Source organism: Vigna unguiculata, chromosome 8 (assembly GCF_037176805.1).
Source record: "Vigna unguiculata cultivar grain cowpea cultivar isolate G323 ecotype 2 chromosome 8, ASM3717680v1, whole genome shotgun sequence".
Classification (NCBI taxonomy): Eukaryota; Viridiplantae; Streptophyta; class Magnoliopsida; order Fabales; family Fabaceae; genus Vigna; species Vigna unguiculata.
This window is the reverse complement of record NC_140799.1, coordinates 8,051,193-8,123,281: the sequence shown is the minus strand read 5'-3', so window position 1 is coordinate 8,123,281 and position 72,089 is coordinate 8,051,193. Positions and strand designations below refer to the sequence as shown.

Here is a 72,089-nt window from a genome sequence, read left to right as displayed (position 1 = left end):
TATATTGATCGATGCATTTCTTAACTTCTATATATAAACCTTAATTTTAATTTTAGTGGTAAAGAAGAAAAGGAAAGAAAGTGTTAAAAAACTAAAAAAAAAAAGGAAATAAATCTACATTTTCATGATATGTTTTAAAGTGGAAATTGTTTCTTTATGTGTTTCACCCCTTTTTTTCAGAGATTTTTTTTTTTAACAATGAAGAAGCAAAAGTGAAAAGAGAAAAGGCAAGTAAGATGAATATATAGAACTATTATTTATAAATTTATTTACTTTTACACTAACCATTGCGTGATTTAGTTGTATCATTTGTAAATTTTATATACCTTTTGTATGATATTTTTTCATTGTCTCTCTCAATCAACGTTAACCACCATACTACACAACAAAAACCTTTCTTTTCCCATCACTTTCTTTATTATACAAATATAGATTAAATACAAACTCGTTATCATCAAATCAATATTTTCATACAATTCATAATTGGATAACAGTGTAAAAGGCTACACCGTTAATCTATCCCAATAACATCATTTATTACATAAATAAACCCAATTTCTTGACACCAATGCACTCAAAATTACATACAAAGACAAAAAACAAACAACTCAAGTTCCTACCCAACCAACTATGTTCACTCTCTCTTCAACTACAACTACCATAATAATTAATGTCTTTAGACCTTTACAAACCTTTGGCTTCAACCACCAAACTAAAACAAACTTAGTGCAGAAAAAACTTTCAAACAGTTACTCTTATTATTTACAGAGAGATTAAAAGCACTAATAACAGAATCATGTAAGCACTCATTTTCTTCACACTTGCTCAGGATTTTTGTGCATCCAAATGGCAGAAAGTGGTTTGTCCCTTGACCAATTCCTCAACCTAAGAAGAACATAAATAATCATTCCACACAAAAAGCCAAGAGCAGCACTTGATCCCACAAGTGAAACTGCAGTGCAAATAAGCATCACAAAGGAATCTTCCTTGGTGTTCATGTCCCTACAACACATGGCTAGTTCTATTCCAGCAAAAAGTAGCAACACCCCTAAAATTCCCACAGGAAATTGCCTTAAGATGTGTGCCAAAGAACTTCCCAACACCAAACCCAAAGCTAATTTGGCAACACCAAGAAGTGCCACACAACCACCACTCCTACCACCAAACTTATATTGCCCTGCAAGTCCACCAGCACCATGGCAACTTGGCATTGCACCAAACCAACTTCCAACCAAGTTCATCAACCCCACTGTCACTGACAATGAAGTGGCTGAGAAATCCTTTCCTGGAAACAGATCTGATGACAACTTGCAAACAGCCACCACAGAGTTCAAAATTGACAGTGGAAGTTGAGGAATTGCACCCTTCACAAACCCTTTCTTCCATGCATGCTTTGAGAACTTCACCACCTCTATTGATGATGGTCCAAACTTTATCTCATGCACCACCTCATGCCTCCTCACAAAGGCCAAAACAACCCCCAACACAAACACCATGAAAGCTGAAGGCAGTGAGAAAATAACCCTTCTCACCCTACTTCTTCTCTTGTTTCTTGCAACCTCATTTTGCATATCATCACCCCCACTTTGCACTCCCTCACAGCACCCTCTATTCTTCTCCCCAGCCCCATTCACAATCACAATGAAACACAAACACACAATAGCCAAAACCAACCCATCCAACCCCAACCAATGTCTTTCACCCAGAGACTTGCTCTTTGGCAAGTCCTGAACTTTCCTCACATACTTAACCGCTGTGAGAGCAAAAGACAAGCCCTGTGCCAGCTGAATTCCCCTCACAACACACAGAGGAATCAACATGTACACGAGCTGCATCAACCCTGTCACCCCCAGAACAAACAACACCCCACCGGTTAATATTCCGGCGGCCATGATCTCCGGGACGCCGAAGGTTGTGTCCGACAAGGCCTGAGCTGCGATGGATTTCATGGGCTGGACCGGCATGGGGACGCCATAGATGGCTCCAGTGATGATGTTGTAGACACCTGTGAAGATGAGTGTGGTGCCAAGGTTGAGGTCCCTGGCAAGGGTCAAGGCCAACACTATTGGTATATAAGTGCCAAGATCACCCATGGCTCCGTTCAGTTCACCCCATTTTGAATGAAAAACAAGGTTGTTCTTCACTTTGTTCACCACCACTTTGGCCGAGTAACCTTTCGCCGGTGCGGCGGTGGAAGGAGTAGGAGTTGGAGTGATTTCCTGTGCTTCAGGATCTGAGATTGGAATCGAAGTAGGGTTTTTGTGTGCCATTGCCATTGAAAACGCTACCTTTGCTTTGAAATTCTCAAACTTGTTGTAACAACAAAGAGAAGTGAATTTATGAATGTTAAACATGGGAAATGCTTGTTTATTTATAGGGATTTCTAAGGTCAATGTTAGAAGCAGAAACTTCTCATCTATCATTACAAAAAATCATTTAAAACTTTCTATTTTAAGATGTATATAATTTATAAGTTAATTTATAAACAGTAATGTTTTTAATGTTTACAACTAACCATTAGATTATTGTCAAAAACATTTAATATCATAAATTTAATCATCAAGCTCGATAAATATGTTTTATGTGTAATAAGTATAATAATTAATGCATAGGAAAAACGTATAAAATAATCCCGTTGACATTATACGACGCTGATTTTATTAATACATGAACGTGTACAAGTCTACACGGTAACAAATATTATATCACGGTTAACAATTGTTGAATCTGTGGATTAGAAGATAAAAATTTGATATTAATGGATTTTAGGTATGTGAGATATTAGTTTTATTTATTAATTAGATTACAACAACAAAAAGACAAGTCAGCAATCCTTTGCCGTACGCACACCTCAAGTTACACATTATTTTATTCTTTTCTCATTTCAAGAGCACATTGATGTGAGGCTTATTGAGATTAAGGCCTCTTCTTTGGTGGATATTTATATCACATAAAACATTCAATTAAAGAACTTACATAATAAAAAGTTATTTTTTCCTCTCTTAAAATAATATATTTGTCTTAATAACTAAATGAAACATCAAAGAGAATGTTGATTTTATATAAAACCTTTGTATCGGAATAAATGTTACAGAAAGATTTTAAAAATAATGTGACACCACAGATCTTAGTTATGTCAACATTTTCATCTGAAATTCTTGATAATTGTTGACCGGACATCATAAGACTTAACAGATTTAGTTTGATCAAACTTTTACTACTAAATATAAGCATGTGAAAAATGGTAATGTTATCCCTTTACATACTCATTTCGTTTCAACTTATTACTGAAATATTTAATTGTGTAAAACAACTATTCAATTTTTTATTAACTTCATATATATTATTCTTCGTTTTTAGTTTTATAATCTTTTTTTTCCTTTCACCTACACATTTTATTTTCTCTCTTCTAATTATTTTATTTGTCATGAAATTCATTTATATCTTCAAGATATTTTTACTCATCACAATTCTTATGTAGTTATGTTCAAATGATATATCTCAATTAAATATTTTTTTGTCTCACATATGAATATTTCTAGTCCTTTCTTATATTTTTATTTGTAGTTTATATTTTTTTCACATGAGAATGTTTAACTCTCAATTTAAGTGTTGAATAGCATTAGGAAATATAAAAATTTATTTTCTTTATTCTCTTATTCTTAATGTTTAATGTTTGTTCATTTGAATAATTCTTTTGTTTTGTTAAGACAATTATTATTATCTTTCAACAATTCGACTTGTTTGATATCTAAATTTTTTATTAGATCTCTAAGGTATTTTTCATCTTATCATACCCTTAATTATACATTTGTTTTCCTTTATGTAATTTCATTCAATGGTCTATCAAATTGTTTACAAGACACACATTTGATATTTTTACTTTTTTTAATATTTTTATTTGTTGTTTATTTTTATCATATAGAATATTGTTTTCATATTTTTTATATAATTGTTTTTATTTTCTAACTCATTATCATAAGTGTAATTTTATTATTGTGATTGTGTAAATAAATTTCATTTACTATAATTTAATAATTTAATGTGATTGTCATGAATCTTGTTTACCACCATCCAACATATATTGTAATTCAAAAGATGAAAGACATATGGTAAATTTCAATTATTATTAGTTTAATATTTGTTCTTTTTGTGATTTTGTTCAATTGGTGTATTATAATAAATTTTATTAATGTATAAAAAAGAGATTTCTTTAGAACTTAAAGAATAGAAGTAAGGAGACATTTAAAATATTTTTAACTTGAATATATGTTTTCCTTTTATAAATTTTTGAAAATATTTTTAAATTTTATCAACTTTGTTTTCATTAACATTTGGAAATTTAATAATGGTTTGTTTGGATGAGGAAATTTAAGAGAGTAATTCATTTATTTTTGAAATTTTAAATTCTTTAATGAAAAATGATATGTTTGGATGAGGAAATTAAAAGAATATTGAAATTGAGAAATTTTAAGAAGATATTGCAAATAACTAAAATAGTAGAATTTAAAATCACTAAAAAAAGAAGGAAATTGAAATTTCTCAAGTTGTGGAATTATTCATTGGTTAGGATAACCAAAAAATTCCATAGGTCCAAAAAGTTAAGTCAACCGAGGCTTGGTCAAAGGTCGAGTTGTGTCAAAGATTGAACTGGGTTGGCCTGAAGGCCGAGATGGCCCAGATCGAGCTGAACATCGAGACGAGCCAACCCAGTCGAAGGTCGAGCGGGCTGGCCCGAGCCCAAGGTCGAGCCAACCTAGGTAGAAGGTCGGGCAGGGTTGGCCCAAGCCAAAAATCGAACTGGGTCGACTTGGTCTGAAGGTCAAGTCGGGTTGGCCTAGCCCGAAGGTTAAGTCGGGTCGGCATACCTCGAAGGTCGAGCTGGCCTAAGCCAAATTTTGAGTTGAGTCGGGCCAAGTCAAATCTCGTGTCAGTTCGACCCAAGCCAAAGCTCGAGATGGGTCGGGCCAAAGATCAGGACAGACATGTCCAAGCAAATGTCAAGACGGCTTGGGTCGAAGGTCGAGACTGGTCGGCCCGGCCTAGGCTAATGACCGAGATGATCGAGTTGAAGGTGAGACTTATCAAGTTGGGCCGAAAGTCGTACCAGCCCACGTAGAAGGTCGAATGGGGTCGGGCTAGGCTGAAGGTTAATCGGCCCAGTCCATACCGAAGATTGAACCAGGCGAGCCCAAATCGAAGGTCAAGTTGGGACGACTTGGCCAAAGGTCGAGCCAAGTTGGCCCAGGCTGAAGGTTGAAATGGGTCCACTCAGGCAGAAAGTCGAGTTGGGCTAGCACGTGCCAAAGGTTAAGACGACCTGGGCTATGCTGAAGGTCGAGTTGGGTCAATCGAGGTTGAAGGTCGAGTTGGGTCAATCGAGGCTGAAGGTCAAGCTAAGTTAAGTTAGACTCAAAGGTAGAGTTGAATTCACCGTAAATTATAAATTAAATTACTTTATCCAAACAAGAAAATTGAAGTTTGAGATATTTCAATTACTTCATACAAATTATTTAAGAAATAAAGAGAATTTAATTGCAAGTAATTCAATTACTAGGTATTTCAATTTCTTAGAATTGTTAAAATGCTTCATCCAAACATATGATAAATGGTTTGGTTCTTAAGAAATTTTATTTGGTACTTTATATTGGAATGTATACAATTATAATTTCTTTCTAAATATTTGATATTGAAGAAACGAGAATACTCATTTTGATATTGAATATTTGATAATATTATATTTCCCTTATCATAATTTTTTATTATTTTATAATTAATTAATTAACATTGAAATAGTAAAAAAAGGGTACGAACACTGATATGGGTACCCGTTACCTAGTAGGAATGGAAAAGAAACAAAACTTTGATACTGATTGAGTTTGAGTATGAGGATTATAATGAATTTTTTCTTTAGAGATAAGTATATAATACCAAAACTCGTTCTTGCATTGCTTTGTTGTCATTTTTAGTTGAGTCAAACTTTAATTTTGTAAGAAGTTTTTTTTTTCAGAAAAGATAACCTATTTTTATGAATTTGAAAGTTTTCAATTTGTGATTATTTTTCAAAAACAAAAATCTCTTTCAAATTCATAATTTTTTATGTAAAAACGAGTATTTTTCCTTGAAAGAAAATTTGAGTAGCTTAATAGCTACTTAGTAAATTCACCCAAATAAAAATTTATCAAAATAACTTCCTCCAATATAATTGACATAAAAAAATTAATGTGTAATATATGTCAAAATAAAATAAGATAAACATGAGTATATATATAAACTGTTTAAAATATTCAAATACATTAAATTTACAAAAATTATAATATATGAACATAAGTATTTCCAATTTTTCATTTCACTTAACACACTTAAGAATTGAATGGATTACGCCATACTTGTGACTTGAAGACTGGTAAAAGAAAAGTATTAAACATAATAAAGACTAATATTTGGTTGAACCTACTCACTTAAAATATAGCTCACAAAGTATTAAGGTAGCTCCTGTTATGTGTAGAAAACAAAGAAATATATGAAGAAGGAGATTGTGTATTATTGATTGCGTATAAAATGTTACAAAAGGTGTGTTATATATACACACAAAAAGCTAACCCTAGAAGCCACAAGTAAATGGACTTAAAACATGGGCCTATGCTAACATCCCCCTCAAAAACACAATGTTACAGCTAAATGCATCGAGAGTTTGTCAAATAAAAAACAAAAGCATAAAACGAAGTGCGGCTTGGTAAACATATCTACAATTTGTAGAGCCGAAGGAACAAATGGTAAAGATATAATGTCAAGTTGAATATAATGACTGGTAAAATGGCAATTTGTTTCAATATGTTTGGTTCGCTCATGAAAAATAGAGTTGCGAGCAATATGGATAGCACTTTTACTGTTATAATATAGAGGCGTATGATCTTTCAAATAGACACTTATATCTGTAAGTAACAAACGCAGCCAAATAATCTCACAGGTAGTCAAAGCTATGGCATGATACTCAGCTTCTGTGAACGATCAAAATGCAACATCTTGTTTCTTACTCTTCCATGATATAAGTGAATCACCAAGAAAAATATATCACCTAAGTGGATTTCCGATCATTAGGATCATCATTCCAATCCGCATCACAATAGGCACACAAGTCTAAAGACGACGTAGAAGAAAGAAAATGAGATTGAAAATGGGTACCTCAAAGATACTTGAGAACATGAAGAACAACACCCCAATGAACTATTGTTGGAGCTAAAACAAACTGACTAACAATATGAACAACATGTGCAATGTTTGGACGAGTCATAGTAAGATAAACCAGAATTTCAACAATAGTTTGATACAAAGTAGAATTAGTCAAAGGAACACCATTCGATGGGGAGTATTGTACACTTGTCTCAAGAGGAGTATCAACAATCTTGTTGTCAGTGAGCCGAGCACGCTCAAATAGGTCAACAATATACTTGGACTAAGACAGAAGATAACCTTTAGAAGAAGAAACAACCTCAATATCCAAATCTTTCATTGCAAAACGATGGGATAATGCAATTTTTAAATATGCAATTTCACCAAAAATCATCACCAATAATAATCATATCATCAACATATAAGAATAGAAAAATATGTCATGCATTGGTTTTCCTAACAAATAACGCAAAATCATGATAACTAGCAACAAAATCAAAAGAGACAATTATTGTAGAAAACTTCTAAAACCAAGCACGAGGTGCTTGTTTAAGACCATAAAGGATTTTTTGAAGTTTGCAAACTTTACCAGCTTTGTGAGAGACACCTGGTGGTGGAATCATGTAGACTTCCTCATATTGATCCCCATTCAAAAAGGCATTCTTCACATCCATTTGAAAAATCTTCCATTGAAAAATAAAAGTGACAACAATCAAGGTATGGACAATAGTCATCTTCGCCACAAGAGCAAATGTTTCCTCATAATCCATGTCATACTCTTGGGTACATCCTTTAACAACAAGTCTAGCCTTACACCTTTCAACTGAGCCATTTGACTTTGTTTTGATTTTGTATACCCAACGAGATCTAATAGGATGTTTCCCTAGCGGCAATGGAACTAGATCCAGTGTATGAGTCTGATGTAGAGTAGTAAGTTCCTTAGCCATATCATTATGCCAAAGTGGATAACAGACAACCTCTCTATAGGATGGAGACTCATGAAGATGATGAATAAAGGCAATAAAAGCAACAAATGAACCAAAATAAGAGGAATAAACAAAATCTGATAGTTGAGTAGACTTACGATTACGACTAGGTCAAATAAGTGGTAGATGAACCATAACCTCAAGAGATGATTGAGCAAGTGTAGTAGGGGAATCAACAGGTACAACCTCTGGTGTGGTGTCTGTAATTGGTGCTAAGACAAGTTCTGAAGTTGGTACGGAAGTAGGTGTTGTGTCATCAATATCAAAAGAATAAATTTTAATGACATTAGATGTAGTCAAATAATGTGAGCTAGCTGGAATAAAAAAGAATGAAATATGTTCTAAAAACAAAACATGACGTGAGACATACAATTTTTAACTAACTGGACCGAAGCAACGATATCCTTTTTAACCAATACCATATCCTAAAAGGACACAAAAAGTAGACTTTGCTGATAATTTAGTACACTCAACATGTAGTTTTAGAACAAAATAGGTACATCCAAAAACACACAAAGTAGAGTAATCAGATGCATGACCATACAATTTTTCAAAAGGAGATAAACCATAATTATGTGAAGTCAGGATCCGATTCACAACATGAGTTGCTTTAGGAATAGCTTCCCCCCATAAGACAAAGGAAGACAAGGATTGCGAATAAAATTTATACTAATTCAAATTATAAATGATCTTACATCTAGTATCAATTATTCAATCTTAGAATAAAGTCATTATCTTTAAATGTTTGTACAAAAACAAACATTATAGGCAAAATAAACACAAGACAACAAGTAATACAAGATCAGCATTCTTGAGAACACTACAAAAGATATACTAGAAACACTCCAATAACTTAAAAAAAAAAAGAATGTACTCAAAATTGCACTATAAAAGCAACTCTCAAGACAGTATCAACAATGCACAACCTTTTGAATTGTAATCTTGAAAGCACTTTTTGACAATTGACGGTAGTTCAAATGATCTGAATAAATTCACTTTTCAAAGTAATATTAAATGATATAAAAGAGTGGCACCAATGTTTTATCCTTAGGAAACTCTTATTGAAAACTAATTCAAACATATTTAATCGATTACTTTAAGTAGGTAATCAATTATTCTCACATAAATTTGAAAATAGTTACAACACCTATTTTAATTAATTATGGCACATCAAAATTGATTATTTTAGCTTTGTATTTAACTAAAAAAACAAAGTAATCAATTATGCAAGAATTTATTTGGTTAACATAATTATGCTCTTTCTCTTGATCAATTAACAAAATAAATAATAAATTATTAATAGAATCACTAAATCTTTTGCACATGTTTGTTTTCTGGTGATTTATAAATGATTCTCACTAAAGTCATGACCTTAAATCACTTAAAAAAATTTGGGATTATTTGAAAGGAAAATAAGCTCCTCTGAAATAAAAAACAAACTTCTCAATATAACATATCTATCATATCTCTTATATTTTTATAGTCCCTAAAATTCCCAACAACATTTATTTAAGTAATAATCAATTAAATACACATATGTTGAAACAAAATATAAGATAATCTATTGAAATACTAAAGATAATTTATTTTGTAACTTAAGATAATCAATTATTTTAAATTATAAACTATCATTTGTTCTTACCAATACAAAAAAAAATCTTCATTTAGTGACAAAAAATTGTTAGTCACTATAGTGACCAATTTTGATATCAATTCACAAAGTAAAAAATTATTGGTTACTCAAATAGTTACTATTATGAATAAAAAACATATAACTGGTCTTTAAAATTATCTACCATGGTTTTGGCTACCAAAGAAAATTGGTCAATAAAAATTAGCTACCTAAGTTTTGACTACCAAAATGACTTAGTTTGGTCTCTAATTAATTAATGACTAATTTAGTGACCAATTATAATTTTTATTTATAACAGTGACTATTTTAGTAACCAATAATTTTTTTATTTTTTAAATTGATATCTAAATTGGTCACTTAATGTATAAGTACAATCCACATTTATCCATATAACAAACATATAAACATTTAATATTTTTGATTCATCATAAAAAAAGACATTATTTTTAAATAAATAAAGTCTTGGAGCATCAAAATCATTAATTAGCTTAATCAACATAACTGAGATTGATTTTTCAGAAAAGAAAAAAAAAAACGAACAAAAGAAAGAGTAGACCATGACTTTTATGTTCAACCTTTGAAGAGAAGAAAATAACAACATTTTCTAATTATACTAATCACACTTACTTTTTTTTACCCACTTATACTATGTTTCTTTTAATTTAGTTCACATTTATAAGTTCAACCAAAACCCTACACTACACTCTTCTAAAACCTCCACTATAAATACTCCTTGTCTTTATGAAAAAAAAAACATAATACATATTGTTACACTACAACAAAATTCATAATTTGCAAGGGAAATTAGCGAGGAAAAATATTTTTCATTAATTTCTCGTTATTTAACAAGGGATCAACGACAAAAACATTCCATAGCTAATTTGCGAGAAAAATTATTTCTCACTAATGTCCTGCTATTTAACGAGGGATTAGCGACCAAAAATGTTCCATAGCTAATTTGCGAGAGAAATTAGCTAGAAAAATTATTTTTCAGTAATTTATCGTTATTTAGTGATGGATCAACAAACAAAAAAGTTTCGTAGCTAATTTGCGAGAAAAACTAGCGAGAGAAATTATTTCTCACTAATGTCTCGTTATTTAGCGAGGGATTAACAATAAAAAAGTTTCGTAGTTAATTTGTGAATAAAATTAGCTAGGAAAAATATTGCTCACTATTTAGCGAAACATTAACGACAAAACAAAATTGTAGCTAATTTGAAGCAAGTTAGCTATACTTTGAGAGAGGTAGGTTTATTTTAATAAATTATTAAAAATATATCTTATTTATATAAATTAATAACTTTATTATATCTTTATATGTTGATTTATTTTAAATAAAAATATTAATTAATTTATATTATAATAAATTATTAGAAAATATAAAATTTTAAAAAAATTTCTATAAGAACTATTTGCAAATTTTATTATACAATTTGTTTCATAAAATGTAAAAAAATTTCTTAGAACTATTTTGCAAAAAGTATTTACAAATATTTTTTTTATGTCCTTATAAATTATGGTTTGAATTAAAAGGATTATTTATTAATTTATACTAGTATAAATTTATTATACTTTACTATTTTATTTCTTTTATATGTTTATTTACTTTTAGGTTTTTAAATATTAAATAAATTATTTGTGATACATTATAAGTAAAAATAAATTATATTTAAGTATTTCATTTATAAAATATGAATATTTAACTTAATGTAATAAAATATTTAATTATTTTTAGTAAATGATTAATTTTTTTATAAATAAGTATTAATATTAGTATTTAATATTTTTATATCTACATAATTTACTTTTTAATAAATAATCATTAATATTAGTTTTTAACTTTTTAATATCTATATAAAAACCTATATAAAGAAAATAATTACATAAAAAAATAATATTAAATATGAAATAAAAATCAATAAATTGAAAATATAAACTAGCGTAGCTTTTCATTTTGTATCTTGGACATGTTGAAGACAACCCCAAATTTTCAAATCATTGTACAAATAATATTAGAAGTATTCTAAAACCATGAAAGTGTAGGTTTTCTGTGAAAAATTGAAGTGGTGGAAAAATTGAAGGCAACGAAGTGCGGAGAGCGTGGAAGAGAGTGACGAGGAATGTGGAAGAGAGCATGGAGAGGTTGCAGCTTGACTATGTCATCGACACCGATTTCGGTTCCTAATTGGGTTAATTACCTCTGCATCTGTCGTTTCTCGTTCACCTTCTTGCGTTTCATCGAAGCAAATGAGTGATTGATTAATCGATTGGTTCTTCTTGTTGTTGTTTGGTAGATCGGGAATGAGACAATTCCAGCATTGGTGAAATCTTGTATTTGAACAGAGGAGCCAATGTTGTTGTGTTTCATCGAAGCGAAGGAAGTGGCGTTGTTGCCATTACTATGTAAACGACACCAGATTGGGGGATTAGGGCAAATGTTGATTTCGTTACCTTTGCCGGCAACAAGTAATCATTTGTTCCCCTTTTCCTGAGTTCTTAGTTTTGTAATCGTTTGCAACAAAGTTTCTTAGTTTTGTAATCATTTTAAATTCAATGAAGTAAGACATTACAATTTGGAAATGCTTCTTTTCTTCTTTGTCCCATAGATGTAGTGAGAATAAGTGAGATTAACACTTATTTCATTTGTTGAAATACTTTCTCACAGGTTTCATATCCATATTTTCCATTCACAGTGAAAATCTAACTCTACTTCTCAAGTTATTTTAATTGCTTTGTGTTATTTGCTTTCTCAGTTTCTAGTTCTTGACTTTTAAATTCTTGAGTACAGAGAGACTTATGCTGCAATTTGTGTGTGTTGCTGGCAGAATGACTTATTTTTGACTATGGGAGAGATAACGTCTTTGGAAGAATAATTGTTACACTAATTTGGAGTGTGTTCCCGATTATTACTCCTGGTTTTTTATTTGATTTTATTGCCAGATTTACGCGGTCGCTTCTTGGAGGATAAGTTGTATCTTTTTTTTTTCTCTCATGTTTTCTAACATTCTTTCTTAATATTGGCACATCTTGCTACAAACATTTTGCTAGCGATAAGACATGCTCTTCATGAATGGTCAAATTCGTTTTTTGTAAAAACAATAAAGTTTTTGGATCGGGACCCTCTACTTGCTAATGATTACCGAAATTTAATAAAAAAAATAGATAATATAGTATATCCATAAATATAAAAAAAATTACACATATATAAAGGAATGTATATTGTTTTTTCATATTCTTCAACTCGTGATAATTGAATGATAATTAAATTTTTCAATTATTTTTGTCAATGTAAATAACCATATTATTTTTAAAATATTCATCTTCCATTTTATTATTAATGTGCATTTGATTCAAAAGCTTTCATAAGCTTTCATTTCATTGTTATGTAACATTTATATTATCATGTTTTCATCTTCATCGATAGTTTCTCTTTTATCAATTTTAAAATAAATTTATTCTCTCTTTTTTTCATCAATATATATATATTTAAAAAAGAAGTTTAAGACTAAAAAATAATTTATTATAATCTAATCAAAAGTTGAGAGACATAATTAGTAAAAAAAACTAGGATAATTAAGTCACAATTAAAAATCGACTATGAAAAATCACATATTACATTACTTCTTCTATATTCATCAAAAATGAATATACAAAAAGGTCATGAGATGAAAAATAGTGTTGAATATTAAACAAATATTTCATTATCAAGTAAGACAAAAGAGAGTTACCTTTCTTATTTCTTTAAGAAAAGAAGAGAACATATAAAAAATGAAGACAGAAATGATGAGTTTTTGTCTAACTTTTTTTCTAGTAATAAAAGAAAATAAATAAACGTGAGAGATGCGTACAACATATGAAAAACTAAGAAAATAATGAGAGATAAAATAAAAATATCTTAATAATTTTGGTTCTTTATTATATTTGATTTTATGTTTTATTATTTATTATCAGTAAATGTTGTACTTTATAAAATAAATAAAAAATACTTAATTTAATTTTCATTCATTTTCAATATACTATTACTTAATTTAAAAACCACATACAATTTAAAAAAGTTAAGAATTTATATACTTTAAAAAATTTAAAAACATAAATAATGTCAAAATAAATAAAAAACTTTGGGAGAGGGGTCCATGACCCCACCTGCCCCTTGTAACCTTTGTCGTTGCCCCCACCTGCCCCTACTAACCTTCGTCGCTGCCTATGAATGAAGACCATCTTCTCATAAATGGTCAAATCCATTTTTTTTTGAAGAAAAAAAAATAAATTTGTTTGGATCGGGATCGTCTACTTGGTAATGATCACAAAAAAGTATGGATACAGACCCTCTACTCAGAATTGGTCTAATCCATCTTTCAAAATTTTGAGAATTTCTAAAAAAGAAAAGTTTTGGATCGGGGCCCTCACTTTACAAGAGTGGTTGCTAATTTTATTCTTTCATTTTGGATAAAATCCTCTAATTAGAAATGGTTAATTTTTTTTTTCATTTTTGAATAGTGACTCTCTTCATGGAATTAGTAATCGTATTCGCTTGAATTATTCTTCCTCTTTTTCTTTAAAACCTAAATAAAACTAGTGTCTTTATCTTTACTCATTTTTTACTATGACAATATAAAAATTCAAAATTTCATATTATCGAGTAAAATCTAAGTAAAATGGATAACTTTTGTCTGAGTGAATAAAATGTATTTTAAAAAATTAAAAAAAATAATAAAAAATATAATAATGATAAATAAGTAAAATGGGTGAAACAGAGTTTGTAAAAAGAAACTTTAAAATTTAAAAAAAAAATTGGTTAAGTTAATTATAAATTAAAAATTATAGAAAAAAAGTCATTTTTGGACCTATATTTTTGGTCTAATTTATGTTAAAAAATTATATTATTCCATTTTCACATGGAAGCTTCTCCCTGCACCCCTAATGCTTCCTCTTGTACCCCAAAACTTGATTTAATGCCCAGTTTGCCCTACACAGTAAAAGTAAGAAGTAATTTTTCTCTCTCTTACTATTTAATGCAGTAGGTCCACCACATGCACCCCCAAATTGACCAAGGTTTTCTGCGGCAGCTTCCATCCCTTTTCTCTCCACATCCATCGTTTTCTCTTTTCTCTCCACATCCCCACCCTATTGCAGCCTCCAGATCGCAGTGGTTGGCATTTTTTGTTGCATTTTCTAGTCCACATTTGCATGAAGTCTTTTGTAGTTAAGTAATTCTTAACTTATTTAACTTAGTTTTTTTTGTCTTTTGTAATGTTTAAATTTGTAAATCACACAATGAAACAAAAGTTGATTTCATTGCTTGGCCTGAATTTATGTTTTGCTACTGCATTTGTGTTTTAAGAAGTTGTGGAAGTGGACATCCGTAGTCTAATTTTTTTCCCAAAAAATACCTATTACGGATGTTGACATCCGATAGAGAAGCAAGCATTGCGGATGTCGACAACTATTTCAGTAAAGTTTGTGCATTGTGTTACGAATGTGGAAAGAACATGTGTTGCGAATGTCGACATTTGTAGATCATTTTTTTTTTGTTTAAACCTGTTATGGATGTGGGTAGTGGGTATGGAGCTCAAACTTGCAGATGTCAATATGAGGGTTTTCAATTGCGGATGTCAACATTCATTTTACCTTTTATTTTTTATTTTTTTTTTGTTACGAATGTGGATTTTAAATGAGTTATTATCATAGTAAGGTCAATGAGATATTGCCATTGTTGATCTAGGTTTTTCAATTGTTCTTGCCAGAAAATATCGTGGTATAATTTTAGGATTTTTATCTAGAGTATTCAAGATTGAATTCATTTGTTTATAATGATAGGTATATTCTATAATTCTTAATTAATTGTTTTGTTATATTCATATTTTAACTAATATTATTCAATTCTTAAAATTTATATTTTTCTAAACTGATTTTAAGTATCAGAAGAGGCAGATATTTTTATGATTTTTACTTAAGATTCTTAATTGTTTTATTGCATCATTTGTTAGTAATTAACAGACCCTATATTGATCTATTAGATAAATTAGATTTCCTTAATTACAATTTTAAATAAATATTTTCACGTTTTCGTTTACGATTACCGAGTATTTAATTAAATTTTATATTATTTTAACCTATTTTTAACTATTTTTTTTAAGTTTAAAATACCTTGATATCTTAACACTATTGTATTACTTTTTTTTAAATAGTATACTTTTAAAATATAACATCCTTGTATCCGATACTTTTTGATAGATTATTGTTTATTGTAGTTATAATATGCAATGAATCATTATGGATTTTAATTTTTTGATATACCATTACGGATGTTGATATCTGTAAGAGGATATTGAATTACGGATGTTGACATCTAATTTACATGTGTTCAAGCAAAATCTGAATGTTCACATTCGATAAGTTTTTCAGAAATTTGGTTTTTTGTTTTTTAACATACTTATTAAATAATTATAATAATTAATAAATCATTATGTTAAAAACATACAAAAAATAAAAAATATATAAAAAATGTTAATTAAATATTGAACTTTCACAAAATAAAAGTGAAAAAACATCTCTTATAAATAAATTAGAAAACCAAAAATGCACATTCGATTTATTTTTTAATAATTTTCTAAAAATATTTTGTGATAAACTTAATAATTAATTAAAATATTTAAATATCATAATTATTAAATCTTTATGTTAATAACTAAAAAAAATAACTAGCTTTGTCAAATCACTAAAAAATAAATAAAAGAAAATTGATGTTTTAAAAAGAGACTTGATATGGATATCTACATCCGTTTGTGGTAGACACCGGATGTTCATGTCGGATTCAAGCAAAACCCGAATTTTTACATTTGATTTCAAAAATTTGATTTTTTACTTTTTTAACAAACTTATTAAATAATTAAACTAAATAAAGAAAATAATTAACAAATGATTATCTTAAAAACATAAAAAAAATAGATAAAATATAAATATCATGTTAAATAAAAATTGAACTTTCAAACAATAAAAATTAATAAACACATGTTACAAATAAAAAGAAATCGGAAGTACATATTCGTAAAAGCCATTTGACATCCATTTGTAAAATGCATCGGATGTCCACATCTAGTTTATAATAACGAATGTGTTTTTAACGAATGTCGACATCCGGTTATACAATATAAAATACCGGATGTCGACAACTGATACTTAGATTATTATTAATCTCTGTTATGTTACCTCAACAAAGTTTCAGACAAAAAGCTTTTCTATGGAAAGAAGAAAACAAAACAGAACAAATTTAGAAGTGTTTCTATGGAGAACAGAACGAAAGAAATTTGGAAATGCAGGAGATATAAACTATTCAGAACGAAAGAAGAACTTTGGAGGTGCAACGTTTCTGTTAAAAACAAATGTCACAATAACTTTTCTTAATTACCCACAACAATCGAATTAGGTAAGGTCATAATGGTAATAAATTCTGATACTTAGAGGTACAGGACAAACCATTTGGGAGTGCCAGGAGAAGTCCCTTTTCACATTAACACATCCTAATTTTTTTATTCTTATCACCCATTTTCTTTTTTCTTTTTTTTTGAAGAGCCCAATCCCCAATCCTTATTTAGGGTGTGTTCTTTTTTATAGATGGATATGGGGGAGAGTGTGAAGATGGATTTGTGTAGATTTAGGAGGATGGATATTTGTGTTTTTTTTGAGTGGATTTAGAGGGTAAAGTGAGTGGATTTAGAGATAATTTTTATGAAAGTTAGTGAAAGATTTTATTGATGTGATAGATAAAACTATATGTTAAAATTGATATATTTATTAAGTTACCATAATACCGTTGTGTAAAAAAAGATTAATTTTTGAAATGATGTTCTTGAATTAATTTTTAAATGAGTTATCTTTTGTCATAATAAATAAATAAATTTTTTTAAAACTTACAAAAAAATGAATTTTGATTAATGTCAAAAAATAGTACAACAAAATGTAAATTATTTGTTAGATTTTTTTTTAATAAATTAATTTGATATTGACAATACCAAATACTGTAAAGCATAGAAGTTACGAAATAAATTTCCGAATTTGGTAAAAAAGTAGAAATTGTGATAATGGAAATTCGATTTAGTCCATGGCAAACGACATCGAAATAAAGTTACATGGAAAAAGTGTCACATGTAATGAAGTTCATACATAACAAGAAAATACATCACAAAATAAACATTACATTCAGACCCCTTCATTCATATAACGAAGTAACCTATTCATCCAGAAACGTATGGACATGCCCATAATACGTCTTGTATGTAATGGGTGGGAATAAAGGTATTCATAGCACCGTGTGAATAGGTTGACATCTTCAATGTTCATAGCTGATAACATCTGAAATATGTCTTCTTCGCTAATGAAGGCTGACAACGACTAAGACGATTATATTCTGTTATGAGGTCGTTTCTTGCTTGAAGTGCAACTCTTTGACGATCTATTGCAACATTCATTCTTCTATTAAGCTGACTTGATTCCTCTAGGAGGTCCATTATTCTCTGTTCCATCTAATTAAGCACACAATAATGAATTGGAGTTAGCAGTGAAGAAGAACAATTATTGTATAAAATGTTAAATACTAAATAAATGAATTAATTTATTTCCATGAAAGAATAGGAGAATACAAGTCACTCATCTGAGTCTTCATCCCTGTTAAGAAGGTCATAAATCTGGTTGACAGTGGAATTGACTTCATTGAAACGTCTGTCAACATCAATGGTCAATGTTTGTAACCTGGCTTCTATGGATTGTACTCCTCCCCATATTTGAGTTAATAGTTGTTCTGCTATTGGGTTTGGAGGTTCCACCATATTTTCTTCACGGTCGTTATCTCCGTCATCATTGTCTTCATCCATGGGACTTTCTTCTCTTCGTTGTGGTGCATCAACAGAACGGCCACGAAGTTGTTGCCATTCACCGTTTACGTGAACTATATTCATCTTCCTCAAATTCTGCACTGAAAATTGGTGTCTTAAAGATACAGTCGTCGTTGTATCAACCGAAAGATCCACTCCAACATATTGCATGATTGTAGTTATCAAAATTCCATATGGAAGACTTGTCTCAGTACTCTTGCACTTAAGCATGTTTTGCATGATGACATGTGGCCAATTAATTAAGATGTCATTCTTTAAAGCCCATATCATGAAAATGTCGTCTTGTAAAACATGTGAGATATTAGTCATCCTTGGTGTCAAAAAGTACACTATAACATACTGTAATAGTCTATCATTTATCTGTAGGACACCAACCGTCTTCACTGCTTTAAAACGGACACCTGGTCTTACCATGGAGCCTAAAGCCATGTCCCGATTATAGTTCAGGTCAGGTGGCACCTCTAGTAATGATAACTTTCGACCTTGATATTTCAGACCACATATTTGAAACTAGTCAGATGGTTTCAGTTTAATTTTCTTCTTGTTCACCTCACTCATCAAATAACCATTACCGGAGATATGTAGATTTGTGTAGAACACCATTAGTTCCGGAAAGTACGAATACGATAATGTGACGTAATTTGAAAGGCCTTGGAACAAAAGATGTTGATGGAAGTAAAGCCCAGAATCCATAAATGACTCCAAGTTCATAATCTTTGGCTCTATTATTCTTCTATGGTAAAAATGATTCCCATAATTTTCCATTTGTTTGACAGTGTTGAAGTATCGTTTTTGATCTAGTACGTCTTCCACGGTTGGCCTTTTTTGTAGGGGTGCTTCCTCTTCCATCGCTATTGATTTATCCTTACGAACTTTAGGTCTATACTTTGATGATGATGAAGCCATGAGAAAGCACACTTGTATCAAAAAAATGAAAATCATTAGGCACAGAAATGACATTCCCAAATTACTAATGGTCAAGATAAATATGTGTGTCAACCTCAACATTATGAAAGTGAGAAGTTTAGTTCATACAACACTTTATAATAGAGGGAACATAACATCTTAACATTACAATAAGATGATAATTAAAACCACGCAAATCAACAAAGTACTAAGTCATATAAAACATACACACGTAAAGCACAATTTCTACAAACCCTATCCACTACGACCAACCATCATACTATATAACTTATTCAATCTTAGATGTTGTGGCATTCCCATAAGTCGCTTCGTATGAGTCGGATTTGAGTAGAGGTAATCATAGCATTGTTCCATAAGGCTTTCCTCTTGGATATTCATCCCTGCAAGCATTTCCCAAATATCACTTTCTGTATATTGGAAAGTCGAGCTCCGCTTCATCATCCCAACTTGCTCGTTTAGAATGTCATTACGTTTCTCAATGGCAATGACTTGTCTCTCGGCAATGTTTGACATCTTCTCAAAGTGTGAGTTTCTGGCACCCATAACCTCCATGAATCCATCCAGCTTGGTTGTGAGCTTGTCGAATTGAGAATCAACAATGTCAATCATGGGTGCTTTTCTTTTAGATCCCCGAGATGATGTGGTTCCACCAGATGGTACAGAAGGAACACTTTGGGTAGGGCTTGGGCTATACTCATCCATGGATGGTGGTGAGGATGGGTAAGCATTCTCGCGTGGTTCATAGCCTGGAGGCTCAGGTGTGTACTCTATTTCATCATTCAAGTCAACTTTTAAACGCCTTTGTTGGCGAATCTGACTAGCTTGTGAAGCAGTTCTCACCCTCTCACCAGTTGCACGATCTGATGACCATAATTCCTCCATGAGGTCGTAATGCCTTATAGGGGTAGTTTGCCACTTCGCTACGTGCGGCTTTGACTGAAAATGTAAATATATTGATACATAAAACGGTTAAAATCATATTCGTCTTTTGAGAGTAAAAATTTATATTGATAACGTTTGACATTACCTGCAACAACTCTGCCCACACTTCATTTTCAGCCTCAAAGACCTTTGATTAGAGATGGCAAATAAACTCGTCCCCGTGGGTATTGCCCGAACCCGTCCCCGTTTTGACGGGGAATCCCCGCATTGACTGGGTATGGGTATGGGTATGGGGAATCCCCGACTTTTTCAGTTGGGTATGAGGATGCGTATGGGGATGTACATATACCCGCCATAATACCCGTCCCCGCCATATCTCCATTCTCGTTTAAATTATTAAAATATTCACAATTAATCAAATAACCCCTATATATATACATATATATATATATATATATTTTTTTTTTCTATTTTTTATTTCTTTTAATTATTTCATTTGTCATGAAACTCATTCTCATCTCCAATATATTTTTTATCTTATCATAACCTTTATGTAATTATGTTAAAATGATGTATGTTAATTAAAAAAAAAATTATGCCTCACATTTGAATATTTATATTATTTTTTAATATTTTTATTTATTATAAATTTTCCTTTCACATGAGAATGTTTATACTCTCAATTTAGGGTAATATAAAAAAAATTATTTACTTATTATTATTATTAATTTTTGTTTAATTTGAAGAACTCTTTTGTTTCATTAAAATAATTTTCGTTATTTTTCAACCATTAAGTATATATGTTGATATTTGAAAAGTTTTCTTAATTCTCTAAGATATTTTTCGTCTTATTATACCTTAGTTATACATTTGATTTGTTTTTTTTCGATAGTCTCTCAAATTATTTCTAAAACACACATTTGTTAGTTTTTTAATATTTTTATTTATTGTTTTTATTTTCATCATGTAGAATAATATTTTGATATATTCTATCTAATTATTTTTTATTTTATAACTTATTATTAATTATAATATAATTTTTTCACTTTAAATTCTGTTTGAAGTGGTTAAAATTATATATATATATATATATATATATATATATATATATAATGATATTTAGGAATAGCATATGATAATTCACTACAAGAAAAACATGAAATGGTGACTGATTTAGTCAGTAACCCATATCAGTCACTATTTTTCGTCATTGGTGGTAGTAGTTGATTTATTGTCTGAATCAATGACTAAATTAGTGACCGATTCAATGATCGAATCGGTACTTGATTTAGTGACCAATTTAATTACTAATTTATTTGTAATTTAATGACAAATTTTTTGGTCACTAATGATATTTCTATTTAATTTTAACCACTTCAAACATAATTTAATAATTAGTTCTCGAAGGTATTTTTCATTTTATCATACCTTAATTATACATTTGATTTCCTTTGTACGATTTCTTTCGATAATCTCTCAAATTATTTCTAAAACACGCATTTGTTAGTTTTTTAATATTTTTATTTATTGTTTATTTTCATCATGTATAATAATATTTCGATATATTTTATCTAATTATTTGTTATTTTATAACTCACTATTAATCATACTGTAATTTTTTTCACTTTAATTGTATAAATAACTTTTATTTACTACAATATAAAAATTTAATGTAATTGCTATGAATATTTTTTTGTCACTATCCAACATATATTGAAGTTCAAAAGATACAAAATCTATGTCAAAATTTTATTATTATGTTTATTATTTGTTCTTTGTGTCATTTTGATCAAGTGCTGTATTATAACTTTTATTAGTGTATAAAAAAGAGATTCATTATAATTTAAAAAATTGAAGTAAACAAACATTTAAAATATATTTTAATTTGAATATTTGTTTTCCTTTTATTATTATGTTTATTATTTGTTCTTCGTGTCATTTTGATCAAGTGATATATTATAACTTTTATTAGTGTATAAAAAATAGATTCATTAGAATTTAAAAAATTGAAGTAAACAAACATTTAAAATATATTTTAATTTGAATATTTGTTTTCCTTTTATATTTTTTTGAAATATTTTTTAATTTTATCAACTAAGTTCATCAATGTTGTAGTTTGCAAATTTAATAAATGTTTTGGTTCACATGAAATTTTATTTGGTATTCTAATATAAAATGTAAACAATTATAATTTATTTTAAGGTATTTGGCATCGAAGAAAATCCTCCTAATATTGAATATTTCATAATATTATGTTTTCTTTACTGTAATTTTTTTTCTTTTATAAAAATTAATATTGAAGTAGTTAGAACACGGGTACGGGTATGGGTACGAGATTATACCCGTTACCCGGTGGGGATGGGGATGGGAAAAAAGTTTGATACCCGTTGGATTTGGGTATGGGGATGGGGATGAATTTTTTATGCGGGGATGGGTATGGGATAGCGAAACCCGTCCCCGCCCCGCCCCGTTGCCATCCCTACCTTTGATATGTTGTTCCACGCAAATCCACTAAGTGAACAAAATAAGTCATACACCTCACGCCACTTTTCCTTCAATACTTTTTGTCTATTCTTAACTTTGTTTTTGTTAAGGTTCACAAACCCTGCTTCATGGAGATTGCTTAGCATGTTATTGTATGCTTGGGTTGTCCAACTACCATCCACTCTGTTACCGCGTCGAGCTTCATCTAACATGGCATTCAGGAGTCGGTTGTCCATCTCCTCTGTCCATTTAGTGAATTCACGTCGGCCCACAGAGACAACAAGTCCTTTACCCCTGTTCATTTAGTACCTATTGGAAGCAAAGGAAACTAAAACATAACATTTAAACCATAAAATTAAGTTCACACATTACCTAACCATTACTATATAACAGACATTAGTCATTCATATTTGCATTTCAGTAACATACATTAGTACATCAACTTAATTGTTCTCATAATCATTCCACATTCGATGAGCTATTTCATCCCTTAAATTACATCTAAGTCGATAATCATCCTCACATTGATGTGTGCTGCCACCATCTTGATGTTCTTCAGCCAACTCTCTATCTACCTCATCAAGCAAGCTTGCATCATGATTGACAGATCGCAGAAAGTTGTGTAGGATGCAACATGCCAACATAATATGTGTCATTGTTTCAAGACAGTAATGTGGTTCGATTTCACTGGCTATAATTGGGAAACGTTTTTTAACAACCCGAAGGTTCTTTCTATAACATTTCTGAGTGATGAGTGACGATGATTGAACAATTATCGGGGATTTTGTGGTCCTCTTCGACTGTACTCTTTAAGATGATATCTGACACCTCTGTAGGGGGTCAAAATTGATCTTTTAACCATAAATCCAACATCCCCGAGATAATATTTTCCTACATTATTTTGCACACATCGGTTATGACTTGTATATGTTGCATGTCAAAAGAAACAAATTATTGACTAGCCTTCAGGTATGACTAAAGAATCATTTCTAGAGAGAGCATCTTTCAATATCCTTGAATCGGATGTTGTTCCCTCCCAGCCAACCAATACATACGTGAACTTCATATCAAAGTCACATGCCGCGAAGACATTTTGTGTTGGCCAGTCTTTTCTTCCTCGAAACCTTGGAGCATCAGCTCTTGGGACTCGGACTCGAACATGAGTTCCGTCAATGGCGCCTAAACAATCCTAATATTTGACAAATTCAAAATATTAACACATTGTTTAAATATGGTCTCATTACTGGAATTGAATGCGTCTTTGAAGAGATTTACCTTAAAGTATGGATAAAATCGACTACTACCTTAAACATGGGGATGAACCTCAACGCCACTTGGTTGAATTAACAATTCAGACTCCAAAGATAGGATTGCATCCAACACATTGTGAAAATGCCTGCTCACTGTCGATCCAGAACGATGAAAAAAGAATCCCACATTTTGATTCTTCACATTATGTCCGATAATGTGGAGAAATTTGGCAACTTGTTCCTCCACAATTGACCTAACCGCATAGTTCACTAACCCAGTTGATCTTAAACGATTACATAAGTTAATAAATGCCTCAGGTCCCATGTGGATAATGTCACGACAGCGATTACTATGCACCAAGTATGACATTAGCTGCTCTCTACGACGATCTTTGTTTAACAAGCACTCATGAATACTAGTTGTTTCTATTGCCATATTTAGTATATACAATGCATGTGCAACAATGCATAGCATTGTTAATGCAGCTAAGGCGGAACGCAGTTGTAATTGACGATGTAAATGTGTAACTATATTAAAGTCCACACCCATTACATCATCCACTATATCTTCACCGTCTAAGTAACTCATATCTAATTCTTCATCCATCTAAATTACCCAATTATAAAAAATAATTTAAATTACTACCATCGAAACTAAAATAATTAAATTAACTAATTTACGTAAAACATCAATACTACAATTTATCAATGTTACTAACTAAAACATCAATACTATCAATACTATGCACGTAATATTTCACATTTGAGTAAAAAAATTACCTCACCAAACTGCAAGTGGTAACAAAATGAAGAGGACCACACCGCAATTAAGAGCAATTCAGAGCGCAATTCAGAGCAACTAACGGAATAACAAGCCAACAACAAGCCTTAATCATTATACAAATCAAACATTATATATAAATCAACCATCACCACTAAAAAATTACTTATATTTTCACATCCCTATAATAGTTTGGCATTTCTTCGGCCAACCTGTATCACCTCACCTCCGGCCAACACTGTGTCAACTCTGGCCAACACTGTATCACCACCAAACACCTGTATTAGACTGGAACTGGCGAACTCCAACTCCCCGCAGCGCCTCCTCACCTCCGGCCAACATTGTGTCACCTCCTGCCAACACTGTATCACCACGAACAAACACCTGACTGGAACTCACGAAGTCCAACTCCCCGCAGCGCCTCTACCTGCAAACAAATTGAACAAGGGACGGCCGTCCACCTTCACCTCCACACTCACAGCTCCTCCGCCAGCCGCCAGCTCCGGCGACTTCAAACACCTCATCCACGTCCACCTGCATAAAACATAAAAGCATGAAAAAAAAAAAAAAAATATATATATATATATATATATATATATATATATATATATATATATATATATGCTCGAAACCGGTGTCGTAACCGGTGTCGCCCCTTGTAAAAATAAGGCACTGGTTACGTAACAGGTGTTATGACTCCTCACTAACACAACACCGGTGCCACCGGTGCCAACCCCAACACCACAACACCTCACCACCACCGTGACAGACCGCCTCGCTCATCACCCCAACACCTGCTGCCCCTGCAACACTGACAACACCGGTGCATTCACAAACTCCACGCAACAATGACAGCGAGGGCACCGGTGCCTCCCTCACCACCCTCACAACCAGTGCATTATCACCACTCATTCCAACACCACTCACTCCACCTCCAACACCACTCACTCCACCACCCCGCAAGACCGGTGACAGCCCTACCGCAACACAACACCTCTGAGAGACCACCACACCCCAAAGTAACTCACCTCTCACGATGACCTCTGCTTCACAAAACCAAACAACCAACCCGTGTTGCAGCATTTTAAATTGTGCTGTGTGGAGAAGAATCAAGTCAGGAATCTTGCTTCAGGAATCTTTCCAGACCATGGCAGGACGAATATTGTACTGCGGTGCATGTGAGCAAAGTGAAAAAGCGAGGGCAAAATCGAGAATAAACGCTGCTTACTCTCTAATCTGCTCATTAGAGGGTGGATGAAAAAAACTATACATCTTTCAAATCCGCACTCCGTAATCAATTTAAATCCATACAATGAAACACATTATTTTCATGAATCCACGCTCCGTAATTGGTTTCAACGTTACCATTGTCCCAAGCGAACATGGCCTTACTAACCTCATCCCTTTTGTTTTTTCTTTCTCACCCTTCAAACACAACACACACACCACCGTACTAACGGAGCCCAAAAACGGAGAAAAGGGAAATTAAAAAAAAAAAAAACTGGGAGAGATTTTTCACGAATCTAGCATCATTGGTTGAGAGGATTCCAGAGTTCATCTTCATTCCTCCACCCAGAGAGCATCTTCCCTAATTTTTTCGATTATTTCAGTTTGGGAACCCTAACATCACTGATTTTCTTTCCTCAACACCTCCATCACACATAATTACCTTCATCATCACCAATTCTCTCACGCACCAACAGAACAACAAATCAGGGGCACACTTTCATCCATCATCACATCAACGTTCATTACTGCCGTCTCTGCATCTAACGGTTCAAGCTACTGCGCGCTTCAATAAGAGCCTCACGCGCTACCCATACTTCATCCACTCCGGCGAAGTTCTGGCGGGTTTCTTCGTTCGTGGAGCTTAACGGCGCTACTTTCTTCGTTCGTTCCCCGCCGTTCATCATAAGCGCCCGCGGCCTCGCCAACCACCGTTGGAACCTCGCTGGTGCGTGCTGTACCCGAGCCCTAAGTAGCTATTCACCACCGGCGTCGAAGGTTCAGCTTCGCCTTTTCCACTCTTTCTCTATTTCGCTTCTTGTTTTGCGATCTGAATATACCCCTGTGATTATATTGGATTTGGGTATGATGTGGGCGGAAGGTTGATTGGAGGTGGTGATTACTGTAGATCCTTGATTCGAGATCACATTGTTGTTATTAGGGAATTGCATTTGAAATTGTTGGATTGATTGTTGAGATAGTTGATTGTAGGGGCTCTGTAATCTGTTTGAATAATTGAATGTTGGTGATGATTAATTGTTATTTTAGATTATTGGTTGTGTATTATCCATATATGTTGGCTGTAAGAGCATTGTGTGATCAATCTCTTATAATTGTGTTCCTGATCCTATCTTATAAATTGTTGCATTGTATGTATGAGCTGATTCATAACACTTCATGGTTATAGGGTTTCAATGGTGTCCATGTTCAGATTTTATTCCATGTTCATTTTGATTTGAGAAGAGAAAATTAAATGAAAAAAAAATGTATGTTACCTTAGACCTTTAAGTGTTGAACCTTTGATAAGGCACAAAGGAAGATGAGTACATTACCTTAACTAGCATTTTGATTGATAATAAAGTTATACATTTGTACATACTTTTATGCCATTTTTCCATCCATTTTATTTATTTGTTCAGGTTTACATTCTTCCATATCATCTCATCATAAATTTGTTGATTTTAGGTCTGAAATTATAAAGTTGTGATTGAGTCTGTGAGGAAAAAAAAAAAAAGAATAAAGAAATTAACATGGAATTTGGAGTTGGGGGGTCATCCAGGTCAGACACATGGAAGAAAAAAATGCAGAATGTTTGGTTCCGCAGACCAATGTAGTCGCCATTTGTCACAACCTAGCTTGGTGCCTTTCTTCTGCTTCTAGCTTCTGTTGATGCTGATTTTCATCGCTCCTCCTGTTCCACAATATCCTCCATTTGTTTCATCATAGTTTGGTGCTCTTCTCTAGCTTTTGTTAACTTCCAACGCTCCTAATTTAATTTTGCCTCGAATGATGTGGCCTTTTCTTTCATTTGACGCCCCATTACTTTGACTTGAATCTGCACCTCCGTCAGTCTCTTTAAGGCCTCTTGTTTATCTTTCTTGGCTTCCTCATATAGATGTTTCCAATGCTTTTCTGCTTCCAATGCGGCATTTTTTTTCTTTTCCCCTCATGGCTAATTTTGTACTTGCAGTTGCAAGATCCTGCTATAAACGGAATGTGTGATCTCTCTCGGCTCTTCAGCTTCTAATGATTTTCTCATGCTCGCACCTTTTCCTTTTATTCTTTCCTCATATCCACCAAATTATGTGTGCTTTATAGCTCCTTCATCAATTTAGCATTCTTCTCTTTCATTTCTTTCATTTTCTTCTTCAATTGCTTCATCTCATCAGTCTCTGTATCTTGAGATGACCCTTCATTTGTCAACTGATCAACAATTGGTTTGAAAGGCAATCTAACTTCTTTTACCCTTTCCATAACCCAGGTACAATAATTGATTCTCTCATCCACTATTCCTGGTCTTGGATCATTCTCTGGTCGAACAACCTTTCCCCAAGCGCTTCTGACTTTCCTTAATATCTCAATGTAGAGTTCATCTTCATAGTAAACAAGTAAAGGGAAAAGAAAACTAGTTGTGGGTGCTCCCTTCACACTGAACGGCCAAACTTTTTCTGAGTCATAACTGGGTTATAATTTATGGAATCCTGAGTGCCTATGAGAGGCACGTTAGGAAAGTACCACAATAACGGATGAAACTCGGGCTATGCTGCCAAAGCGGAAGTATGAAGGAGTTATGTTTATAACTCGTTCTTACAATGAGCTCTGTTTAACCCACAGGCTCAACAGCCAACAAAAAGGAGTTACAACAAACCCTAACTCTTTGAAAGAGTTATAATAAGAGGGCAGGCATACCTGATACATAGAATAAAGTTTAAGTAACAGGATAGTTTTACAGAAAAAGAAGGAAAAAAAAAGTTGAGAAACTGAGTTCGGTAGCAACAACCTATACAGATAATTTCAAATGTAATGACCAATATGTGGTATATTTTAAAATAAATGAATCGCTACTGTACTTATTAAAACGCATAGGAAGGATGCATTTAGGAAAAAGAATTAAAAAAATTACTTATCACACTTGTAACAATGGAAGAAATTTTCGCTTCATCCAGTTCTGCATTAAGTGAAAATATATCCAGATCAATCAGTCTGATTTTTGATACAGATCCTAGTCAATCTAAAAATGCCAATCATAAAATATTACTGGTGTAGCTAAACTGACATTTTTCAAAAACGGAATTGAGAAAAAAAGAGGAGCCCCTTCAAATGCATTACAATCCCTGCCTAAAATTCACAGACTTTGATCACTGTAGAGAAGAATCTTGAGTTTGACTACCTTGGTCACAGGAGAGAAGAAAACTACGTTAATAGTATTATCGGTCTAAATATGCCCCAGGGTGCCCCTGAGCTAGTGTCGTTTTTTTGCCCCTAGTGAATTCATCCCTTAAATCTCATACAACCTCCCTTGAGTTTACTTGAGCCCACAAAAAACTTAGTTTGGATGCATGTTAAACAAATTGAGGGCTTGAAACTTGTGAGCTCATCTAACTGTGCGAGTTCACAAGTGAGGTTAACGACCGTGTTTGAAACCCATTTTTTCTCCATTTTGTGTATGTTTTGCTTTATTATGTAGACTAGCTTGTTGTTAGGTGATTTGCTTAATGCTTATGATTGATGAAAAATCAAAGCGCTAATGATTTTATACAAATATTTGTATGTTGTGTTTTATTTAAGTTCAATGCTGTTTTTTATTTGTCGGGTGATGATACTGAATTATTTTCCATGTTATCTTTGATCACGGAATGGTTATCATTGGGAAGCCTACTTCTTAATAAATTCTTTCCGTAATTTATATGAATGTAACAGTGTTAATTCTCTTTTGTTGCAACTGCTATTTGTTGTAGGTTTGCCTTTGACTGTTTTTTGTTTTCACTTTTATGTTAATTTTTTGTTCTCTTTTGAGATTCTTGTTGTTCATTGTCCAATCATCATTCTAGCTTATATGCTAAATAAGTTCTTAAAACATGGATTCATGCATCTCTTCTACAAGGGCTTAACGAAAATAATGTGTACACTCTTGTATCAATATCCTTATTGGTATCAGACAAGGTTATTAGATTCGAGAGTCTATGTAGACTCGTGAGAGCTTCGTAGACTCGACTCGTAGATCTGATGTGTAGACTCGTAAGAGTCTACTACACCCCTACTTCATATAAAAAATTGTATATAGTATCATACCAATTCAGAATTTAATCACCACAATTAATGCAAATAGTAAACAATAGTTCAATAATTATAAAATAACTTAGTTCAAGAAACATGATTATTATATAAGTTCAAATTTCAACAAACACATACGTTAATATGAACCAAAAAAACACAAATAACTTCAACTTTTTGACTCCAATCATCTACTTATATCATCTCCAACATCATCTTCATCATTAGGATCACAAGAATTTGAAGTAGTGCCAGTCTCACTTCCAAACATTATAAACAAGTCTCAATCAATTAAAAATCAAATAATTTAATTTTTAGAAAACCAAAAATAAATTAAATAAAAAACAAAACTACATATATATTATATATATGTAACAGAACAACAACGAAAGCCAGAGAAAAAAAAATGAAATAAAAAAACAAAGAAAGATATATAATATTATATATATATATATATATATATATAATGATTAGTAAAAGTAAAAAAAATGAAATAAAAGAACAAAGAAATATATATTATATACGTATGTCATTACTTCAAAAGAGGGAAAAGAGAAAGAGGGATCAACGACGCCACTGAACTAGCGTCCCGACGGAGCTGCCACGCGAGGCGATCAGAGTTGTCATGCGAGACGATCGGAGCTGCGACGTGAATGACTGGAGCTGAGATTTCGAAATAGGTCAATGTTTTCAAGTTCTATCTTCTCTTCTTCGATTAGGGTTTTCGAGTTGGGCTTCAATCTCTGTTTTCGCTTGGATTTTCGATTTGGAGCATTGGGGTTTTGGTTTGGGCTTAAAATTCGAAAGCCAACAACATGTTTTTGTGTCATTTCGTCTCGTTCTTCGAATTCGGTGACTCGCTCTCGAACTCGCGAGTCTGGTACGAGTCCACGAGTTTACTCCGAGTTCACTACGAGTTTGAAAACAAACGAGTTTATATACGAGTTAACTCGTGAACACTGTCATGACTCGCAGGGTATACGAGTCAACCCGCGAGTTTGATAACCATGTCATGTGAAACCTCATAGAAAACCAGCCTTAACAAATCCTAGTAAAACATGTGGATTTCACTTTAGAATTTATTGTAGGTGTAGGTACCATAGGACTTGAGATTCTTTTTACTATGCTTGTCTACTTCATGTGCCGCTAATTTTGAATTTGTGAAGAATGGCTTTTAAGTTGTTAAAATATTCTTAGATAATCTATTATATTTCTTTGGTTAGAAATATAAGAAATACCGAAGAGTAATGTTGTCAAACTCTAGGATAGTAAGAGGATATGAAGGGGGATAAAAAATGGTAACTTGAGGATTGTAAGAGTTAGAGTATGTTACTATACGAAAAACTGTATTTAAACCTATGCATGCATTAAAAATAATATAGAAAAGAAAAATAACTCATAATAAGATCCAATACATAACACAACTAAACAGAACAAAACATTCTCCAAAATGGCAGCAAGAACAGAAGAAAGTATTAAGAAGAAAATATAGAACAGAACATAGTCGTGGATAGAGGCAAAGACCAACAGTGATGGCCATAAGTGCTGGGATAGCCATTGGTGAGCTAGCATCAGTAACAATATTGTGCAGGTGCCAACATCAGTAATGGTTATGTTGTGAATGATGAGAGCACGTTCGCCGTTGAGAGTTGTATGGCTATGTTCTGATTTGCAAATGGAACCCTAGGAGGAAAGGGTCATCATTACGAGTTGGGTTGTTAGCAAGATACTTCAATTTCACGAGAAATCATCCCATCCTGCTTGTTGCTTTGGCGTACTCCTAGGATCACCAGTATGCGAGTACACCGACGATTTTAACAATATTGCCTATGAGATCATTAAAGATATTCTAAAATCTTTTGATAATATCTTTAAATATTTCTTGTATTTTTACTCTATTCCTTATATAGTTCTTTGAGTTGTCACCTTTGCTCATGTTATTTTATTTTATTTTTCCCTGAACATGTGCATTTGATTTATGGTGACTCTGTTTCATGTCTGTTTTGTTAATTGTACTTACTACCATGCCCCGACTTCTGCAATTTAGACTCTGAAGTTTTTATTAATATTTCAGTAGAACATTCCCCCAGAGCTCCTGGTGCTCCTGCTCCTGTCCCTCGTGCACAAGAGCTTGTGGATTTTTCTTATGCAGAAATTGATGCATCTTCATCTAATGAATGATCATACTCCTTCAAACAGAATGCATTTAACTAGTATTGAATCATCTAACGCTTCAACTTCTTCTCGTCCACATACGCAAGATGAAATCACTAATACCTCTGGTGGAGTTCTGTTACAAAATTCCAGTGCACTTGTTGAGCTGAATCGAACCGGACAAAGTGGCATTTCCATGTTCCAAAGGTATGCTTTACCAACTAATATGTTTGTGGCTGCATTTAAAGGTGTAGAATAGGAAACATCATTGCTTCTTGTCTAGTTATAGTTGTAATAAACTGTAATGTATTAGATAGGCTTGACATTCTGTGGTGAATTTATTAAAAGGGCTATTGTGTTGAATGGGTTTGCAAATTGAGAATTGAGTGGTTCTCCATATTCATTTACTCTGGGTGCATCTGCTCTATTCTGTATATTTTTTTTTAAATGCAATGAGATGCATGAACACCTAGAGAAATGAATTTGAATTTGTCCTTTGTGGGTTGCATCCTTAGGTTCGAAAATCCCTTATTTTAAAAACCCTAGCTCGAGCTCCAATCGCCTCTGCACCCGGTAAGAATTTCTAATGCGTTTATGCAAATGTCGTAAAGTGTTGAGTTTCAGCCTTGTCATTGATTTATGTGTTTTGCTTCTGAGTTGAATATGTTGAAGAAATTTGATTATGCTATTTGTGTCTAAAAGGTTAGTTTGTTTTCCTTTCTGTGAGTTAGGGTGTTGCCTTTCTTTGCCTTAACAAATAGCATTATTTTTCCATTTTGATTCAACTGAATGATTGTTGCTTTGATGATATTTTACTCAAGTTTCTCTAGATAATGTTTTCTTAAATCTTTCAGGAGTTTCTTTTATTCAAATATGGATGAGAGCATGAAACAGTTCCAAAAAAAATTAACAGAACTGGAAGTGGAAGCTGAGCACCATCTTTTAGCCCGACAACAGGTAATTCAAATTTATGAATTGAAGTTGATTATGTTTTTTCAAAGACTTATAAACAAAGTAAGTAATAAAAATCACTAAAAAGGTGATTAACACGTGACTAGCATGTCACCTTGATGTGTTTAATCATGTGCAACTTAACCATATATAACTTTAGAATGGTTTATTTCTTCTAAGTTGCACATGATTAAAACGTTTGTTAATCATGATCTACTTTTAAAAGGGTGTATAACTTTCATCAATAAGTGTGATGTGTAAAACTATTAATCATGATTAAACGGGTTATAACTGTTAACCATGATGGAGACATAAAAACTAAGCACTAGAAGTACTGGAATCAGAAGAACTATAGGCAAAACTATGAAGGAAGATTTAAAGGTCTCAATCATTTGTCTATATTACTGTAGAACACAACAATGTTTGATCTATAAGTTACAAACGCAGCTTTTGAAAAACTATAGTATGGTAGCTTTTTTTTTCCGAAAAAAGCTTTTAGCCAAGCACACCCCTAAGTGACAAAAACTATATTTAACCATGACCCATCTACCAAAGTAGTTGGGCAACTAACTCTCTTAAATTATGAAACCTTAGTGTTGTCTGTTGTAATTGTTCTTTGATTATATGTCTTTGGTGTTACATTTCTTTTTTCCCTAGTATCATTGGTATACTGTCCATTCTACTATCCACTATCTTACCCTCTGCTGCAATAAGTTAAAACAGAACTCAATTTGCACACCAAAAGCTACGAAGAGCCAACTAAAGTTCCAAATGAGTTATGTCAGTCAGTTTGGATTCACAAAGTAACTAATCACTTGATCTCAATGTTATTTCCTTATTACTATGTACAGAAATCACTTTAATACCATAGTGCCAATCAAGATTTTTTTTTTGTTTACTATGCCTATAAAAGCTTCTTTTTAATAGCTTTTCTATCAAACCTGCTATGCAATTCTCCCTTTTGGTAAAATACAGCTGGTTGAGAATGATAGATTGAGAAATGGGAATAGAGAAGCACTTACTGCATTAAGGAAAAGGGCTCGGACAACAATGAGCAGTGTTCCATCTCCTTTCGAGTCAATGATGAGGGGAGTTGCTGGGAGCTCAAGACCTTTGGTTCAGGAGGTATGCAACACCTGTGGCAACCATAACACTTCTGAGCCGACATGGATGATGTTTCCAGGAACAGATCTGTTTGCCAGAATACCGTTTCATGCAGCTCATACTATATATGAAACAGGTTTTTGGCCACCCTATTCTCTAACCATTTGAAAAATACTAAAATAAAGTCAGAAAAATTCCCTAAATGTTCACCCACATTGATTATCTTCAGTCATTGTAATTGCAATCGCTGCAACAATGAAAATAATGTAATTTTACCTAAATGTGGCTTTTGTCTACTGCGCTGTTGCGGTTTCAAAATGCTAATGCCACTTAAAAGAATTATTCTTTGTGTAGAACTATATCTGAATTGTTGACATGGGACTTTATGATTATTTTTTATATTAATTTATGTTTAATTGTGTAATACATAATCTTGACTTATATAAGCAAATGACATGACACCAACATTACAGTTTATAGGTTGTGTTGAGACTGACTATCTCCATTCATGTTCTTTTATTGATCGTTACTATTATGATCGTCCAAACTTTGAACTATAGTTATAAGTGAAGTCCTTTTATCGAAAAACTTATTTCCAATAAAAATTGCTTGTTATACTTTTTTACTGACCATGTAATTATTTACAGATCAAGCGAAGCTTGACTTTGAGTCAAAGAAACTACAGAGCATTATGAAGGAAAAAGCTTACCTTCTATCAGAGTCAGGTATTCTTGCAGACAAGATAAGCCCTGGATTGCTCAAATCGCTTGTAACCTTAAATGACAAGAGAAAGTAAGATGCCTTGACCTGCTATATAGTGAGAAAAAGCTTGTCGTTGCATTGTCAACTGGGTGGAAAATGTCAGTGTTTTCTGGGAGAATCTTGAAGCATTTAGGTTTTCAGTTATCTAGTCTGTTACTGCAAGTGTGTACATTTTTTTCCCCAAGTTTATATACTATTAGTACTACACTCAATTCTAGAGATGGAACTGTTGTTGCTTGTCTGCCTTAACTTATTTTGATGAAACAATAACTTATTTTAACAAACTCTCTTGAGATAGATTTTTTTTTTTACGCTTTAAAAAATAAGCTATATCAAACATGGACCTGATTCTTAAATTGCTATGTGGACCTTGCATTTTTCTCTAGCCAGATGTGGGGTCTTTATCATCTAATGGCATTAAACCAACCTCTTCTCCAACCTTGTAACCAAGTCATGAATGAATTTAGAACCAATGAAGAAGAATGATGTCTGTGCTCAGTTTAATATCATGTAATTATTACCTGTTGTGCAAAAATTATGAGTTGTGGTAGCCTGGGGTGGGGATTAAACAGGAATTGGATCAGACAGATTTGGGTTAGTTTATCATAATATGGAAAATTAAAAGTTTGATTTTTTTTTTTGTTAGTTTATATTTAGTTTCTAATGGTGCTTCAAATAAGATTGTCACTGAAGTTGGATATTTGTGGGAAAAGTGTTAAATTGAGCTTGAACCATTGACTTTGGTCAAGTTAGAGAATCTAGCATTCGACAACCATGTGGTTTACACGTTCCCATTTTGTTGTGGTCCCTATTGGAGGAAGATCTTTATATTGAGTGGAATGATTGCATTAGAAAATGAACACATGTTTCACCAAGAAAGATTTTGTTGGACAGTCTGGAAAGGATTGCAATATGAACAAAGGGATTGTGATCTTACAAAGTGTTTCCAGAAAAGATAGGAGAAATTAAAGTGTTGGGATAATTCCAACACTTCATGGAAGGTCACCAATCAAACAATTGAAGTTTTAGCATGCTACTCACTTTTCCTATTACTTAATTTCAGGTGAGGTGGTCCAAACCTCTATCTTTAGGGTTAAAGATATGTGGGAACTAAAGTAGTTTGGTCGGAAGAACAAGGCAATAGTTTTAGGGAATGAGTAATGATGTTATGTAACATTTTCCTGTTTTTCTCACTGGTCTTCCTATTACTTTGTTGCATAGGAAAAAAATTAAATGAACAAGAAATGTATTTAATCTCTTAATGTTTAAAATGTATTTAAGAGGATAATGTAAGATTTAGAATTATTGTAAGATGTAATGTTTGTGGAACTCAAGTATTCATGTAGCTATTAAGATTTGTGTTTCAAATTTCTTGAATATTAAAAAAATGTCATTTTAGAAGGGGAGGAAAAATTATACATATAGGTAGATAAAATACATAAATTGAACTACTGTAAAGTTAAACTAAATTTTATAATTAATTTAAAAGAACTGAACTAATTTATAAAATAGTTTAAATACTTTAATATTACTTTAGAATATCTGAATTATGTCAATGTCAATTATCACTAAAACATCTTATTTTAAAATATACTTTAAATATTATAAATTATATTTCAGCTACTTCAAATAATCCGACTAGTACATAACATTAACTTAATTAAATCTAAAACTACAACTTGATTAATTTAACTCAATTCTTAACTAGATCAACGAATTGTTTTTCTTGAAAACATTTTTTTCTTCTTTTTTGTTTAATAAGTGGAGGGGTATATTCATGGGGTTGAGTTATCGATGATTTAATCTGACCCAAATCCAGTTCAATCCATTTAAACCAGGCTGAGTTTTATTTTGATTGTGTCAAAACTGATTTAACCTAAACTAATTCACTATTGAATGATGAGTTTAATATAAATGATTCGAAATTTACTTTTATACTTATATTATAGATAAATTATATAGTGTTTTTTTTTTTAAATTAGTTTAGAAAAACTTCTTATTAGTACATATTGTCCCTCCTTAGATTGAGACTCAATTTAATCTTTGTATACAACTTATGATAATATTTTTAATAAAATTGATATTTTTATTAAATATTTATAAAAATATTTTTAAATAATTTTTTTTTTTTAGTTTTATTATTAAACAAAGTAAACCTCAAACTTAATTTCAAAAATTAACAATTTTGTCATCATATATAAAGGCATCAAGTGTATCATATTATATAAACTTGATAAAGATTAAAAATCAAATAACTTGTCACACATAAATTTAGGAACTAAATTTCAAGTTCAAAACAAAATCAAAGTTTAATGTTTTGTGTAGAATTTAAAGTTAATTTAAAATATTTATAGAAATTTATTAAAAACGTTAATTTTAGTAAAAATATTACCATAAAATTTATAAAAAAGTAAATTTAGTATCAATTTGAGGAAGGACAATATTGCTCCATTTTTACAAAAATTGGGGCTAAATTGAAACTAAAAACAAATATAGGGACCAAATTGAGTCACTTTGACACGTGGCACAGTTGTGAAGTGACACGTGTCAAAAAGAAAAAAAAATTCAAAAAAAAATCAAAAAAACTAGAAATTGACACGTGGAGTTGATTTTAACACCGTCGAGTCAAAGTTAACGGTGAGGACCAAATTGAGTCATTTTTAAGAAAATGAGGACCAAATTGAGACAACTAAAAACGTGAGCACCAAAATGAAATTTCATGACAAATAGAGGGACCAAAAAGATAATTTAACCTAAAAATTATGTTAATTTTTAATGAAGCTAACACTTGAAAATTATAATTTTTGTCAAAAAAAAAAAAGAAAAATTTGAAAAACTTCTCTATCTCAATCCATTATTTATTTATTTATTTTTTTTATCTCAATCCATCTTCATATTAAAAACATGCAATATGGGATGAGAAGACAAACCTTCCATTGCCACCGTCATCGTGGTCGTAAAAGAGCTATGCAACTTATTAACAGTTTTCTTTCTACACTCCCATCATTATTAAATGCACCAGGTATTATTAGAAAAATATTAAAATATATTTATTCTTCTATGCATCATTGTTCTCTATTGCAAAGGAAAAAGAAGAGAGGCAAACTCATTCTAAAATAATTTAAATATATTTTTGCCTTTTAATTTTCAGTAAATTTAAAAATTAGTTTATTTTAAAATTTTAGACCGATTTAGTTATTTATTTTTCGAAATACGTGGATTTAGTATCTTTAATCAAATTTTGTTAGGTTTATTTGATATTTCAAGCACATTTCATAATTGTATTTGGATTATTTATACTGTTTGACACATTTTTACTTTAATGTTAAATCAAATACTATTATGAAACACATTTGAAATATTAAATAAACTTAATAAAATTTAATTAAAAGGATTAAATCCATATGTTTTGAAAGATAAATGACTAAATAGTCCAAAATTTCAAAATAGATTAATTTTAAAATTCACTTAAAATTAAAGACCAAAAACATATTTAACAAAAAAAATAATTGTTTCCTAACACACTTAATGTGTTTCAAAAAATTTGTTCTAAATTTTTCAATGTTCAAAATTCATTTAATGTTCATTAAAAAAATTTCGCCTAGTTTAGACAGCATGTAGGTTAAACAGGTTGATTAAAAATTGGTAGACGAAAACATTATTAAAAGACTAAGATTAGTAAAAAGATTGTAAAACATTAAGAAAATATTAAGGAATTAAAATGAGTCAGCAAAATATAAAAAAGCTAAAAGTAGATTTTATTGAAAAATAAGAAAAAAAAATTTGACCCAAAGAAAAAACTGTTATATCATTAAATTCATAATAAAAAACTAACATAAATATCTCATCTTAATGATAAAAGCTAAGTCATTAATGAGTTTAGAAACATAATTTGCTCGTAAAATAAAAAATCTGTTTATTGAGAAGCAGAAAAATATATTTACTATTACGTTAATAATATTTAAAATAATATATATATATATATATATATATTAATTTTGTCTATACTATACTTATTTTTTATTACATCATATAATTTATAAATTTTATAATTTCTTTTATACGATGTTGCTAACGTAAATAAATATTTTTCTAATATTTAAGCATCGGAATATATATATATATATATATATATATATATATATTTTATTATGAGTGATGATGCAAAATTGTTGTATGAGACATTCGGTACACCAGTCATGGTCTGTGTCAGCCTTTTTCTTGAGATAACACTTTTTTTCTCTCTCTTTTTCTATTTTTTTAAGAAAAAATATGTTTTTAGTCCCTATAGTTTCGGCTGATTTTGAAAATGATCCCTGCTCGAAACTTGTTTACCATTTGGTTCCTGCACTTTCTAAATGTTTGGTTTTCGTTCCTATTTTTGGACGGCGTTAAAAACGTGTTGTCGTGGCAAATGCCGTTCCACATCAGTTATAGATAATTTGACACCTGTGCATAGATTTCAGTAACACGTGTCTTAGGAATATATATATATATATATATATATATATATATATATATATATATATATATATATATATATATATATATATATATATATATATATATATATATATATATATTTTACGTTTTAGTAATTAAAACGCACGTTTTGATGGTGCAGTAATTTGGAATTGGATGGTAAGTTTTGCTGGCGACCAGAGAGAGCCGTCGAGAGCATACCACAACCACCATTGTGTGACGCTGCAACAAACTGAAATCGCGAGCGAGAAGGAGGTTACGCGAATCGGGTTGCAAATCACTTCCACTGGGTACGCGAAATTCAATTGAGGAATAGGGTTGTATTGAAGGGAGGTTAGTGTGTTGATTTTGGCGGTGGAGAAAGTAAATTTGGGGATTAGGGTTTTCTTTTGTTCTTGTTTTCGAAATATGAAAGAGTTATGGATCGAAGTGTTCGACCTCGTCTTCTTCTTCTTCAAAGCGAGGATTTTCAAAAATTTTGTGGATGTGGGGAAAAATTATTGTTATTGAAAGCCAACACCGCGAAGAACAATGGTAGATTTTTTTGGAGATGTAGAAACTGGACAGTAAGTATCACTGTTTATAGTGTTAAATTTGATGTTGTTATTTGTTGTGAATGAAATTTGTTTTATTGGCATTGTAGACTGAAGGAAATTGTAGCTTCTTCCAATGGGCTGATGAAGGGGAACCTGTTTGGGATGAATTAACAGAGAAAAAAGATGAAGAAACTTTGTGTGATAAGGAGAAAATGGTTGTGGATTTGCTTCAGAAGAATGTGAAGCTAAAGAAGAAATTGATGGAGGAGAGAAAACTGGGTCAAATTAAGATGTGGCTTTTCTTAGTTTCATGGGCATTTACTATTGTGTTTTGTGTTTTATTCGTGATGAAAATCAATTGTAACATGTAGCAACTTAGCAGCTTGTTCTTGTACTGAATGGTTATCTGTTTGTGGTAGCGTGTTAGTGAGCTGTTGTGTTTTATGTTGTATTCGTGTTGAAAATCAATGGGAAATTTTTTTATTCAATTGTATTCGTGTTGACCATTTTGTGTTTTTATCATTCCCTGTGGCATATAATTGTTCAAAATTTTGGCATGAAGTCATCCATTATTAAGTGGTCCATAACATGTGTTGGAATATTAAGCACACATCTAATAAGTGGTCCATAACCTGTGTGCAATATCATATAAATATTCAGCACACATATAAAGATGAGATAAATATAAACGGTGCTCCATTAACATATAAAGTGGTCCATAAAGATAACAAGTGGTCCCATAAACATAAAGATAACAAGTGGTCCCCTAAAGCTGAACGAAAAGCCTGATTCAAAGTTTGGTACAACCAAAATAACATGTCTTCCAATAGCATTCAGTATTAAATAACTCCCAAAATAACACAGGTCCCAAAATAATATAGCTCCTAAACTAGGTCACATGGGCTATCATGAGGCGTTGTTGGTACTGGCTTGTGACCCTAAAACTGTCTTGGTCGCTACAGGTTTCTTAGACCTCTTTCCTGCCCTACTAGTTGATGGTTGTGATGTGGTGGTGCTGGAAGATCTCAACCTCTTGTTGGTTCTCATTCCAGATGCACTGGTACCTTCACTTGCAACATTTTTGTTCTTTTTCTGGTTCTTTTTCCCCTGCCATGAATATACAGTATGCATTAGATAGAATGTAATTGTAAGTAATGTTTAATTTGATTGTAAAATGATCAGTTGGTACCTATGTTTTTCCAGCTCTACAACCTCTACTATTATGTCCATATTGCTTACATTTGCTGCATTTCATCTTCATTGGTTTTCTCCTTGCTTTTGAGTGACTCACGTTCTCATCTGCCTCCCTTCTTCGTAATTTCTTTGGCCTCCCTGGAGGAGCCTTAAATAATGGTGGCAGTAATGGTGTTGAATTTGTTCTTGGCCATAACTCTTGTCCATTGATGGGTGTAATTTTTGGCCCATAGCAAGCTTCGTAAGCCTCTCTCTTATAGTAACGATGGACATAATTTTGTGGTTGTTCTAATTTGTAATTTATTGCAGCAATGACATGTCTGCAAGGTATTCCCACTAATTCCCAAAAATAACATGAACACCTACAATTTGCTAGATCAACAACAAATTTCTCCATGGCAAACCCTTGGGTAACTTTAAAAACAGAATCCCCAATCCAAACAGCAATCCATTTACCACTTTTTTCAACTTCCCTATCTAGCCTTTTATTTGGCTTAGGCATACCAACTCCAGCATATGCAACAAACTTTTCTCTTAGGTGTGCAAATCTACTCATTAAATAGCACCTTATCCACTCCATCATAGTAAGTATGGGTTTATCCCTAGCTAACAGAATTGTGCTATTAAATGATTCTGACAGGTTACTCATAAGCACATCACACCTAGGGTATACACTAAATGCATGCTTGCACCATGATTGGCGTGGAATAGCTACAAACCAGTCATATGCCACAACATTAATCTTCTTTAATTCCTCCATTTTTGATTTCCATGCTTGGTAGTATGTTGCTTTGGCAGCTCCCATCATTAGTTTGCGTATGACAACTCCTCCTCCAAATATTTTCTTGTAGTTGTTGTATAAATGCCTTAGGCAAAATTTGTGTTCAACTCCATGAAGGATCTCATCAAATACTTGCATTAGTCCCTGCAGACAATCACACGAATCACAAAACAATGCTGGAAAAAACATACAAATAAATAGAAAGAGAGTTACATGAAGTATACCTTTTGTTGGTCAGAAATGAACACCTACCAATTGGATTGCACATCTCCGATATCATCCAGCAACAAACTCAGAAACCATCTCCAGCTTTCCTTGCACTCATTTTCCACCACTGCAAAAACCAGAGGAAAATACTGGTCATTTAGGTCCCTTGCAACAACCACTAATAAATGTCCTCCATAAGTACTTTTCAGGTGACACCCATCAACACCAATGAATGGTCTGCAACCATTTATAAAACCTTCCTTGCAACCCTCCAAGCACATGTAAAAAGCCCCAAAACGTGGCTGCAAAGTTGGTTGTGGTTGATTCACTTTTATTTTGATTGTTGTTCTAGCAGACACCCTTTTCAACTTTGCTGCGTAGTCATAAAGTAAGGTATATTGTTTCTGCCCATCACCCTCTATGACATCCATGACCAGCTATTTTCCTTTTATTGCCCTCCACATAGTGATCCCCACACTATAAGTCTTCTTGATGTCATCAATGATCTCGTTTGTAGTCATCTTGCCTACATTTCTAAATTTCTCAGCAACCACTTTAGAAACCCAATCTTTATTTGCATTTTGATTACCAAATACTCTCCCACAACTATGACCATCAACCAATGTCTTCACCCTAAATGTATGGCTTCCTCCTACTTTACTACACAAAATCACAAATCCACATTTCTTCTTGCAAACTGCCCTGACTCTTATGTCATCATTTTTAACAAACATTATCTCCTTGCCATTTAGTATAGAATACTCCTTAACAGCTTGTTTAAACTCCTTAAGTGAGTAGAATTCCATCCCCACTTTGAATTTAAAGTCTTTTCCCATGTCTTCACTTTGAAAAGTGGTATACTTATGCACAAGTTCTCCTTCACATTCAACATCACTGTCTAATTCATCAGTACTATATGTGGCATCTATGTCATGATTATGACCTATTGCATCTGTTTCAAAAGCACCTGCACTTGCACTGGCCGAAGGCTTCCTTCTTCTCCTTTCTTTATGAAAATTTTGCCACCTCTCAAGTAGTTGTGTAATGTTTCTGCGTGATGTGTTAGTGGATCCAAAACCATCATCGTCATCTCTATGACGTTCTTCTTCACTTTCATCCAACTCTTCAACATCAATATCACTGTGGTCTTCCACATCACCAGCCTCAGCATTCTCAGCATCCCTATTTTCACCAACAGAATTCTCATTTTCCACTCTTCCATCCTCCACTATTACATCCTCTTTGTTAGCAACCTGAACTTCTTCCACTGTCGCATCCCCTTTATCAACAACTCTAATTTCTTCTACAATAACCTCAACCTCCATTCTTGCATCTCCCTTCCCAACATCCTAAACCTCAGCCACAGAATTAACATCAGGACCCTCTACACCACCAGCCTCACCAGTATTTTGTGTCCATTCAATAAACTCAATAGGTTTCGCTGCACTAACCACATGCTCTACATAAATCTGGACTTCCTCTTTCTTTTTATCAGCATACGCACACAATTGCAGTGCATCATTGTCTGTGACGAAAGGCCTCAAATCCCTATCCATTCGACCACTCTTTGGCTTCCACCACAGCTTCATCGCCCCATCGTATTTGAACTCCTCCTTTAAAATAGACAAAGCATCGAAATAGGACCATCTATCAGGATCCAACCCGTGGAATACGTGTTCTTCCCCTCCATTGTAGTGCATAAACCTCCCCCTAAATGACTCGAATTTTCCCATGTGAAAAAACGCAACTGAAAAAGACATTCTCTACAAAAACAGAAACCCTAACTTCGTCACCCCAAATAAAAATCTTGAATCCATCCATTCGAACCTCAAAATGGACCACAGAGTAAACCAATTGAAACCCTAAAAATGAATTGCACAGTAAACGAATGGAAACCCTAAACGAAACGAAACATACCTTCGTCTTCAGCGGAAAATATCACCACGCGATTAAGTCGTCTTCCCCAACCTTTCGCCTGCTTCGAAGACGATTAATGAGTTCAACAATGGGAATCCCCTTCTCGCTCGCGATATCGGCTCGTTCCAGCGTCGCAAGATGTTGGTTATGGTATGCTCTCGAAAGCTCTCTCTGTTCGCCAGCAAAAATTACCATCCAATTCCAATCCAATTCAAAATTACTGCACCATCAAAACGCGCATTTTACTTACTAAAATGTAAATATATATATATATATATATATATATATATATATATATATATATATATATATATATATATTCCTAAGACACGTGTCACTGAAATCTCTGCACAGGTGTCAAATTATCTATTACTGATGTGGAACGCCGTTTGCCACGACAACACGTTTTTAACGCCGTCCAAAAATAAAGACAAAAACCAAATATTTAGAAAGTGCAGAGACCAAACGATGAACAAGTTTCGATTAGGGACCATTTCCAAAAAGAGACCAAACGATGAACAAGTTTCGATTAGGGACCATTTCCAAAATGAGCCGAAACTATAGGAACTAAAAACGTATTTTTCCCTTTTTTTTTTATCTTTGGACTTTCATGCATTCTCTCTCTTATCCACAGCAGAAGCATTTCACTTGCCACTGGGCATATATTGGATGTACTCGCTGCAGTGAAAAACCAAGTGGCTACCCTCTGCCACGTGTCGATAGCCTGAGGAGAGTGAATGGGTCCTGCGACTGGGAATCACTTCATCTCTGAACAAACTATCTATAATTCAGGCTACATTCTCATCTCTTCGTCGGTTTTACATTTTTATCTTTTTGTTTCGATTCAAACACTTAAAAGAAAAAAAAAAGTTATAATTATAACTATACCATATTGTAATATAATTCATTTTTATTAACTCTTATGCATAGGTATATATCTAATTTGATATAATTTATATCATGACCTTTGACCTCATATATATATATATATATATATATATATATATATATATATATATATATATATATTACTTATCATACCCATTTACATGAAAGGTCAATTAAATGTTTAAATATGTAGAAATATTTTAAAATATTTTTGTAAAATTTCATATTCTCGTAAATTCTCGTATTAACAGTAATTATTAACAGTAATTATTAATTCTCTTAGCAGTTTGATTACTCTATGATGTTTTTTAATGTCGTATATTCACATAATATGTGGTATAAGTAAATTTGTTCGCATATTACTATTACTACTACTATTATTATTATTATTATTATTATTATTATTATTATTATTATTAAGGTAAAAATATTTTACCGCTTACCTCATATTACTTTTTTTTCAGGAATTCCATGGTGGGAAGAAAGAGTTTGACAAGGTTAAGAGTGATTCTAAATTATTTAACTAATCTTACATATATTGATGCTAGTTTAATTTTTTTTTATTATGATGGTTGGATTGTATATAATTTAAAATTTTCACCAAAGAATTACTCTTAGACATTAAGTTTATGGTTGGTTTTTTTTTATTAAGATTATTGTATTGTATATTGTTTAAATTTTTCATTGTTAAACTTAATTATAACCACTGTAATCACAACTATTTACTTTAATGACACTTTTAATTTTCTTATTATAAATTTTCATTGTAATAATTATTCTAAACATATATGATGACTTTTGTGACGTCCGACTATTATACTAAATAATTATTATTTGATAAAAAGATACAGAATTATTTTTTTTTCTACCATAAGATCTTCCTTGAGAGAACATTAATCATATAACTTCATATTCATATATATATATATATATATATATATATATATATATATATATATATATATATATATATATATAGTTTACATCTCTGTAATTGTTTATGAAATATTACAAAAATATGTATTTGTATAATATTAAGAGTTCTACATCAGAATAGAAGATTATCTATATTTTTAATATCTCCTAAAGATATTAATAGAAATTATCCATGAGTCAATCTTCAGAAGATCCATCAATAATATCACGAACAACTCTCATTGAGCAGGGTCCTCTTCTACTCATGCAATAGATACATATGAAAGGAGTGAGGTCTTTATAAGCCTTAAATATCAATCTTAATAAACTCAACAAACAATACAGACACTGGGGACCTAGATTTGGACCTACAACCACAAAACTTGATCTTGTTTTATCAGAAATATGGATCCATATTCCACTTCTGATGAACCATTCTGAACATCAAAAGTTACTTTGGAAAGTGATTAGGTAGTTGAGTATTTCTCATAAAACATTGGTACAATCATAATTATTTATTTCTCGAGAATATTAGTCATTCATCGGCTCACAAAAGAGATATATACTCACTACCTAACCTTGGCGATGCCGAGCAGGTATCGGATAGTCCCAAGTTTGGCCTATGAATATCCTAGTCCAGGGCGTTGTTCTGAACTATCCAGATATTCACCTACTTGGTAAAACTTCCTTAGACCTCACCATGGTCCCTGCCTTTCATCCCACAGTGTACCAAACTGTGACTTCCCAAATACAAACACTTTGACACTGGTTTAATCTTAACTTTATAAAAAGTGACACTTTTTATATTGGTTGTGGAACCGGTATAAAACTGGAAACTTTCTATATCACATATATTTGTACTAAAGCTGTCAAAATGGGTAACCCGACCCGACCCGGCTCGACCCACCATGGGTTGATCACTTAGTGAGCCAACCCAATCCGACTCACTTATTAGCGAGCCAAAAAAATTCCAACCTGACCCGACCTACTGTGGGTTGGTGGGTTAAACAGGTTAGCTCACAAACTCACTTTATTAAAAAAACAATTTTTTTTTGAGTCAAAACTAGATTATAATTCTAATTACAATCTAAATAAATTTTAATCCAATCCAAATACAAACCAAAATAATAAAAAAATACAAATTATCTATGTGTTGGCTAAAAAACATAACCTAACATGACCCAAATACAAAGCCCAACTTAACAAAAAATACTTGTGTGACCATTTATTTGCGGGTTGATAAGCCAACCCGGCTCACCACGGGTTCAACTCGGGTGAGCCGGGTTCTAGGTGAGCCGGGTCAAAATCAACTCGTATTGAAATTTGTAAAAAAATTTTAACCCAACCCAACCCGAACCCGTGATGAGTTGGGTTGACTCGCGGGTTCCAACCTATCTTGACAACTCTAATTTATACCAGTTATATAATTAACGTAGAAAGTCTTTTCTAACGGAGTAAAAAATTAAGTGCTTATTTGATTTAGTTAAAATTACGTAACTTAATTATAATTGATTTAATTATATGACTAAATTATTTTTACAATTTTTAAGGGTTTTTTTTATTTAGCATATAATAGCCTTGTACGGAGAAATAATAATAATAATAATAATAATAATAATAATAATAATAATAATAATAATATAATAGTTTATTTAGAATTGGACTTAAATTGATGGTAAAGTAATTAATAATGGAATCAATAACCGGTTAAAAAGGTTATGCTTTCTATTAAAAAAATTAAGAAATACCAAATAGTATACAAATAATAATAATAATAATAATAATAATAATAATAATAAGTTAAAAGTTTTCTAATAAATATAATAAATGAAAATATTACCATTTAAATAATAACTAACTAAATAATTTGCGAGTTTTAAAATGTTTTGATCGTCTAATGAATGAAAAATAAATTAAAGTTCAAACGTGCTTATTTAAAAAATAACTTAATTTGTTTACTAAATCGTTAATAATTATTCTTAATCATCCTATTCAAACTTGATAACATGCATAGTTGTCATGTGTGCACCTGGCAAACTCGATCAAGGAATCAATCTATGATCATAATACAAATAAAATAGATTTACAGATAAGAAACGAAATGTGAGGATGGGTTTTCTTCATTTTCTACTTCAAATAAACAACTTTTAAGTTTCGCTTCAAGTACGTATATATAATAAGAAAATTTGTAAATAATTATGAATATATATGTTTGATCAAATAATATAACACGTAAAAATATAATAATATAACACGTAAAATAATGTAACATTAATTGTAGTGATAAATGGTCAATTGATACCGTTAACACACTTAAAAAAAAGTGTATTTTAACAAGGTTTTCTAAGAGGGCTATAATAACCTCTAGTAAGATCAACCCACAATAATTTTTTTTTTCAAACTCTTGAGAAGTGGTAATGATTTTTTAATGAACCACAATAAAGTTTCACGTTTCCATCCATATTTTCATTTTGTACCTCTTTCTTTTAATGATTGTTATATTCAAGATAATAACATTATTATAGAATATTTGTATTTTGTTATTTTTATTTATCTCAAGTATTTATTGCACTAAAAAAATTCACGTGCAAATAAAAAAAAGCAACAGGTGAAATTAATGGGTTTTTAAAACTCCAAGAAAAAACACTAAAAATAATGATTCACCTAGTAACGATTTGAAACCGCGGGTAGATAATGGGGATTTGTAACTGCAGTAATTTACATGGATTCTAAAACCGCAAAGAAGTTACAGGGGTTGTCAAATCGCAAGGAAGTTATGTTCTTATGTTTTTTTAGGGTTAGTTAAAATCATCTGTAATATGTTAGCAACACTGGTTTTACTCGAAAAAAAATAAATTGTGGGTAACATAGCGGGGTTGAACCCCCTCAAAAGTCAAATAAAATCTTGCTAAAATCAAATTTTGTTATAGTGACATTATATGATAGTTGTTTGAGAATGTGTAACTATATATGCCTGAGATTTTATATTTAGGTTTAATTAGTCGAATATTATCTATTTTTGTTTGAATGTGTTAATTTGATATTCACTTTTAAAAATGTGTCAATTGCATTTCAATTTGTTTGTCTCTAGTTTTTTTAATTTTTTTAATTTTTTTTTGTCACGTGTCAGGTATATGTTATGACAAGTGTATTGTCACGTGTTAGTGTTACTACTAAATATCATTGTCTTGATTTCAATTTAGTCCTATCATATCTATAACAATATATAAAAGAATTCTTCTTTTTGTGTCCATATTTCAAAATACCAAGTTGTTGAGAATATTACTTAATATCTTTTTTATTTAAATTAGTTTTTAGAAAATATTTCAGTTTTAGAGATATGTGTCAGTTTTAGAAATTTGTTATTATTTTAGATTAGGAGTGAGATATTCTAAATATTTTATACTTGATATTTGTTATATTTTGCTCTATATATAGAGTATATCAATAAAATACAAAAACATGTTCCTCCGTATAACATATCACATATATCTCTCATATTTTCAAAAGCCCTAAAAATCCCAACACAAGTTTACCCTTTAAATATAATAATTTATTAAATTTTTAAAAATTGACCATTACTTTTACAAGTTTTTTATAAAATCGACTATATCTGCTTCTTCTCTTCTTCTTTATTTATCAATGGTTATTTTTTCATCTGTTCTGATATACTTCACTTTATTTTTAATAAATATAATTTTAGTTTATATATTAACTTAATAACATTACAATATTATCATCTACTAATGTTATAATTTTAGTTTATATATTAACTTAATAACATTACAATATTATCATCTACTAATGTTATAATTTTAGTTTATATATTAACTTAATAACATTTTAGTTTAAAAAATGCATACACACAGGCGCTATCGCGCCTGTGTTTACTCTAGTGTCTATTTGATTCAATTCAGTTCCGACATATGTTTATTTGATTCAATTTAGTTTCCACATATGTCTATTTATTTCAATTTAGTTTTCACATATACCCTGCACTTTTCATTCAATTAAACATTACATTTATTAGAGATAAGATGAATTTTCAGTATATGAGTGGATGTAAATCTCATTCCACAAATTGATTTTGTATAGTGTTGTGATTAGTTAGACTTAAAAGTTCATCTTTTAAAATATTATTAGAATCATTCGGATGCAAATCTTACCTTACAAATCAATTTTACATGATTAAATTAGATTTTTCCACTTTTAAGACATACAAAATCAAGATACATTACAAAGACTCAAATCTATCTCGACAACATCATTAAAAATAATTTTGTAACTAATCATATAATAATATTCATTTAAACTAATCACAGCGCTTAAACCATTACAAAAGGTTAAGAAGAATATGAATCATTCTCATAAAAGGTAAAATTTAACAAAATAAATAGACAATCACCACTAAAGTATAACTTTGATTTTCTATAATTTACCAAAGAATTTAATCAATTATCTTATATAAACATTAATTTGAGTATCGATACACAGAAATAAAAAAATCATCAAGAACAAAAGAGTAACCAACAAAAAAACACAATATTATAAAATTCATCTCGACCAAAAATAAGAACATTCGTTAATTATTATTTTAATATCTAGGTTAAATCATTCCATAGGACCCCAAATTCGTAGCGAATTCTCAAGTAGGTCCCCCAATTTTCATTTGACTCAATTGGGTCCCTAATTTTGAAAAACTGCAACAATTTAGCCATAACCGTTAAAGTTGCGTAAACGGCGTTTTTAGATGATGAAGTGGACAAGTAAAACGGATACGTGTCAGTGGTATTTAAAATTCACTGTAGCCTACGTGTCAAATGTGAAATAAATCCAATGAAACCCTAAATGGATTCATCTTCTCCTCAACATCTTCTTCGCTGAAGTCGTCTTCTTCGTTGGAGTTATCTTCTTCGAAGTGGTGCATTTCTTTCTTCATCCTCAAATATCGCTTTGTCATTCTTGTTCCTCTTGCACTTGTAATGGTTGGGGGAAGAAGAACCCTAGTTTATCTTCACGTGGTGTTGGAGGATCGAGGAGTTTGGGTTCACAACCGCTTTGCTATTGTGGAGAGAAATAAGTTTTAAGAACTGCGAAAACAGTAAAGAACAGGGGAAAACAATTTTGGGGTTGTTCAAAATATAAGGTGAGCGAGGTTGAAGGTATTTTTTTGTGTTTTTGAATGGTATATTGGATGACTGTTTGTGTAATTTTTTCGCAGAGTGGAAATGAAGATGGTGGATGCAATTACTTTAAATGGTGGACTGAAGATGGTGGATGCAATTACTTTAAATGGTGGACTGAAGATGGCATTGAAGAGATTGGTAACAGTGAGAATTGCGAAGGAAGGGGTGAAATTATGGTGAAGATTGAAGAAAGTGATGGTGATAGGAAAACGATTATTAACTTGGAGAAATCAATTGCCATATTTGAGAAATGGATGAAGGTGTTGATTGGGATGGTTATCTTTGTTTGTGTGGTTAATGTAATAGTGTTGTCAGTCCTGATAAAGAATGCGTGATTAGTTGTTGTAGTGTCCCTTAGTGGTTATAACTGAGTATCTTATTTGGAATGGTTATTTCCAGTACTGTATTTATGTTTGAATATGAATGAAATTGGAAGTTATTTCGATTTACTGTTTTAAGTGTATAATGTTATGTAATTTTAAATATGATTCTACATACAGTGAATAAAAAGCATGAGACTTGTAATTGATAATAGATTCCATATCAAGAGGTAATTCATAATAGATTCCATATGAAAAGGTCCTGAATTAACACAAACTACATCAAAAAAGTGGTCCACCGACTGAGTAGCTGTATTAAATTACATAACAAAAGTGGTCCACCGAATGAGTAGTAATATTAAAAGATGTGTTCATGGAAGTAAAGAAATTCAAAAGTTCTAAAAGGACCTTAAAGGTTCACAGCTGTTACAAAACAAGATCATAAAAAAAACAAGACATGCAGCTTCATGCCATTCGACCCCTTCTAGCATTCAGTTTCACTCTGGCATTTAATGCACCTCGTGATGGCTGGTGTGATGGTTGTGGTGGAGGTGGCTGCTGAGATGGTTGAGCTGGAGGTGGCTGCTGAGATGGTTAAGGTGGAGGTGGCTGCTGATATGCTTGAGGTGGAGGTGGCTGTTGGGTTGCTTGTGGTGTTGTTGGCTCCTGGGTTGCTTGTGTTGGAGTTGGCTGCTGGGATGCTTGTGGTGGATTAGTTGGCTGCTGGGATCCTTCACCTGGACGACGTTGCTGGGCTTCCCTTAATTCAGCCATATGAATTTCAATAGCTTTTGGACAAGCCCTTCTGTTGTGCCCAATTTGGTTATAGAGACGACATGTTTTACGTAAACCACCTTTTCTCAGTCTTGTCTAATCTCTTCTAATCTCCCATTGCTCCAATCTTCTTTTTTTCTTCGATCTGCCTAGTAAAATTCTCTTCGAGGGGGGCAAAACATCAGCGTATGGAGTTTTCTCCCACAAACTCTGGCCATTGATGGGAAATATAATTGAAGTGTATATCTCTTCATAAGTGGACTTCCTAAAGACTGCTGGGATGAAGTCTTCTCCATTGAGGTTTAGAAACTTCATTGCAGACAATGAATGACAGCAGGGAATACCAGTTATACTCCATTTCCTGCATGTGCTGGATTGTTCATCTATATTGACAACGAACCTCTCCCCTAACTGCGACATGTGCCTAACTTCAAATAATTTCTCTGCTGACCAGCTGCAAGAACACATAGAACAACAATAATTAGACAGCTTTCCTTTTTTCAAGGTAAACAAAGTTCAATCCTTACCTAGGAATCCAATACTTTGTTAATTCTGACTCCTTTTCAAATCTGCTCATAATTCTGGGATAAATGGATCCTGATATTGATTGTATCTTCATTCTGTTTTTTGCCCACCTTCTCATCAAGTATACCCGAATATCCTCCAACATGCTTATCACAGGCTTAGTCCTTGTATGCAGCAATACACTATTGAAGGCCTCGGACATATTGTTAACCAAAGTATCAGATTGAGCCTTTGTGGTAAATCTAGATCTCGACCAATATCTAAGTACAACAGAAATATTCCAATTATGATAGCATACAATCCCATTTGAAAACAATGAATTGAAAATTGTATTACCTGGGTGGGATTGCAATCAGATGCTTAAATGCATCTTCATTCACATCTTTTATATTCCTCATCTCCCTTTCCCATGCTTGTGGGTGTGTGGTTGCAGCTGCTCTCCACATTAGACGTCTCAGACTTTTGGCTGGAAATTTCTTTTTGAAATTGGCATACAAGTGCCTTACACAGAAACGTTGATCAACTTCAGGCAGAAGTTCTTGTATGGCTGGTAACTGCCCCTGACAATATCATAAATATAAGAATAAGTTATAATTTTTCATATAAAAAATAAGTGGGAAATGAGATTGCATTTGCATGTACCTTTTGCTGATCAGATATAAATGTATAGGATGTACACACTGTAGGTCCACCAAGGTCCTCAATAAGGAGCTCTAAAAACCACGACCAGGAATCCTTGTTCTCAACCTCCACTATTGCGTATGCAATGGGCAGCATTTGGTCATTAGCATCTCGACCAATGGCTGTTAACAACTCTCCTCAGAAAGCCCCATCCAATCCAATTATAGGTTTGCATGAAATGAAACTGTCTTTGCATGCCTTTAAACATGCGTAAAACCTCTTGAATATTGGCTCCCCTTCATTCTCCTCCATATTTACTTTCACTGTTGATCCTGGATTTCTTGCTAGAAGCTCATGCGCGTAATCATATATCCTCTTGTATTGTTCTTTAAAGGATCCTTCAACATTTTGTGCTGCAATGGCTTTGGCCCTATAAGTCATACACTTTTAGATACCAACATTTCATTTTCTACTAATTTTTTCCCGGATTTCAATTCCTTTTACTCTTGGATTTTCCCTAACAGTTTTTTCCAGTTTCTTACCCAACCACTTTGAACTAAGTACACGTAGGTTGAATTCCCTACTGCATGTGTGGTTATCTACAATTTTACGCAACTGCCAGGTTTTAATAGCTTTCATGTAACCACAATAAGCTGTCCATGGGCATTTTCCTTTTCCACCTATACATCTCAGCCTCACTCTTCTTTTGTCATTCTTAACAAACTTTATGTTTCTCCCATTTTCAAGTGCATAGCATTTGATAGCTTCTAAAAGTTCCTCCTTTTCAGTGAAATAGGTCCCCACTTCCCATTTATAATCAGTCATTGTCTTGGGCATTGTAAAAGTCCCAAAATTTCCATACCCCTCGTCATCACTATCTACTACATCACTCATATATTCATCAGATATCCATTCATTGTCCGACAACCCCCTAACATCATCCTTCACATCAGTGTCATAGCTTTGGTTCACTTCTGGCCCAGAGGCAGTTGATTGTCCACGGGAACCAGATTCAACTTCAACATCTACATTACCAGACCACTCTTTATGACGAAGTTCATCATCAATATCACAATCAATACTAACATCTAGTAGGTTGTCAGCACTCTCATCCATGCTATCATCTGGTCCAGACTCAGTCCAACTGTGAACATCACCATCTTCTTCTATCTCAATATGCCTCACATCTTCTGCAACTTCTTTGGTAACTTCAACATCCCTTAAATCATCCCTCATCTCACCCGCACCTTGAGGTTCACAATTGACTTCAACATCCCTTAACTCACCATCACCTTCACCTCCACAGTCAACTCCATCCTCCCTCATCTCACCATCACCTTCAACTTCACACTGCACTCCATCATCCCTGATCTCACCCTCACCTTCACTTAAAACACCACCAATATTAGCCTCAGTTCCCACTTCCCTTATCTCAACATCACATTCACCTTCACATGCAACAGGAACACTCTGATTCTCAGCCTGAGGTTCACCCTCCTCCTGTGTCTCAGGTTCATCCGGATAATACTCCAACATTTCAATGACTCGGGGTTCAGACAATGAGTGTTCCACAAATAAATGCACTTCAGCATTCAGTCTTGCGATATTAACCATAAGCAACGCACCACTGTCATCACACAGAAGCTGCATCTGTCATCCAATACTAAAGAACCTCCAACTGAGAATCACAACCTATTTTCTCCAACATACCCCATCCATTTTATCACGCTTAAAACAACAAAATAACTCCAGCAATCTGGGTCAAACGATAACCTAGTAGTTTTCCCATATTCGTACCACAACTTCCCATCACTTATGAATTTACCTCCATGGTGAAAAACCACCTCAAATTCCTCGTCCATCACGCAAAAACGTATAGAAATAGATACATAAACCTATACATTAATCACATACCAACAAAAAAATATATGAAACATATATTAAATACAGAACACACAGAAAAAGACACTACAACAGCACTTTAAACATGGGGGACCACAACGCAAAACCATTTACACATGGTGGGCCAAAAAATGTATATTTAAACACCGACAAACAACAATCAATACTCTGGTTCCCCAAACAAGAAACATCAGAACATGCACCGAAAAAATTATTCCCAAATTCAGAAAACCCATGCAGAGAAACTCACCTTCTGCGCTTCTATTTATACCAAATCGCGATTCAGATGATGGAAACCCTCTACAACAACTCGATTCCACCACCTTCTGCCCCTTCTATTCTCTTTAGATCGTTTCGCTTCTCTTCACGCAAGAACCCTAGGTCACTGCTTTTCCCCCAAATCTCTTTCAGAACATAACACCTCTGGTATTCTCGAGCATTTGTATTATTAATTTTTAAAACTTAATTAGTAATTAATTATGATCCAGCCACGTTAGTAAAAAACAACACCTCAGCAATCCCAGTCACTGTTCATTTACGAGTCTTTGACGACCGCTAACGGTTATGGCTGAATTGTTGCAGTTTTTCAAAATTAGGGACCCAATTGAGTCAAATGAAAATTGGGGGACCTACTTGATAATTCGCTACAAATTTAAGGACCTATGGAATGATTTAACCTAATATCTACCGTGTTACTTTGTAATTAGATTTTTAGATGCAAATGGCAAGGACAAGAACAATATCTAACAAGTTTTTTTTTTCTTCGAAGTCAACTGTATTTCTTAATTGTGACCATAACAATATTATCATGTGTTATTTGATGTGAACATTAATATACATATTTTAATAATTGGAGTTGTTTATAACTCGTTAATTTGTACACATGAAACTTCCTTCATATAATATATTAGTGTTCGCCAACCACTTGGATTTTGTCAAATAATCTTCTAAAAATTATTTAAAAAGCAACACGTTACTCAAACTTTTAAATATTCTGATTGGCAGCATACTATAAAAAATAACGTATGAAAAACGTATAATTTAATTAGAAAATCTCAGATACAGAAGATTATTAGGTTGAAGACAAACTCTTGTAACTATAATCATTTATATATTAACTTTAATTACACTTACCTCTTCTTAAGTTTATTTTAAATTTCTCATCTCGTTTAGTTTTAAAATGGACATCAACTTCGTTTATAATAAGATTATTATTGCTCATATCTCTGTTTGAAGTTTTTAGATAACATTTATCTACTTATATAATTTTTTATAGATTATATCCATATCTTTTGTATTTTAATAAAGTGATAATTGTCTCCCTTATTATATTTAAAAATGTCATATTTATAAGAGTAATTACAATATTCGGAGTTGGGATAAATTAGTTAAAAATACTTGTAATAGAATATAATTTCTTTGTCAGATATGTTTAGAGTCACTTAACAACAAATTTTTAGAATATTTTGAGTTCAGATTTTATCCCGGTTTTTTTGTATTGTCCTCCGCTGAGCATTAAAAATAAGGTTAAATATGTTTTTGGTCCCTTAACTTCCAGTGAATTTTGAAATTAGTCTATTTAGAAACTTTGGACCAATTTAGTCATTCATCTTTTGAAATACGTTGATTTAGTCCTTTTAATCAAATTTTGTTACATTTATTTGATGTTTCGTATGCATTTTAGGATTGTATTTGAGTTATTTATATTGTTTGACACATTTTCGCTTTAGTGTTAAGTTTAATATTATTATAAAACACGCTTGAAATATCAAATAAACTTAACAAAAATTTGATTAAAATGACTAAATCTACGTATTTCAAAAGATGAAGGACTAAATTGATCCAAAATTTCAAAATGGACTAATTCCAAAATTTACTGAAAGTTAAGGGACAAAAAACATATTTAACCCTTAAAAATATACTGTATTGGTATTTAAATATCATATCCTTTTAATATATTTTAAAACGTTAAAATGAGTGGTAATCAGTGTATTATGAAAACACAGTAGAAGAACGTAAAAAAGAACCCAACAAAAAATCCAAATTCATATTTTTTTATAACTATACTAGAAATTTAAGAAAGGGAGGATAGAAAGAAAATAAAATTTTATAAAAATTAAATCATAATAAATAAATTAGTACAATAATAATGTTCAACTGTAATATAACATTTCTCTAAGCTTGACTTTAAAGTAGTAATCTCATAAACATTCATGCTTCTAACAAAACATCTAAACTATTCTAAAGTAACATATATAGATATTTATTATATTTATAACATATAATAATAATAATAATTATTATTATTATTATTAAATAAAATTATCTGGCCACATCATCATCAATATTTCAAATTAACATTTTTTTATCTTCAATTATGAGATATTGTTTTGATTTTTCTTTATATTATAGAATATTTTTCCAATTGTCTCTTGAGTTAATAGTATTTTCCAACATATCTTTAAGTTCATATATAAGAAATATATTGCATTTTTTTCTCCTCTTATTAATTAAATAATTAGTTTTAAAAATTAAAATTTCCTATAAATATTTTCTCTCCATTCATCTTTATTTAAAATAATTTTGAAAAATACTATAAATCACAAACAAATTTAATTTTATACTAACTAAATAGTCAACTTCTTTTAGAAGCATGAATTGAAGTATTTGTATACATTCAAATAACTTCATAACAGGTTTTCATTATCACAAATTTTTTTTCTTTTTTATGATGACCAAATGTTGGGGAGTGGTACAAAAGATTTTGGTATTCAGATTTAAAAATTTAAAATGGAAGACCCAGCAGAAGGTCAACAAGATAGTCACATCACATACATGTAAATAAAATGAAATGAAAGTCAGTTAGGGCTGGAATGGGTTTGTCTACTTTCCTTGGAGGCATATCCAGTAAAATTAAAATAAAATATCTCCTTCCAGACGTGGGGAGTGCTGTGAAATTAAATGGACAGTGGTGCAAAAGATTTTGGTCTTCACAATTAATCTTCATTGCCGTGAGTCGTTCAGAACATGAGTCTACAATCAAAACTGACATTAGTTATTTCTTACTCAAATAAAGCTAAGTCATTCGTAACCAAACATTAAGTTGTTATACCGCATATAACGGATTGAAAGCTACTCGCTTCACATGACCATATTTGCGTCGTTCAAAGTACATCATTGTGCTTGCACCGAACAAAACAGCCTACACAAAAGGATTCACCAAATCAGGCAAATGAATATGAAATTAAATAGATGTTACAAAGGGCTCAAAAAACCTTTATGTTCCTTGCTTGGGGAGATTTACAATTAATAACAAACATACTGCTGTGACCAGTCGTGGGGAATGCTATGATATTACATGGGGACTGACTACACAAATTTTGGTCTTCAGATTTTCAAATTAATTATTCATCACAAACCATTGGGTCCCGAACATCAGCACCTCACTTTCATAGAAATAGAAATACAAAAAATAGTTCTTACCATATTGTCCACCTTATTTGCAGGACCAAAACCAGAGCATTCAGAGGTACCTAAAATTTGGTCATTTATATTGGCCACCAACCTACAATTTAAGTCTGTCAGTAACAAATTTCATGGTTTGTTTAATCATTTTCATACATGTCACAAAAAATTAATTAATAATACCTATAAGGAGTACGGTCATAAATAACAGTGTTGTACAACTTCATCAAGCCAACCCCTAATGAATCAAATGATGGCTGTTGTAGATCATATGGAGCAATGACTTGAAGTGCTAAAACCTCCCCAAACTGGGCAACATCAGATTCGGAGTTCAAATCAAAACCTTTATGAAGACGTTCACCAATTTCATCCTCCTGATCACGCTGTTCAACCTCAACCTCAACATCGGCTTCTTTGTGTACACCTTCCGCACCCTTCTCGTCAACATTTTCTCCATCTTCTTCATCGCCTACATGAGATCTAGACAATATTTCTTCACGCAATTCCGTCATGTGCTTCTTCAACTTCCGTAGTCGTCTTCCATGCTTTCGCAGCTTCTTTAACAAGTCTTGCGTCAACGCAGCCTTGTTATCTACATGCGCTTTTTTGGATTGCCCTTCGTGTCTAAGATGCAAGGCTTCTCGATTAATTTCATTCTCATGGTCTTCTTCTCTCAACCTCCATTCCAAAAAAATCTAAATGAACAAATAACCTAACAGATTAGTGCTCAAATATAATTAACATTTTCATAAACTAAAAATGGTAGGCAATTATAATTAACATTTTCATAAAGTAAAAATGGTAGGCACTTATACATGGGTCTCTTGAAATAACTTCTCAACGCGTCTTCTTTTTAATTGAAAGTCCGTCCAGCCCAAAATTCGTGGAAAAACAATCTCTGCATCTGACGCACATAATCGAAGCCGTTCTACGGCCCACAACTACAAAATACAAATTTGTAAATCTCATCAATTTATATATTGTACAAATCAGTAATAATCATTAAATGAAGTTCTTTGTACCTGCAAAACTGTTGTTGAGCCGCTTAAGTAGATTTTCGTTTGACCAAGTGCCAAAAAGGCATGACTTAAACTTTTTACCAGATACGTATGGACTGCTTTACCCCAGTTGTAAGTGGACAACCTATCTATATTGTCTAAAACACTGAACGGAATATTACAAATAGTTCTTGAATTCCTAGGGAAGTATAGGATAGCAAAACAAACTAAAATATACAAACGGCAAACATTATCAACATCAACAAACTCAGCCTCTAACAAACTCTTAATGACATTAATAACATTTTCAACTGTTAGTAATTTATCTTTCATAACTGACCCCATAACACCAGATATATTTTTTTCAAATTCCACATCCACCCCAACACCACCCAATCCTAAGCACATGGAGATATCACCACAACTTAATGGAATACACCGTTGCATGACACGAAAAGATTCCTGAGCCGGTAACCATCGCTTCAGCATCTCCAACATAAGGGGATTACATATTTGTAACGGTTTCACTATCTGCAAACACCATTGGAATGGTGTATCTTGTAGCCTTGCATGATGGCTATCCAAAAGCAAGCCGTTCATTTGAACAATGTACTTCGTGTAACAAAAGGTCCGCAACCGACACTAACATCGAATCAAAATACATAAATTATAACTTATTTAAAAATCACACCCAAATAATGATAGCAACCAATTCATAAAAGTGTAATGTCAATACCTTCTCATTAAATTGTCCTTTACCCGCCATCCTTTCCTATTTTACAACTCAAAACATTTACCCTTGAATGACATAGTATCAAATAATTACACAAACCAAATAAAATTCCAAAAACAACAAACAATAACAACAATATCAAACACCAAAGCCCATCCCCTGAAACATAAAAAATTCCTATTTCCCATATCCAACCATAACTCAGTAACATTCGACCACCACAAAATTAAAAAACCCCCAAATGTGCTGCTTTGAAAATTTTGGTGTTGTCCAAACGCACAACATTGTCACACACCACAAAATCAAGACTACAAAACCACACCAAAATGCAAACCACAATATACCAACGACTCTGTCAAACAATGTTGCAGCAAAATCCAAAATAAATGAAACGTTTTCTCCCAAAGATTAAACCTTTTCGATTGCTGAAGAAAAAAACACGAACCTTACACTAAAACAGTGTTGCGGAACGGCTTCCGGTAGGTTGGTTGTCGTTGCCGTCGACTCGCTTCCACTGGATTCGATCCCCTCCACTATCGTCGCTGTCGCAGGTGTGTCCTTGATATCGCTGTCGTTGGGCGATCAAATTACCACTACTTAAGCAACTTCAGTATTGCCAGTTTGTAGTGAAGAAAATAGTTAGGGTTAAGATAACCCTGAGTCGTCTCACAACGAATACGGAATTGATCTCAAATATTTGATTCTCAAAAATGCAATTTAAAACTAGCAACTATAAAAATAGGGAGGTTTTGATATGCAAAGAAAATGACACGGAAGATTTGTAAACACAGTAATAGTAAATAGGTCAATTCCACTGCTTTTTCTAAATAAGATTCTTCATTGGTTATCTAGAGATTATTGTTAAATTAATTATATTGTTGTTGATTTACAAATAAATCAATGTAAAGACTCAATTCATTTGTTGGCATCCTCACTTTTAATCAAAGTACAGTCTCAATTAAAAGTGAGAATTATTAGATTGTCCATAGTAAATTCAATCAAAGTACAGTCTCAATTAATTTTACTATGCCTAATCATGTCTATTCCTTTGTTTCTTTACCAAATAGAAAACTTAATTAATCAAAGTAAAGTCTTGACTAATTTTAGTTAAAGTAATTACCTCTAATCAAATTAAAGTCTCAATTATTGGCAAAAACTTATTTAATCAAATGAAAGTTTCTAAACAAAATCAAAGTAAAGTCTCAATTTAATTTAAAAACATTTTAACTCATATGATTAGCATGCATGTAGATTTAAAATCATTATTTTCTATTCGATTAAGAAGCAAAGGACATAGATAAACAAAAACCACAACAATATTTAAAATAACAAAACATATAAATTCATCTAACCTCAGAATCCATTTAAGAAATTACAGTGGAATCAACCCTAAAAGCTTAGCCCTCCATGGCTTTGATGGAATAAATGATGATATGAAGGAAAGAAAATAAAAGAAAGAATGAGAGATGTGGTGGAGATGGTATCTGCCAAAACCAGAGAGTTCTAAGTGTCTAAGCTGTAAGTAAAAATTGTCAGTCCTTCTGCTCTCTTAAGTCTCTTTATATAGGCTTCCACTGGACTTTGGGCTTTATCTGTCAGTTGCTAAAATCTTTTATTTTTATTTAATTAATTAGCAACTTAATTCCTGTCCAATTTCCAATTCTACCCCTCTTATTTAAGCATTTTTACAAAATTGACCAGAATTGACTGCTGACTTTGACCAGTTGATCAGAGTTGACCAGTTGACCAGTTTGACTGTCCTATCAGACGCTGACACGTGGCAGTGCAGATTCTCTCTCCAGAATTAGGGTTTCTGCAGATGCAATGGAGATGGAGATGGCAATGACGGCTGACGGCGCGGCTGCTCCGGCTTCTTCTCCGGCGTGGTGGTGTTCGCTGCTGCAGCGGTGGCTGTGCAAACAGTGGAGGCGAGAACTGGTTCGCGCAGATGCAGATGCAGGCGCTGGTGGCTCGCGGTGGTCGGACGTCTTGGTTCGCGCAGATGGTGGTGCGTGGTGGTCGGCGAGGACAGGTGAGGAAGATGGTGGCGCAAGGTGCAGATTCGTGGTGGTCGCGGCTGGTAAATGCTCGCGTTCGCTGCTGCCATGGAGAAGATGGAGAGGCATGGTGGTTGCAGCGTGACGGCGCTGCGGAGGTGTGGCAGTTTCTGTTGCAGCGGCGTGGTGGTCGTGGTGGATGCGCGCTGCACGAGTGAAGTGGCGCGGAGGCGAGAAGATGGTGTGTGCTGCAGAATCATGGTGGTCGCGGACGAAGATGGTGGCTGCCGTGGTTTCTGGTGCGTCGCCGGCGAGGTGAGGAGGTGCGGAGAAGACGGAGGCGCGGGGTTTCTGCTTTTTCCGGCGAGTTTCAGTGGTGGCCGGCGAGGTTGGCGGCGGCGGCTGCCGTGGAGGATGGAAGGAGAGGAGAAAATTAGGGTTAGGGTTTTGGGAGATGAAGATGATGACGTGGCAGAATCTGATTGGTTAATTTGGTGAGGGTAGGATTATGACACGTGGCTTGTTCTGGTTGGCTAATTCTAAGAGGTGGGGATTGCCACATGGCATGATCTGGTTGAGTGGAGTTTAAGTGGTAGGAGGGGTGCAACTTAGTGAAAACTGGGGGTGCAGAACAGGTTTTTGTGGTCCACTTGAGGAAGGAGTGTGCAAATAAAATCTGGGGGTGCATTTAGCTCCTGATTTATTCTTTTTCAGAATTTCTTGATTTTGGACTTATTTTGTAACTTTGAATATTTCAAAATCACACTATTAATTGACCAAAAATAAATTCTAGCTGCATTAACAAACGTTAGAATATCCAATAATATTTTATGCAACTAAAATCAATTTTTACGCCACTTTTACCAAACTTACTCAATAAATCCAATAATCACAAATCCTAATTAAATCAATCTTTAAGCACAGAAAATTCAATTAAATCCCCAAATTTAAATATTAAATGAGGGCAAAAATTTGAACTCATCAGTCCTCTCACGGTGACCGCCTCCCGCCTCGCTTCTGTAACACCACAACTTCTCTGTATCGACTTGCTCCGATTATCGCACTCTCTGTCGGCGGTTTCACCGACTTCTTCACACTGGCTTCACCTTTCCACACACTTGATCACCCTTCTCCGCCTTTCCTTCGAGTTGCTCACCCTGTCGCCGCCTTTCCGCCGACTTTCTCAGGCTGTTTTCGCCTCTCCTCCGACTTGCAGAAAGTGTCTCCACTTCTTCCGACTCTCTCCCTCCCTGTCTCACGAACACCCTACCAATTTTGCATTTTCGGACACTTTCTCTCTCCACGTCTGCTTTACTTTTGGCAAAAAGAATTTGCTGCACATAACCTCCGTGCACGTGACCATGACTTCTGTTTCATTTAAAAAACGTAAAAAAAAAAAAGGTGCCACGTCAGCAATGTCAAAATTGAGTTCGAATTTTATGTTCAAATATCATTTTCATTTTTTGTGTTCTATATATACGAATTTGGCAGTATTCCATGCACGAAAACTGCGAAGTACATTACGTTTGGTGTGTTTATAATTTTGATGAATTTCTCTTCGGAAATTGTTATCATTCGTTTAATTTTGTTTTTCTTGTAAAGAAAATTCTGATTTTATTAGTTAGAGTTATGATTAGAAGTTTATTTGAAGATAAGAAATATTTACATGATCATAGGATTATTCTGGCGTCTAACATTTGTAGAGTAATATACAAATGCGATGTGTTCACTTCTTGTCGTTATAGATACTGCTAATTGATCACAGTTAGGTGATGGTTATGAAAAAACAGAACTAATTACGAGATTTGCTGAGTTAGGATAACTATTTACGTCTTTCGGTCGGCGTCACATAATTATGCAATTATGTATGTGCTTTAAGTGGAAGTAACCGATACAGAACTTTTTGATATTCAGTTATTCACATGTCTCGATTATACAGAACTTTGTTCTTTAACTGAAAGCATGAAAGCACCGATGTATCAATGAAGTGTAGGCAGTTTTTCCTCAAGTTAAGAACTATTTATTCGGGTATTATAAGATATAAACAAAAATCTATGCGTGCATTTGTATCAGAAAAAGGTAACGACTAGCGTTGCCGCATTTTTCCATACCATACATGCATGGTGATAGCTTTTCCTTGAAGGAATGCTCATTCCTTCTTAAATACTCTGGAATTTCGTTTACATAATTGAAAAAATGTTCATTATTAACATGTATTCCTATTCCCTTTCTTATTTTTCATCTAAACTAACATAACCTGATGCTAGAGTGCTCTTTGCTATGTGAAAGTAGGGGGTCATTGTACTCGACCTTACCTTATATATGCTAAGAGGCTGAAATAGAATGAATGTTCGTTCAAGAATCAATATGAGCAAAATATTAAGGATGATAGAAGTAGGAACTGAGATCAAGGTACTCACAAGCAGAGGTATCTGTGTGTTGGGGGATTGAACAAACAGAAATGCACGGAAGAAATGAAAACTTAATCAATTCCCTCCTTTTCCTACATTACCCTCCTTTTCCATCACTTCTGCATCACGTGTACGTGGTTGTTACAACCCTGTACTACATAATTTTCTATTCTGCTCTTACGGAAATTGTCCTCAACTCCACAGGGTAGTAGTTAGCCGAGCAAGGTTATTAGACTCGAGAGTGTACGTAGATTCATGAACTTTATAGACTCGACTCGCAGACCTGACATGTAGACTCCTAAGAATCTATTACACCTCTACTTCATATAAAAAATTATATATAGTATCATACCAATTCAGAATTTAATCACCACAATTAACAAATAGTAAACAATAGTTCAATAATTTTAAAATAACTTAGTTCAAGAAACATGATTATTATATAAGTTCAAATCTCAACAAACTCATAAGTTAATATGAATAAAAAAATACAAATAACTTCAACTTTTTGACTCAAATCATCTGCTTATATCATTTTTAACATCATCTTCACCATTAGGATCACAAGAATTTGAAGTAGTGTCAGTCTCACTTTCAAATATTATAAACCAGTCTCAATCAATTAAAAATCAAATAATTTAATTTTTAGAAAACCAAAAATAAATTAAATAAAAAACAAAATTACATATTATATATATATATATATATATAATGATTAGTAAAGTAAAGAAAATGAAATAAAAAAACAAAGAAATATATATTATATACGTATGTCATTACTTCAAAAGAGGGAAAAGAGAAAGAGGGATCAACGACGCCACTGAACTAGCGTCCCGACGGAGCTGCCACGCGAGGCGATCAGAGGTGCCGTGCGAGACGATCGGAGCTGCGACGTGAATGACCGGAGCTGAGATTTCGAAATAGGTCAATGTTTTCAAGTTCTATCTTCTCTTCTTCTTCGATTAGGGTTTTCGAGTTGGGCTTCAATCTCTGTTTTCGCTTGGATTTTCGATTTGAACCATTGGGGTTTTGGTTTGGGCTTAAAATCCGAAAGCCAACAACATGTTTTTGTGTCATTTCGTCTCGTTCTTCGAATTCGGTGACTCGCTCTCGAACTCGCGAGTCTGGTACGAGTCCACGAGTTTACTCCGAGTTCACTACGAGTTTGAAAAAAAACGAGTTTATATACGAGTTAACCCGTGAACACTGTCATGACTCGCAGACTTGTACGGGTGTACGAGTTAACCCGCGAGTTTGATAACCATGGTATCAGATATAACAAACTGTTCAGGAATATTACTTTCATGTTTGTCTTACAGTTTTATGTTGTTGAATTATGATGTTTTTTATACTTCTTTACTTTTATGCTGGGGGTAGAGAGCGAGTTTATTGTTTCACTCAACGAGTTAATAACTTTGTATTAAAATGGTGAAAGTGAAACATACAGAAATGAAATCAAGTCTATTTTATCTAAATAACAACACAAGAATTATTTCCTAAATCTCCTTTTTTTTTTTTAAATTTCAAAACATGGGATTTGATTTCTAAATCATTTCAACTCTATTTTGTGTTTTTTAAATCAAGTCATTTTACATGTTAATGTTTTGAAACATGGCCTATTGTTTATAGTGTTATGGAGGAGCAATTCATACTTAGAGTTCCACCGAATGTGGCAGAGCGGATAGAGCGGCTTTTGAATGAAACTGATCCTTCTTCATCTGAAGACAAGTCATTAGATTTGTCATTTAGTGAGGATGGAAGAAGTGGTACGTTTATGATTGGGAATGAACACTTCCCAGCTTCTCTATTGGACCTTCCTTGTGTTGTTGAATCCTACAAGACATATGATGATAACTCTTTGATTAAGACAGCTGATATTGGTCAGGTCAGTTATACATCATTAATCAAACAATTCATTCATTCATTCCTAATCACATCTTTGATTTATGTAACTTAATAACTGTATCTGATTTTTTCATGAGTTCAACTAACAGATGATTATGGTTCGGGAATCCGGTGATGCTGCTCCAGATGTAATTGAGTACAGGCATGGCCTCACCCCGCCCATGAGAGATGCTCGCAAGCGTAGATTTCGCAGGGAGCCAGATCTTAATGTATTATATTCACTCACATAACAAACATTGACATACATGCCTCTCTTCCTCCATATATGTGTATATGTATGTGTATATGATCTCATATTAACATTTTTGTTAATGTTTCATTTTCCAGCCTGAGCTTGTGTCCCGTGTTGAGAAAGATCTCCTCAAAATCATGGCTCGAGGAACAGCTGAAAATCTTGATATCCTTAAACGTCTTTGTTGTCTCAAACAGCAAATGAGTGTTGTTTTCATTTTTTAATCCTTAATCTATGATTTTGCTTTCAATTTTTTTTATTAAAATAATGGATAGTTATTGAGATTATTATTGCTTATTTTCTTACCACCCATCTATTGTTTTCCTCGCTTATAGACACGGGGTTCATGGGATAACAAGAGTCTATGTTTGCATCAATGACAAAATCTAGTTTGTTGCCTTCTTGATAGTGGAAACAGTCTTCATTTTGGTTATTTCCTTGACTGAGATTCACATGCAGAAGCCGCTGAACAAGAAGTGGAGGAGAATGCTCGAGGTGGTAATAAAAAAGCTGCACCTAAGCCTGCACCAAAACATGATGTTCCAGAGAATCATACGAATGCAGGGGAGCCTGACAGGAGTGATTCTGAGGAATCTGATGACTCGGTCTGACCCAAATCAACTTCCAAATAATATTTATATTACCAACAATGATGAAATGACAGCCTGTATTGTATAGTATAACTGCTGCAGTTAAACTTGAATTCTGTCCACCATTAAAATCAATTTTGGTGGATTTTCCATTGTAGTTGTTTGTATACACTTTTGTATATTTATCAAATGGTGCATTTTCGTGTTATCTTTTACAAATCTTGCATTTTCTTGCTAACTGTTCTGTGCTGTACCGGTTTGATTATTAACCTTTGAGGTCCTAATTCAATTCCCCTGGATGAGTAGCATGTGTTTATTTAATCTCGACTCGTTTTGCCATTTGGTTAGAAATGCGTAGTTTCAATTGAGATTAGCGAGAGCATCACTCACGTATAGCTTTTAATATCGTGCAAAAAAGTCAGTTGAAATGACATTAGTCACTACTAATAAATTGATTACATTTTTGGCAATGGTATATCTCGAATCATTTGTATTCTCCAGCTAAAGCACTAAACTTCTGCAACTACCTACCAAGAATGATCCCAAATACACCGTACAAAGTGGCACGTAGCGGGGAGACCTGAACCATAATTATGAACCAAAAACAGTATAAAGTTGCAATCTAAAACTGGAGGCTCTTTTGGTCATGACATCATTAAAGCAGAAAGAACACTAATAGACGATATCAAATACTGAAAGGTGGACACTTGCAGGTTCAAACCAGCTCCAACTCCAACAGGACTTATAGGTCCAAGTCCAATTGCTGTAGAAGATGAACTTCTTCCACCAATGCTCGAGTTAGCACTGTCATCAACATATTCAATTCAATACAAGATCAGGTTTGAAAAACATAAATACTTGTAAGATTCAATTCATAATTGAAAAACATACCTTCCCGCATATATACAGGACCCGTAACCTGCAATGCAGCAAAAATATCCATCAATAATTGATTCACTCTTATGCAGTAGTTAAAAGAATCAAATACAAACTTCAAATCATGATACTTTTGCAGTCTTGCTGGATTAATTTTTGAAAGAGTTATCAGCTTCAGGTTGCAATAAGAAAGCTATTCTATGAGCGAACTTATAAATCACAGTCAAAAAATGCATTGTATACCCAATTGCGGCTGCAATTTTGTACAATCCTAAATCGCAACTCAAAACCTTGGTTATATATGTTTTGACAGTAGAGAGAATTAACTTAAAAGTGTGAGAAAAGAAAAGTAAGAATCATAAGGATCATGGACTTACTAGGATCCTCAGTTGTTGTTGTTGCTGTACCATCAAAGTCACAAGTGCCACCAGCATTATGCATTTTCTGATAATAATCATTATAAGCATAAGAGGCATGGCTTTTGACGTTATTGGGGGAATAGCATGGTCTTCCTGGTTGGATAGCTACACAGTTAGCTTGGCCTTGTCCACAAGCCCAGCTCAAGCCAGCTTGCAATTTGTCAGTGTCAGAATCATCTTTAGCCACACAAAACGATCCTAGAGAATTTCCATTACTCAGGTTGGAACCACTAAAACTCAAGGGATAAACACTACTTCCATTAGCATAAAAAACACCCCAATTCTTTTCTGATACAGGCCCTTTTCTCTTGTCTTCATTAAATAACTCATATAGGTAGGTATTAAGGGCTATCTTTGGCTGACTAGGGGGTCCTGAACCATTAAGTACTCTCAGAATTAAATTATTATTGTAGGTCTCAGCATTCTTTTCAGTAGCATCTGGTTCATTTACTGCACCAAAACTAGGCCAACCAGTTTCTGTGATAACAATTGGTATATTATTGAAATTGAAGGCTTCTATGGCATAATAGGTGGCATCCACCATAGCCTCAAACATGCTATTGTAATGGAACAGTGTGTTTGGATCAACAATTTGCTTCACTGGAGAAAGGGGTCTGAACAGAGCATATTCAATAGGGAAAATGCCATCTCCTTTAGTGTATCCATAATAAGGGTAGGCATTTAACATGTAAGAGGAATTTGTGTTCTGCAAAAACTGAAGGAGCTGGTAGATTGTGGAGTTCCATGAGGAGTTAAAGGTGGCCGTGGAAGGAGGAAAAGGCCTGGAAATTATATCCATGGACTGTGGCGTTGAAATCTTAACCCTAAAGTTAAGGTTTGAAGCAACAAGTGCTTTGTGCAGATGGTTCATGGCAGGAACAAGAACAGATGCAACTTTTGGGACTGAGGTGAGAACCTCACTACCTACTGATATTGCTGTGATATTAGTAAATGGCATGTATGCAGCCACATTGTTACTAATCCATGCTGCAGCAACTGATGCAGATTTTCCAATGCCTAGTATCTCTTCATCTGTGACACTAACAATTACTTCAATTCCAGTTTTTGAAAGTGCTTGTAGCATGTGCTCATTGGCATCATACAGACGCACATGTGTAATTTGATGTGCTGTCAGAATAGCAACCAGATTTGAAGCAGATGGAAGATCAGTAACACCAGTGCCAATGTTTACCCCCACAAATGCACCTACATTATGCAGAAAACAGAACCATTCATATGTCAAAATTCATGTAAAGGTTTCAAACTGTAAAGTAGGTTTTAAAAAACACATTCCAAAAACTCGATTTTGGCAGCAACATCAAGGTTTTAGAAGTTTTTACCAAATTTGTCAAATTTCTTGAAATATCAATTCTTGTGCAAAATCAGAAGGTTTAATAGATCAGCAAGCAAACCATAAAATGGAAAAAGGTGAAGTTGTGATTTACCTACTGCATTGTTCACTGTGGCAACAATGAGGAACAAAACACTTGTGAGCCACCTTCCAAGCTTCATCCCTCGCATAAGCAAAGCCTCAACAATGAAGGCTTCAGCAATAAAAAGAAATCACATCTTTAACAGCTAAAATTGGGAACTAACAGGTATATAGCATTTGTGCCAACTAAAACTCGAGAGTCCAATAAACAATGAAGTTGAAAAGAAAAACTCAAATGCACATGTTTGTGACTGCATTTTGATGTGAAATCCATGAATGAACAAGCTTCACTATTTACCATTTTTTGTTTGTTTTTTCATGAAGAAATAAAAATATGAAAAATTGTAAATACCTCAGAGAATGTCAAAAGATGAATGTGATGGAGGGGAGTGGCAATGAATACTTCACTTGATCACAGTTTTTGAGTTGAGTTTTGTGTTGTGTTGTGATTTTCCTTTTCCCTCCAACCCCAAAAGTCATTCATTAATTTTTCAACTCTTTTCTTGTGCAATCATAGTCCTAAATCAGTGACATGTCTCAGTGTTCATACCAAAACTAAAAAGGAGCCGAAAGGTCAATAACGCGTAATTACTATATATTATTATTATTCTTATTATTACTATTACTGTCTACTTGTTTTTGGCTTCTTCGCCTTCCTATTAGCCAAGCTTTACATTACACAAACACCAAATTCAGTCTTTTAGGACAATTAAATTATAATAAAAAAATCAGCTTTTATTTGGATAAATTTATCAAAAAGCAGTTTTAAATTACAAAATACGAGCTTGAGCATTAGAGACACAAAATTATTATATTTATAAAAATAACGTAATTTATCAGAATTTTTCTTTTGTTAAATTCAAATCAATGTCATCATCATGATTCTTTTGTTATTTTTTTTTCATTATTAAGTATTAAGTTTCAAATACGTTATGAATTTGTGTATTTTCGTTTGTCCTATAAAAGTTATATATATATATATATATATATATATATATATATATATATATATATATATATATATATATATATATATATATATATATATTCTATTGAATGTTGAAAATATTTTATATTTTCATCTAAATATACTTAGTTGATGATTTGTGTCATTAACGGATGACTTCATTTTTATATGTATTTAGTGTTTATCAATTTGTTTCTTTTCTCTCAAATCTTTTTTAACTAGTTATTGTCTTTCTAAGATTAAGTTGATCAATAAATTGAAAAAAAAAATCCAATGTTGAATAGCATTTTTTTTATTTTTATATTTATAATAATCCCATATTTTTTCTATATTTATTTGATCGAACATGGTTCCTGTATCATTTAAAAAATTATTTCCATTATATCATCATTAATGTCATTTCTCACATTTTTACCACTGAAATTGGACATTAAACAGATAAAAAGTGTAATGATTTTATTAATATATATTTTAGTTTATCATTGTCTAATAGAATGTAAAGATAATCTACAAGATTATAGTATCGGTTTAAAGATAAATTAAGTAAAATACTTATTT

General features: G+C 32.7%; 7 protein-coding genes and 1 long non-coding RNA gene across 13 annotated transcripts; 3 read left to right on the top strand and 5 right to left on the bottom strand.

The window, feature by feature from the left end:
* Nucleotides 1-448: 448 nt before the first annotated feature.
* LOC114195568 (molybdate transporter 1-like) lies at nt 449-2,380 on the bottom strand. The gene has a single exon (XM_028086086.2). The coding sequence runs from the start codon at nt 2,352-2,354 to the stop codon at nt 816-818; it is 1,539 nt and encodes a 512-aa protein (XP_027941887.2). The 5' UTR covers nt 2,355-2,380; the 3' UTR covers nt 449-815.
* Nucleotides 2,381-19,786: 17,406 nt separating this feature from the next.
* LOC146884095 (uncharacterized) lies at nt 19,787-23,632 on the bottom strand. Its single transcript, XM_085665340.1, has 4 exons — nt 23,619-23,632; nt 22,976-23,060; nt 20,638-20,679; nt 19,787-20,546 (listed from the first exon to the last, which is right to left on the bottom strand). Exons 1-4 carry the CDS (start codon nt 23,630-23,632, stop codon nt 19,845-19,847), a joined length of 843 nt encoding a protein of 280 aa, XP_085521466.1. The 3' UTR covers nt 19,787-19,844.
* Nucleotides 23,633-26,386: 2,754 nt separating this feature from the next.
* Nucleotides 26,387-35,542, top strand: LOC114194405 (uncharacterized). 2 transcript variants are annotated; one of them, XM_028084595.2, is made up of 5 exons: nt 26,387-27,011; nt 32,362-32,648; nt 33,296-33,398; nt 34,368-34,632; nt 35,144-35,542. In XM_028084595.2, exons 2-5 carry the CDS (start codon nt 32,434-32,436, stop codon nt 35,290-35,292), a joined length of 732 nt encoding a protein of 243 aa, XP_027940396.2. In that variant the 5' UTR covers nt 26,387-27,011; nt 32,362-32,433; the 3' UTR covers nt 35,293-35,542. The 2 variants fall into 2 exon arrangements, with proteins under 2 accessions (XP_027940396.2, XP_085521798.1); XM_085665672.1 differs by lacking the exon at nt 26,387-27,011 and adding an exon at nt 30,815-30,967.
* Nucleotides 35,543-39,853: 4,311 nt separating this feature from the next.
* On the top strand, nt 39,854-46,021 carry LOC114195394 (uncharacterized). The gene is made up of 3 exons (XR_014984289.1): nt 39,854-40,306; nt 40,384-41,336; nt 45,728-46,021. It is a non-coding gene; the product is annotated as an uncharacterized LOC114195394 (long non-coding RNA).
* Nucleotides 40,951-45,003, bottom strand: LOC114193187 (uncharacterized). Of its 4 annotated transcripts, none has more exons than XR_014984288.1 (4): nt 42,661-45,003; nt 42,476-42,585; nt 41,466-42,395; nt 40,951-41,383 (listed from the first exon to the last, which is right to left on the bottom strand). XR_014984288.1 is itself a non-coding variant. In XM_085666030.1 (3 exons), the coding sequence occupies exon 1, from the start codon at nt 43,781-43,783 to the stop codon at nt 42,896-42,898; it is 888 nt and encodes a 295-aa protein (XP_085522156.1). In that variant the 5' UTR covers nt 43,784-45,003; the 3' UTR covers nt 40,951-41,383; nt 41,466-42,395; nt 42,476-42,895. The 4 variants fall into 4 exon arrangements, 1 of the variants encoding a protein (XP_085522156.1); XR_014984286.1 differs by having other exon boundaries at nt 42,476-44,221; nt 44,376-45,003; XR_014984287.1 differs by having other exon boundaries at nt 44,376-45,003.
* A 6,533-nt stretch (nt 46,022-52,554) lies between the features above and the next one.
* LOC146884094 (uncharacterized) lies at nt 52,555-53,429 on the bottom strand. The gene is made up of 3 exons (XM_085665464.1): nt 53,320-53,429; nt 52,986-53,243; nt 52,555-52,912 (listed from the first exon to the last, which is right to left on the bottom strand). Exons 1-3 carry the CDS (start codon nt 53,427-53,429, stop codon nt 52,555-52,557), a joined length of 726 nt encoding a protein of 241 aa, XP_085521590.1.
* A 12,402-nt stretch (nt 53,430-65,831) lies between these two features.
* Nucleotides 65,832-68,056, top strand: LOC114193195 (transcription initiation factor TFIID subunit 7-like). Its single transcript, XM_085665790.1, has 5 exons — nt 65,832-66,034; nt 66,740-66,995; nt 67,105-67,224; nt 67,343-67,414; nt 67,703-68,056. Exons 2-5 carry the CDS (start codon nt 66,744-66,746, stop codon nt 67,856-67,858), a joined length of 600 nt encoding a protein of 199 aa, XP_085521916.1. The 5' UTR covers nt 65,832-66,034; nt 66,740-66,743; the 3' UTR covers nt 67,859-68,056.
* Nucleotides 68,057-68,234: 178 nt separating this feature from the next.
* LOC114193601 (glucan endo-1,3-beta-glucosidase 4-like) lies at nt 68,235-71,120 on the bottom strand. 2 transcript variants are annotated; one of them, XM_028083471.2, is made up of 5 exons: nt 70,917-71,120; nt 70,578-70,676; nt 69,091-70,338; nt 68,729-68,756; nt 68,235-68,641 (listed from the first exon to the last, which is right to left on the bottom strand). In XM_028083471.2, the coding sequence occupies exons 2-5, from the start codon at nt 70,651-70,653 to the stop codon at nt 68,482-68,484; spliced, it is 1,512 nt and encodes a 503-aa protein (XP_027939272.1). In that variant the 5' UTR covers nt 70,654-70,676; nt 70,917-71,120; the 3' UTR covers nt 68,235-68,481. The 2 variants fall into 2 exon arrangements, with proteins under 2 accessions (XP_027939272.1, XP_085521915.1); XM_085665789.1 differs by lacking the exon at nt 70,917-71,120 and having other exon boundaries at nt 70,582-70,676.
* Between the last annotated feature and the right edge of the window lie 969 nt (nt 71,121-72,089).

Bases quoted from the DNA above. Each gene is read 5' to 3' on its own strand.
- LOC114193601 (XM_028083471.2), bottom strand. From the start codon at position 70,653: ATGCGAGGGATGAAGCTTGGAAGGTGGCTCACAAGTGTTTTGTTCCTC. The intron at 70,339-70,577 runs GTAAATCACAAC...TGCATAATGTAG, and splicing joins CACAGTGAACAATGCAGTAG to GTGCATTTGTGGGGGTAAAC. The intron at 68,642-68,728 runs GTATGTTTTTCA...TGTTGATGACAG, and splicing joins TCCTGTATATATGCGGGAAG to TGCTAACTCGAGCATTGGTG.
- LOC146884095 (XM_085665340.1), bottom strand. The intron at 20,680-22,975 runs GTAGGGATGGCA...CTCTAATCAAAG, and splicing joins CGTGGAACAACATATCAAAG to GTCTTTGAGGCTGAAAATGA. The intron at 20,547-20,637 runs GTAATGTCAAAC...TTACATTTTCAG, and splicing joins TGTGGGCAGAGTTGTTGCAG to TCAAAGCCGCACGTAGCGAA.
- LOC114193195 (XM_085665790.1), top strand. From the start codon at position 66,744: ATGGAGGAGCAATTCATACTTAGAGTTCCACCGAATGTGGCAGAGCGG. The intron at 66,996-67,104 runs GTCAGTTATACA...TTCAACTAACAG, and splicing joins AGACAGCTGATATTGGTCAG to ATGATTATGGTTCGGGAATC. The intron at 67,225-67,342 runs GTATTATATTCA...TTCATTTTCCAG, and splicing joins GCAGGGAGCCAGATCTTAAT to CCTGAGCTTGTGTCCCGTGT.
- LOC146884094 (XM_085665464.1), bottom strand. From the start codon at position 53,429: ATGTGGAGAGCAGCTGCAACCACACACCCACAAGCATGGGAAAGGGAG. The intron at 53,244-53,319 runs GTAATACAATTT...TGTTGTACTTAG, and splicing joins CTGATTGCAATCCCACCCAG to ATATTGGTCGAGATCTAGAT. The intron at 52,913-52,985 runs GTAAGGATTGAA...GTGTTCTTGCAG, and splicing joins ACAAAGTATTGGATTCCTAG to CTGGTCAGCAGAGAAATTAT.
- LOC114195568 (XM_028086086.2), bottom strand. From the start codon at position 2,354: ATGTTTAACATTCATAAATTCACTTCTCTTTGTTGTTACAACAAGTTT.
- LOC114193187 (XM_085666030.1), bottom strand. From the start codon at position 43,783: ATGGAGGTTGAGGTTATTGTAGAAGAAATTAGAGTTGTTGATAAAGGG.
- LOC114194405 (XM_028084595.2), top strand. From the start codon at position 32,434: ATGCAGAAATTGATGCATCTTCATCTAATGAATGATCATACTCCTTCA. The intron at 32,649-33,295 runs GTATGCTTTACC...TAAATCTTTCAG, and splicing joins GGCATTTCCATGTTCCAAAG to GAGTTTCTTTTATTCAAATA. The intron at 34,633-35,143 runs GTTTTTGGCCAC...AATTATTTACAG, and splicing joins TCATACTATATATGAAACAG to ATCAAGCGAAGCTTGACTTT.